The following is a 62,508-nucleotide window of genomic DNA, read 5'->3' on the forward strand; positions in this document are numbered from 1 at the left end:
CCGTTTGTCAAACAAAACGCCCTCGGCCTCGGTAGGCTGCTTTGGATAACAACGGCACTAAGTGAAAGTACTCGTACCGTTTGCTTATTTGCAGGATGGAGCTGACAAGATATTGAGCTTTTTTTTTCAATAAAGAGTTGCAGAAAGGCTTCAGTAAGGTGGTAGAGTTGAATTTTATCCCTTTCATCAATGGGAGTCCACCTCTTTCATTTCTTCGAGAGAAATGTCTGCTTTTTGGGATGGAGTTTTTGCTTCCGTTCTGCAGTTTCAAATGTTATTGGCTCTTGTCGCTGTCCTACTGGGCCACATCATGTGCTCCAAGTTAGAGGAGGTTCCTGAGACATTACCAGTGGAAATACAGCGGTTCTGCGAGGTCTTAAGTTAGACTACGTCAGAACAGCATAAAGACCTCTTTCTGTGGACCTGGTGTGCCAGACTGGAGCAGTTCTGTTTTGGAAGGCAACTTTTTTATTAAAAGTGAATTATGAAGAGGTTCCATGCATCAAGCTGCTCGGTTTGTATTTTTCCACCCCGAAAGTCGTAAATTGAATGGCACGAAAAATGGAAATTGTTAGTTTGGGTGGTTGTCGTTGCGGTGAAAAAGTGAAATTTTGCACATTGTGTGAAACCATATTGAAACATTTTGCTCAACACTCAAACTACCGAGTTGAATTAAGTTAAGACCGGTTATGTCTCAATGCAACTTGTCACTCTAGTGGGTCGAAACGACGGCAGATGATTAGGAAGGGCCGCACCGAGCCCAGCTCCAAAGTTTTTTTTTTTCCTTTGTGATTGTGATTAACTCCAGTCCTGGAGGGCCGCAGTCCACTGCGTTTCAGAGGTCTCTGACACGGCAGCGCCTTAAGAGCTTGGAAAGCTGCTCCAATTGGGCCAGTAATTAATTCAATTGAGCTACTATGTGAATTGGAATTGCAATGTCAAGGCGTGCGCTGTGTGGGGTCTCACCTGAGTGTGCAGGCTGGCATGCTTCCCTCCGTGTGCAACAAGCTCCTCTGGTTCAGGTCTGTGGTTTTGAAGCCTGGGGAGTCGCTCACTGGCCCACACGGAGCCACTGAGGTCAAACTCCAGGCTTGTCTTGGCCTGCAGTCAGGCAGCAGTTCTCCGTTTTAAGCCATTCCAGGTGCCAGTCACCAAGTTATATTCAGGAGTTGAACAGTATCAAATTGTTCGATTGGGGCGGGAGGGCTCTTGTGGTAAAGTAAAACCTTAGGTTGCTCGTACTGAGGAATAAATGAGTCCTTGTCCCGCCTGTCTCAACCGCATTGTGCAGCCTGTGTTAAAGTTTTTTGGCTCGGCCCCAGAGCTCAGAAACGTCCTTTTTGAGGTCTGATCTGAGCAATTTTCACAATTTTCTTCCTTGGCTCTGTATTCCGCTTGCACAAGCGATGGCTGGTTCCCAGCCTTCCGTGTGCTCACGGAGGGAGAAGGAAGATTCTGGAATTTGAGCTCTGTTGCTGAGGAAACAAGGGAATAAGCATTAGCCTTCAGCCAGAGTGTGGATGTTGAAGTTTTAGTAAAACTTTTTTCCTTTTGTATATAACTGGTTTTTGATCTCTTTTCTGTATGAGCAAAAAGATCAGAGTTGTAATGTATGTGTGTGTGTGCATATAGGACGAGGTTGGTTTTGTAAGCATTGTAAGTGCTCGATTTTCATTGATGTTTGGGTAGGAGTCATTTTTTGTGACATTGTACAGATTGTATTTATAAAAAAAATTGATTATTTTTGTGCAGTTTCCTGCATCATTGCGACTGCCATATTCTAGTATTCTTACTGTAATACTAGTAAGTTTTTTTTTTTAGTTGACTCAATGTGTGGCACTTAACTTTTGCATTTGTTTTTTGGTCTTTAATTTTCCAATAAAGCGTTGAAGCCATGATGAAACACGTGGAGTCTTTTCCTGCACTGGAACTTAGTGGGCTGCCTTTCTGTGTCACTAATTTTATCGTCTTAATCATTATCTCATTATTGCACTGCGTCCTCCTTCACAGAACCAAGATGTCTACTGAGGAGCTTTTCCACTTGAATTACTTAATGATAATAATTGCTTACACTTATATAGCGCTTTTCTGGACAATCCACTCAAAGCACTTTACAGGGAATGGGGACTCCCCTCCACCACCACTAATGTGCAGCTCTACCTGGATGATGCGACAGCAGCCATAGTGCGCCAGAACGCTCACCACACACCAGCTCTCAGTGGGGAGGAGAGCAGAGTAATGAAGCCAATTCATACATGGGGATTATTAGGAGGCCATGATTGGTAAGGGCCAATGGGATATTTGGCCAGGACACCGGGGTTACACCCCTACTCTTTTCGAGAGACACCCTGGGATTTTTAATGACCACAGAGAGGTCAGGACCTCAGTTTTACGTCTCATCCGAAGGACAGTGCCTGTTTACAGTATGGTGTTCCTGTCACTATACTGGGGCATTAGGACCCACACAGACTGCAGGGTGAGTGCCCCCTGCTGGCCCCACTAACGCCTCTTCCAGCAGCAACCTTAGTTTTTCCCCAGGAGGTCTCCCATCCAGGTACTGACCAGGTCCATACCTGCTGAGCTTCAGTTTGTTGCCAGTTGTGAGTTGTAGGGTGATCTGACTGCTGGCTGAGTGACAGCAGCAGTGTGGAGTAGTTGCCAGGGTTTACGCTCTGAATAGGCAGGTTAGAGGTTTAAAACCCCAGGTGCTGTTGCGTTTTGTTCAAATAATAGACTTTGCAGTATAGTTCTATAAACATGTACACACCCCGGATCTAAACGTGTTCTGCTACAGAAACTGTTCTGGCGGCAGAGACGATAGCGGAAGCCTACTTTTTCTTTCACGGCTTTTCGAAGCCCTGACAGCAGTCGGAACACGAGAAGATGGGTCTGGTGGTAAGAATGAAGATGTGGTTGTGAAGGCTTTGAGTGCGCTGGGCTGGCTTTCTGAGCTGGTTACTGACCCTCTGGATGAGACGTCAACAGGAGATCCCCATGCTGGTGATTCCCTGGAGCAGCCGTTTGTCAAACAAAACGCCCTCGGCCTCGGTAGGCTGCTTTGGATAACAACGGCACTAAGTGAAAGTACTCGTACAGTTTGCTTATTTGCAGGATGGAGCTGACAAGATATTGAGCTTTTTTTTTCAATAAAGAGTTGCAGAAAGGCTTCAGTAGGGTGGTAGAGTTGAATTTTATCCCTTTCATCAATGGGAGTCCACCTCTTTCATTTCTTCGAGAGAAATGTCTGCTTTTTGGGATGGAGTTTTTGCTTCCGTTCTGCAGTTTCAAATGTTATTGGCTCTTGTCGCTGTCCTACTGGGCCACATCATGTGCTCCAAGTTAGAGGAGGTTCCTGAGACATTACCAGTGGAAATACAGCGGTTCTGCGAGGTCTTAAATTCGACTAAGTCAGAACAGCATAAAGATCTCTTTCTGTGGACCTGGTGTGCCAGACTGGAGCAGTTCTGTTTTGGAAGGCAACTTATTGTAGGATATTGAGCTTTTTTTCCATAAAAGAAGAAAACCATCTTAACATTCCCCATATTGCTAGCTGTCAGATACACCTGTTTTGTTATGCCCTGGATATTGTCGGTTTAGTTCTGGATTTTCAGGTGCTTTGTGGAACTGGGACTCTGTAAAGCACCTTACGACCAAAGTGTCGTATAGGGTAATCGGGTAACCTGCTTGTCCAGTTCTTTATTTTTCCACCATTTGACACGGCTAGAACTGCTTTCAGATCTCTTCAAGAAAGGCCCCCTAAAGGGATTTAGAATATGTACCTGAACAGGCAGCTCTTTCTGGAAAGTTCTTTCTTTCGGTGATTGGCAGTGTTAAAGCCAAAAGGTTTGTCAGTTGTCCTGCAAAAGGAGCATGACGGTTATGCGTGTGCTCTCACGTCCCTTACGAGACCTGGCCAACAGTCTGATGTGCTGACTATCGCCCTCGACAGACTGACAGGTAATTCTGCCTGGGGCGACAGCCCTGGTAACTTAAGTGGCAACTAATTCACGCAGGAAAAGTGTGAATCTACAGAAGTGAGTCATCTTCAGCTGTTTTCTTGGAAACCTGTTGGACAAAAGCTTTTCCCTGGAAACTGATGTCACACTGTGTGGAATCCTGATAGTTCAAATCCATAGAAAACAGTCCCTCCTGTCTTGACTGGGAAGCAGTCTTAGTCCCACCTGTTGATGACCGTGTCCAGTATTGAATGTGTTTTATTACCAGAACTTGGAAGTTTTCTTTGCCAAATCTAGACTGTTGGAAATTCAAACCCTCAGCAAGTGGTCTTCATTACTACTGCCATAGTAATACAAAGGGGCTTTGTTGCTTAGGCTTTATCAATTGTGTGCCAAAGATTCTAAGCTTTGTTCAAAGTTGCTAAAGTTGTGTTTCTGTGTGCACTTATTTTTTTTTTATTTGGTTGCTGGTGGGAAGCAACACAGGAATGTACTGCTTATTAAAATTCCTCCCCCCACGAACACACAGCTGTTTGTGCACAAAAGAGGAAGAACACTCTTAATGCAGACCCTAAGTGGGGAAAAGAGGCTTCTTTAAATTGACGCCTAAAACTGGGACCAGCTGTCGAGCCGTTGCTTCTTGGATACAGTTTAGGTGCGCCCGGAGAGGTTGCAAACCAGTTTTAAAGCAGCGAACACTAGCTGATGGAATCAGGAGGACGAAAGTGTCCGTAACCACTGGAGCCTGGAGTTCGTCTGCAGCTAGGGCACAATCGTCCGCACACTGGTTTTCATCTTCATCCCCCATAGGTGTTTTTTTTTTTGGGGAAAAAAGTCCCACACTCAAAACATTTGCAGCCTGTATTTTAATCTCCTGTCCTTGATATTTTCCCGTCTTTGGGGATTCAATCGTCATCGAAGCGCAAGAGTCGCGCAGCCAGGCTCGAAGACGAGCCGAGGCATGTCAGACACTTCTGGAAAGACAGGCGCAACGAAAGAGAGAAAAGAGTCCTGACTGGCACCAGGAACAGGAATATCTGCAGCGAACATACGGTCTTCCCGCCGTTTGTTTTTAGCGGGGAAGGAAGGAGTCTGTGAGTTCGCACCCAGGGTGTGGAGCACAATTATGTTTAATAAGTAGCTTTGCCAAATAAAAAAAAACTCCGAACTGTCTCATTTGGCAGCACCACCCAAACTCTGTGAGCGTTTCTGCTGTAGAATATGTACATGTCCTTGGCACAGGAATCAAACACGCAAAGACAAACATTTTCCTTTGGTGAGGAGCCCGCATTTAAGAATTGTGAATGTGGAAATAGTGCGTTCGTATCGCAGGAATGTGAATTCGGCAGTACCCCACAGGTTTGTGGGAGAAGGCAACAGATGTTTTAATTTCTTTTGCAGCAAACGTTATCTCGACAGCTCTCCAAAGGAGCAACCTATAACACAACTGTTTTTTTTAATGCTTATGACCAAGAACTGTAACACCTCAGAGTAAAACAAATTTATTTGTTTGATCAAATCGGCAGGAAGTGATTTTTTTGCAAGCCTATTTTGTCCTTGGGAGTCTAAGCAGTTATGACGTTTTTTTTTATTTCTTTAATCCCCTGAAAGTAGAAACACTCTTCACAATGCGGGCTGTGTACACAAACAGGGTGCCAGTCTGGTGTCCTGGCGCAATACCATAGCAGGAGCAACTACAAGTGAATTGTTTGTCCAAAATCATTCAGGATTTTTTTTCCTTTGTTCAGTGACGTCAAAAAGACTGCCTGTATACACAGACGTCGCAATGAGTCACCTATTTTGTGTTTCGCCAGATCAGAGCCTGATGACAGCTGGTGTTTACTGAAATATTGATCAGAGTTAATAAATTGTTCTGGGGTACAGAGATTTTTAACTGCTTTGTCCAATACAGGGTCGCAGGGCCTATCCCAGCAAGCAACGCTCTCCAGGCGACAATCAATCCTTCCACTGAATGCAATTGTAGGAGTGAAACAGAAGCTTCTCTTCCAGTGTTTGATCAGCTGGAAAGTTATAACGTGATACAACTGAGTATCTGGTTTTTACAAAAGACCAGCATGTGAATGGACCGGGGGTCTTCTCTTTTAGCTGCTTCTTCTGTTATCTTCTAACTTAGGAGGGTCCTGGACAGCTTATGCATTTTCATTCCTTAACTGTCCGTTTCTAATAGTAACATGGACATGTTTAACAGACTTTGCAAGTTTTTTATGGTACTGATTATTTGGGGATTCTTTTGACACGTTTGTCCAGGGCTGAACCACTCTGATGGAGAAGAGAGAGGACATCTCTGATTGTGGAGAGTTACCTTTTATCATTGATTTTTCAGGGCTTGCAAGACATTGCTGTGTAACAAGAGCTGACACAGCCCTCCAGGATACATGTATCTGTTAGCCACTCTGCAAACAATAAAATGGGGGAGAAAGATGTCGAACTTAACACATTGCTCCTTTTCACATAAAACACAAGTCATTCACAGCCATCCTTTCTTATTAACAAGAAAACTCATTAGCAGTTCGCTTGAAGGCTTCAGGCTGGGAGACCCTGCATTTATTTAAAATGACTTGCAAATATTTTAAGGCATTACCTAATCAATTAAGTGGTTAAAATGAACGTGTTACTGGCCTTTAAAACCTGGTTGTGCTTTTAGACACAGTAGGACAGAATGTTTAATTGATGGTAAATCTATCAGTAGGATGCCATCATTCTTGTGTTCTAGAAACATCGGGTACATTTGATGTCTTTCCTAGTGGTTGAAGCCACAGAAATGACTGCTGGATGAAATGAAATGCCCAACTGGACTGCCAATCATAAACAGGTAACATGTTACCAGATCTCATCTTTCTGTTGGTGAGAGGCTATATCTTCTTCCCAATACAGGAATCCCCAGTCCAAGTCCTGCTCACCTCATCGTCTATTGGTTTTCATACAAGCTGAGCAATTTACTCGGTTTATACAGATAAATCTGAAACAATGCAGACAATTGTGGAAATGTCCACATTTCAAAAAATGAAATTGGTGGACCGGGCTGTCTTAACTGATGTGGGAACTGTGTTTAGGACAGGCGAGAAAATCCCATCTTGCTTGTTTTGATTGCTTGTCGCTTGTTGATCTGGAGATCTTGTCTGTTTTCAAGATGAATCCCGGGGAATCTGTTGGAACAGCATGGCTGGGCAGCTTGTTAAAGGCACCCACCACCCTTTCTGTAAAGGCCTACCTTCTGATTACAGTCCCAAATGCCCGTCCACTTAACTTCTGCTTGTCTGATTCACAAATGACTATGCAGCAGTCCTCTTGCTTGACTTTTAGGATTTTTAGTACCTGAATCAATTCCACTGTGTTTCCTGTTGTCCTAAACAGTTCTTTTCAATGATCTGTCTGGTATGCTCTGTAGGCCATGAATTAACCCTACAAGGGCATACAGTCTGGATTTTCTTCTGTTTTCCTAGTGGAAGTTTGGGACTTTAAGATGTATTACATTTTGGAAATAAAAAAGTACAGGTTGCACAGAGGAGTGGAAAACTTGAGCAGCCCTTCTGTCACGTTAGAGGAATCTTATTTATTACTGTTCCACAAGACACTGTCCTGTGCTTAAAACTCAGTATTAGACAAAGCACCCATGTTAACTGTGTGGAGAGAGAATTTAAACTAAAAAAACACACAGAAGAATCTCGGAATGTAGCACACAGATTTGTAAAGTCCGTCCCTTCTGTGCAACTCCCCTGCAATAATTAACTGACAGTGAATTCTTGCACCAGTATACCACGGAAATCATTCTGTGAGTTATGGGATGACTTTATTAAACAGGCGGTTGGAAAAGAATGCAGGCTCTTGGCTGATTTCCAGAGTGAATGAAAAAAATATGGATAGTGTCAAACATTCCCTGGATCTTACTAAGAGAACACGTGATGCAATCTCCCATCCTCATGCATGGTAATTCAGTGGAATAGTTAGAAAACCAGAGAAGAAAGGGACTGCAAAATGAAGAGTTCAAAATATCGTTCTACATACAAATATATTCACGTGAAATAATTCTCATTCCTTTTGTTAGTGCACAATTATTGTAAGATTGCAGAACCTTAATGGCAATTGTCAGCTGTTGATCCTTGGCTTTAATAAGTAGTTATATACATACTCCAAACAAAAAAAAAAAGCAAAGAAGCACCTGGTCACTGCTATACCAGTAGTAATGTTGACTAACATCCACATTTCGTCTCACTACAAGCTCGCTGGGGGGTGTAGTTCTCTCTGAGGCCGTGTCAACAGCTTGAATGAATCCAGGACAGTTCTGCCGGGAAAATTCTCTGCCCCACTAACCTTTACTGGAAAGCCTCAGAGTGGCCCTGTTCTGACTAACCGCTGCAACCTGAAACCCAGGCTCTTGTCCCTGCTGATTGGTGGCTGGGAGAAAGTCTCTCAGGTGGGAGGAAGGGAGGAAAGCGAATGAGTCATGTGAGTTGTGTATACACAACAGGACAAAGAACGACTGTAAATGTTGCCTAAATGGTCTCTTTTCTCTCCTCTGCCTCTTTTTTTTAGGCCAGCATGTTGGCCTGAATGCAGGCCGGCATACAACAGAGCTGAAGCGCAACACAAAGGAGCAGAACCGGGGGGGGCTGCTCTTCGATAATAAAAGGCATTGTGAGCAAGCTGGCTTGGCGACTGCCGTGATAAATGGTGATAGCAAGAAGAACTATGGAAAGAAACATTCTCAGAAAAGTAAAGAAGAGAATGCAATTGTGGTGAAAAGATGGAAGGAGGCTCTTTGGCCCATCATGCATTCAGGATTATTAGTAACCTGATCCATGATTGCTCAGCAAGGCCTTGTCTGTTCACCCCAGTGAGTCAGCATTCAGAACATGACGCCGCAGTGTGCTCTGCAACCCTTCTGTAAAAAGAAGAGTCTTCTCTGCCCTCTCTCTCTCTCTAAACATTTGTCTTGGTCTTGTAGACTGTTCTCCACCCGCAAACCACAGCAATCACTCTTCTAGCAACTGCAGTATTTTTGTTATTTTTTTTCATGATTTTGTTACCAATTCATCCCTCATTCCAGAGGAAATGTGCCATTTTCCTGTATGTGCCTTTACAGGTGTTTGGAAAATACTTACAAACCCTTTTTACAGAGTTTAGCATTATTATCATAACCACCAGTGACAATCAAACAGGCTTCTCGTCTCAGTTCTGAATTTACAACTTTAGCATCACTTGTAAATGTGATAGACATATGGAGGAGTATATTGATGACATTGGCTTAGAGTATTAATTAGAATATTAACAGAGTACTAATTAGAGCGTATTACAGTAGTTCTACTAATACGCTGAGTATCAAAAGAAACTGCAACAAATTCATAAAGTTATAATAAAGAAAATGTGTACCTGGTGCACTGACATATTATCGGACTGACATGATATAATAATAATTCATTACAGTTATTTAGCGCTTTTCTGGACACTTCACTCAAAATGCTTTACAGGTAATGGGGACTACCCTCCACCACCACCAATGTGCAGCCCCATCTGTGATGTGATGGCAGCCATAGTGCGCCAGAATGCTCACTACACACCAGCTCTCAGTGGGGAGGAGAACAGAGTGATGAAGCTGATTCATAGATGGGAATTATTAGGAGGCCATGATTGGTAAGGGCCAATGGCAAGTTTTTAATGACCACAGAGAGTTAGGACCTCAGCTTTATGTCTCATCCAAAAGACAGCGCCTTTTTACAGTATAGTGTCCCTGTCACTATACTGGGGCATTAGGACCCACACAGAGTGCAGGGTGAGCACCACCTGTTGGCCCCACTAACACCTCTTCCAGCAGCCACCTTAGTTTTTCCCAGGAGGTCTCCCATCCAGGTACTGACCAGGCTCACACCTGCTGAGCTTCAGTTTGTTGCCAGTTGTGAGTTGCGAGGTGTCATCAATGCAAATTATGATGCTTAACATTTGTCATCAAAATGGAGTCTACATGAAAAAGGTACAGGAGAACAGTAGTGTGTGGCCACTGCTGGAGGCAGTACATGCAATATATATGCACCAGCCTGTCGATGTAGTCTTACATCTCTACTCTCGAAAAGTGTAGAAAAGCATGTGAGTTCACAAAATGTCATTCGTCTTCTCATTGTTTCATCCACTTCAGGGTGGCAGGAGAGCCAGAACCAGTCCCAGCAAGCCCAGGGCTCCAGTGCTGCAAGGCAGCGATGTGAACTCAAGGAAGCCACTGCTAGACTTGCGACTCTGTCCTGCTGGCAGGTTGTCGCAACAGGATGAGCCCCCAAAGATGACAGCAAGTGAATTGATCAATGTAGCGCCATTCAGCCACACACCTGCTGGTTCCTGTTTCACTTGAGCGCTCGAATAAATATCTGAACCCTTAACGGACCTGATAACAGCTTCCATTCGATCTGTAATTGTTTTCATTTCCCAATCATGTAGGAAAGCGGCCTGTTAATTATTGTGTAATGTCTCGAGTAGAAAAAAAACTTTGTAAGAGTTCTAACCAAACAACCTGCTGGTTCCATTAAGTAAAGGAGCTACAGTGAGGACCAGTGGTTGTGTCGCACCCTAGGACCAGGACTTGGAACCTCTGCTTGCAAGCATTAAGCCCTGAGGAGCTGGGAGATGTTAGTAAATTGTTCCAATGAAGTAAACTATAAGCTGGTTGAGATGGTAAGAGACACGCCGGTCCTCCAGGTCCAGAATTAAGGACTTGTGGCACAGATGATTTCCTGCTGTTTGGTGGTTTGAACAGCAATAGCCTGTCTCTTCCTTTGTCCCTTTGGGAGGGGAGGTATAAAGTTTTCATGATCACGATCACTCTGTTAATTGATTGTGCTGCAGCGTTTGAGGCTGGCCATTCTAAAGAGGAGAATAAAAGAGTCTCAGCTGTGCTCTGCAGAGTCGGTCACCCAAAGTCCATGCGGTTTTTATCAAGAGTATTGCTTACACAGGTGAAAGCCCGGATGGCTCAGGAGATCTGTTTATTTCCCAGAGAGGCCATGATGAGTCACAGGGGGATCTGTTTATTCCCAGAGAGGCCAGAGTGAGTCACAGGGGAGCAGTTGGAGGTTGCTCACACCGTGCAGTGATGCAAACACTGTCCCGGGAAAAAACAGGTTTTCAATATGATGCCCTAAGTGCAGGATGAAGAGAATTATAATAGTTATAGAAACTCCTGGTGTTGAGAAATGCCTTGCATTTGAGAATTAATAGATTTTGATATTATATTGTCATTTTAAACTAATATATTTAACAAAGTTAAAATATGTAAAATTATACATACATGTAAATGAAAATAGACACCAAAATATTATTTAATTAGTATTCATTTTAACCGTGAATACATAGTAGGAGGATTCACAATAACGGAATAATATAAAAAATACTCATATTCGTCCACTTCCCTTTTTCTAGGGTTTTTTATTTTTTTCTGGCTATTTCGTTTGAATAGTATTTTAAATTCTGCAGCCTACACTTTCTTATCACTCCTTAGGATTTTTTAAAAAATAAAATAAAAGTAGCACGTTACTACACCGTTGTTACCTAGGGATTCACTAAACTGTCCGGAGTTGCAACTCGTGACCCGAACCACTGGGATTGAGGTTGTAAATCGCGCGGAGACACGGTGATACCCGCACCACGACAGTTTCTCCTTTACAGAGAAAACGAGCTGTACTGAAACGTAATTCCCCAAGACCGGTGTGAAAACATTCCCACGTGATTGAAAAGTAACTCCCTCCCAGATCTGGGCTGCTCTGAGAGGGGAGGCACGCTGCCCCGCACACGGTACAGCTCGAATCCGAGCTCCGCTCCTACACGGCAGCTGTTGTGGATCATGACAGACCGAGCGCTGGACGTGAAATCCGGGGGGTGTCGGAGTTAGGCTGATCCCGCAGGAGTACATTTATTTATTTTTAATTTATATTTTTACGACATACCTACTTTTCGGATCAGCAAAAAAAAAATAACTGAAAAGGAAAATGCCGGAGCTTATTAGCGTTGCAGAGTTTGTTAACTTAACGAATGAGGATATCGCCTCTCCGTCTCTCTCCACCTTCCCTTACAAAGTGAGCGACTGCAGGACCACCGTGGCCGCCCTGGAAGAGGTAAGGGGCTCAATTAGGATTTGTTTACCTGTGAGAGCTTAAACAAACAGGATAGCGCCGCTGGACCTGGAGAGAACAGTGCAAGGATTGATCCTGACTGGTACAGGAGAACTGGTTTTGCAACTTTCCTTTTAGGTCAGTTGCAGTCACTTCTCTATTTTCTTATTTTTGCTGAGACGGAGAATAAAAGGCTGTGCATCCAGCATATAAAAAATAAGTCATATTTCCACTTAAGTCTGACACACGCTCACGATATGCTTTGTAGCAATAAACGTGGTTTTTGCTTTTGTGCTTTGTGTGTTGGATGGGTGTTCCTCGTACTTCTTAGGTGGCACCAAGTTTCTGATCTGCCAGTAAGCTGATATGTGAAGTGGGGAGGCTGTGAGCGACTCGTACTCGGGTTTCTGAGAGCTTTGAAGTTTGTAAGACCAGGCGAAACAGCGTGACAGCGTTGAGCCTTGGCGGCGGGTGAACGAGAGAGATTTACTGCACCCCAAAACACTCTCTCTCTCTCTCAACATTTGTCTTGGTCTTGTAGACTGTTCTCTACCCGCAAACCACAGCAATCACTCTCCGAGCAACTGTTATATTTTTATTTTTTTTACTTTGTTACCAAATCACTCCTCATTCCAGAGGTAATGTGCAATTTTTCTGTATGTGCCTTTGCAGGTGTTTGGCAAAACCGTTTTACAGAGTTTAGCATTGTTGTCATAACCACCAATAACAATCAAACAGCCTCCCACTGTTCCAGAGTGCAAAACGCCTCAAGCTTTGAGCCCAAAACTGGACGTATGTGCTTAGATAAATTGAAGACACCGAGCAGAGAGACCCCTGTCATTCAGAGCGACTGTTTACATGACCGACTTACTCCGGTTTCTGGTCTTGTGTTTCTATTTGGGAAGATGGGTGCTGGTGTAGGTTCTGAGGGTGTCACAGGTGGAGAGACCGTTGCACGTCATGGCGATTCTTTCGACTGCTATTATAACGGAAGGAACTGCTGTCACGGGCACACCTCTGAACGGGCCCAAACAGATCTAGCGGCTGTCGTTTTCACTGTCATTCCTTATGCTTAGCTGGGTTACAGTTCTGTTGTCCTACATCTAAACAAACTGAGGAAGCTTCGTTTCTTCCTTAGCTTCTGAAAAAGTCCTCCTATTGCGGTTACAAACAAGAGGAGGTCATCAAGCCCGTCTTGCCCACTTGTTATCTGATTCACACGAAGATTTCTTCTAGTCATTTCTTAAAAGAAGCCTGGGTGCCAGGGTATCGGCTTCAGGGACGTTGCTGGTATCTTGTGTCCTGTTTTCAATTTTACATGCCCTTCCCTCTAGTTTCCACTTGTGATCTCTGGTTTGTATTTTGTTGTTCATTGGAAAGAAGCCTGCTTGGATGAGGTTGTCGAGGGTTTGGAATACTTGTATCGAATTCCAAATTCCTCGTAGTCTTCTGTGTTCGAGGCTAGAAAGGTTCAAGCAAGTGACGGGTGCCTGAGTCAAGAGCATCGTCCTTCTGGTTTTATGTCAAACTGGGCAATCTTGACTGATTGTTTTATTCTATCAGCTTTTTATGGTGCTGCCTTTGTTTGGTTTGCCTCTTCAATTACCAGGTCTGCTTTAGCCTGACAGATGAACCTACAGGAAATAGAAGGGGTGTAAAAAACCTTGTTGCACTTTGTTTAACTGCATGTTTTTTTAGAAGAGGCAGAAAGAGGCACGGCAGGAGGCATCAAGAATCAATTTTCTCAGTGGTGCACAAATACGGTCCATGATGCTCTTTTAGTATCTCAGTGGAGGAACCCCCGAAGGCAGCTTTCTTGTAGAAACTCCAGTTGTTCTTGAATGTCTCTGCCAGTGGAGTCAAATGCATGCTGAGCTCTATGATTCAAGCATCATGGGTTTGAACATGGGTCATATCTTCATCTGAGACTGGGATTTCCGAAGCGCTAGGCTTGGGATTACTCGGCAGGCTCCTGGGAATAAAGTAGCCACCTGCAGCTTTCTGAGATGTTACCTGGGTGATGTTGGTGAAGGATGCTGGGGCTGAGCCTCCAGTGCAGGGCTGTGGTGCCTGAGACCTGTTGAAAGAAATATGGGCAGTGGGAGGTGGGTGGGTCAGAAGGTCTCCTGTGTGCGCTTGCAGGCTTTGCATCCCATGAGCCAAGTCCTGAAAGCACACAACTTGTGTTTCCTGATTAGATGTGTACCAATAAATGATAGGAGGAAAAAAGTTAAAGTAAGATCCCCACATTGTGCAATGAACTGCAAAAATGAGAGAAATGTGATGTGGTGGAGTTGCTTCCATTGCGATCCACACTGTGAAAAATATATATGGTGTTCCATTTGTCCTCCTTTACTACTCTTTAGAGTAACACATCATTGAGAAATGAAAATCAAGGAGGCACAACATCCCAGAGAAGAACCCAGCCTTAGACGGATACGTCTTTCCATCATGGCTGGTGTAAAGATACAGATCTGTTGTTTGTAGGGGTCTCCAGTCCTGGTTCCTAGTGCTTCAGTGTGTCTGCAGGCTTTCTAGGTCTTTGTAAGGTGCCAGCACCTGATTCTAGTAGAGTAGTAGTAGTGAAGGCGTTTTTTGCCATATGTACCTGTACATTGAAATTCTTATTTGCGCCACTCTTTCAAGACAATCGCAGTACAGCCGACAGCACAGAACAACAGATAGTAGCATCGAACATAGGCAGTACATTAGAAACATACTGTAATAAATAATAACCAGAGGTCGTCACGAGGAGTTGATGAATTGGTCATTAAATGAACAAGGAGCTGAATTAGGCCATCAAGAACGTTATCATATACTGTTCCAATATTCCAGATTGGAAGTGAATGCAGATTTTCCAGTTTTGTTCCATTCAGTGACTGCAGGTCTATGTGCCAGCTCTTCATTATTTCATTGAGTGGTTTTCAGCAAACAGCAGCAAGTAATTAAAATAAAAGCTGAGTCAAAGTCCTGCAATGGTACTGCCTAAAAAAGCACTTACAGTAAGTGCAATCTGAGAAGTTTACCGAAGGTTCTTTGAAGTCAGCCCAGGGTGCTCATTCTTTCTCTGATTTTGAAGAGATTGGGGTTTCAGAGGCAGCAAGGAGCCAGCACTTCTACAGTATTTCCAGGAAATTTGTATCCTCTCGGACAAGGAAATGAGAGTCTGGAGACTTTCATTCTGTGACTCTGCCAGCATGCTGGCCATTGTCAAGTGGACGTCTCAGCCACTGGATCTGTTCATTTAGATTACGTTATTTATCAAGGGCTTTGCATCTGTGCAATTTTAGTGACTGGAAACTTTAAGAGCGTCTCCGGATTTTGGAATGTTACAGCAATGCCAGGTTCACAGAGAGCTGAAACTAAAACTTTTGGTATTTTCCAGGACTAGAAGGGATTATTTCTGCTTTGGTAATTTGTCTTTTACTTGTGTCATTCCTTGACAAAAAGGACCAGGAATGGTGTTTGCTTGTAATGAACAAAATAATGACAAATACTGGTCAGACATTTCATGTTTTAAAATAGAACTGCAAGTTCTTTTTGGTGGTAAATATGCACATAATGTGGTACTCCCATTTCTTTTAAAAAGTTGGCTCACGGCTTCGACTCCAGTGCTCTGCAGGACAGAACGAGGACCTCCAGACAAACTCCTCTGACACAGTCAGCAGTTAGAGCCGCCCCTTTTGTTCCTCCACAGCGCCTCCCGGGAGAGCTGATGCTGATTGGAGGAGCAGCGCACTCTCAATGACATCATTGCCAGCCTGAATCTCAGAAGTTGGCGTTTTGCTGGAAACTGAAAAGCTCCAGGACCCACTAATAACCACTTTGCTGTGTTGTCAGCTCTTACACCTCTTTGGCACTGCTTGGTGACTTTTGTTTGCGGTTGCCTAGGGTCATGACCCAGGCCTGACCCCATGAAGAAAAGTGCCAGAGTGCTCATCCTGCACTCTTAACTGAGTGTCTGTATGGGCCGATCCCCCAAATTATATTTTCTTTCACTTGCGCGACTTTCTTTCAGTGGCGCATTGGTTAGCATTGCAGCTTTGCAGCGCTGGTGCCTGGGATTAATTTCTGGACCTGGGGTGCTTGGAAGGTTAGTTGGTTTCTGGGAAAATTTGCCTAATGCTCTTGTGTGCGTGCGTGCGTGCGTGCGTGCGTGCGTGCGTGCGTGCGTGCGTGTGTGTTTGTGTATGTGTGTGCGCAATGAGGGACTGGTGTCCCATCCAGGGTGTATCCTGCTTTATGCCTGTTGCTTGCTCAGCAAGGTCATGGTGGAGATGGAGCCTCTGAATTGGTTGAAATGGTTACCAAATGGATGAATTAAGTACTCATAAAAAAAATTCCTTATAAAAATCCACTTCTTCTGTCTGGGCAAGCATTCCAAATTTCTCAGATCTTGGCACACTGTCACCTTGTGCTTACATTCTTCAGTCTGGAGATCAGACTGGGTGCTGGAAGTATTTGTATTATTCAGTCATGTGGTTACTGCATTGCATACTGATAAATACTGCTGTTAACGCATTTGTCATCATAAGTAAAGATGCATCATTACATTTTCAACTGTTCTTTCTGCACCATCCTGTGACAAAGTCCCAGTGTCTGAAACTCTGTGTTTGCTGGCTTTGATGGTCTTGTTTTGCCTTGTTAATAGCCATTGCAAGTGATAAAAACATGCTAAAAATGAGTAGGAAGTAAGATTTTAAGAGCCGTCTTGAAATTCGAGGTTAAAGTTTTTGGGAGGATTATCAGCATTTTAATTAGTATAAACCTTGCAGGAATCTGCTTAAATGGCAGATTTATGCGACGGGCACCACGCACAGCGCATGGAAAGCTTTCTTTTATGTTGGGGAAACGTGAATGTTGGCCCTCTCTCTGCAGAAAGGCAGAGATTGGTTTCTATTTAGGTTTTGAGGTTCCCTCGTCTTGTTGGATTTGTCCATTTGAATCCTCCTAGATTTTAGGCAGCAGCAGAACAGCTGCAGGGCTGTTTTCAGAGTTCATTTCTGTGTGTGCCACTTGGCATAGGACCTCTTGCCTCCTTAGAAGCATGTCTGTGCCCTGGTAGGCTGTGATTTTGGAGTGGCTTTAAAGCCCCTATGTCCTGAACTCAGGCAGTAGGAGCATAGTGCCCGGCCACCCACTGTGGAGGAGTTTGTCTCCAGAGCCTTAGTCACGGAGTAAGACGAGGCTCCAAGATCTTTGATTTAAACCAGGGGGTGGATGGATAGTGAGGCCATTTCAAGTGATTTAACTTCGTTGTCACCACACTCGGATTTTTTTGAGATGACCAAAACCTGCTCTTAGAGACCTAACAGATTTTGACAAGGCAGTTTTGTCTTGAGTTCATTCATCTTATTGCTGCCCTTCCCACTCACTGTTACATGTAGAGGCTCTGCCAGCATGTTTTTGTGCATTCCTGCCCCGGCTCCAGTGCTGCTTGTGTAAAACCATCCCTAGTATGTAGATACGCTTGAAGGAATTTGAGCCTGATGGCAGAAAGAACTTTGACTCGCTTGGTGAACATGAAGGAGTGTGGCAACACAGCTATTCTAAAAAACATGCTCTTACTCAGAGGCACAGTTTAAAACATTTGCTCTTGATGTCTACCTGAAGTGTCTCTGCATTCCTCAATACAGCTGTGTTGTGAAACTTTCTAGTGTAAGATTTTTTTTTTAAAGTTATCTGTAATCTGTAATCAGTTCTTAATTATTTTATCACCTTTCTTTGGGTGTGGAGCCTGGGGGTACAGGATCAGGTGTTTGAGGTCAAGATACCACAGCCCTGAGGGAGTTGTGTGTGGCATTGGTGCAGTTCTGAGCCAGTTCTAAAAAAGTATTCATTGCACATTAGTTTAGTTTTGTTATAGAAAGCAAATCTATAACATATAACAAATCTATAAGATCTCATTCTTTTCTTTGTGAATGTGATGAAAATCCACACTGCCATTCTGGATTTCCTGCAGGGTAACTGAACTGGGTGTTTAATTACTATCCCATGTCAGGAAAATTTGTTAAGTTAAAAAAAAATGCCTAAACTGTCAGATTTAAGCAAGTGCCTCCTGCTGGTCACTGGATTATTAATTGGTTTGGAGGTTAGCGCTGTGGTCTCAAAGCTCCAGGATCCCGGGTTCGATTATTTGTAGATCGATTATTTGTAGATGCTTGTCTGTATGGAGTTAGCTTGGGTTTCTGTTAGGTGATCTAGTTTCCTGCTGTCTCCCAAGACTAGCTAGATTTTCTTGGTTGTGCAAGAGAGGGGTTTATTCCTGCTATGACCAGCAAGAGTAAGGCAAAATGACACTGATGGGCTGATTGGCTGCTTGAACAATATGTCCTTTAGTCACACTGTTGTTCTGCCCCGAAGTGGATCAAACTGCTGTGCAGTGGGTGTCTTATTTCATAACAGGAATATAAACAGAGTATAAAAAAATTAAACAAAACATATCACAGGGATACCGTATTTCTGTAGTGTTGAAATGGCGGTCTCTTTGGGCCGCTTGAGATAAATACAGCCCCTTGTTCTTAAGTGCCGATGATTTCATGAACTCGCAGAGTGGTGCTGGAAGAGACTGCTGGACCTCTGACCGTCCGCTGCCCTTTTTCTCCTGTCGTCGACTTGCGGCTGTGCTCTGGGATGTGTGTGCCTGGACGCCAGGGCTTCAGGGAAAGCAAGCGCAGACATCCCAGCTCACTGGAAAAGCTGGAGCAACGCATTAAGCTAGTCTGTCATTCAGAGGGTGAACAACCTACAAGTCACTTCACTCCTCTTGTCAGCTGCTGCTGCTCTGCCTCTTAAACAGTTGGTTTTAAGGGGCGCTGAAGTTTACAAGCCACATTTTTTCCTTCAGTTCCTTCTAAATCTCATTGAATTATTAAGTGTAAAATTCTTTGATTTGCTGTGCATCAGCAAACGATCAGTCAACCCTTTAAATGTATGAAACCTTAACACTTTTACGATACGGGGCACAGATAGTAGTAGCTTTAATAGTATAGTTGATATATTACGTAGTACAAGAATATTGGCAAAATGTAAGAGTGCATATCATGAGAGTCATTCCTCAGTTTTCATGGATTTTTAGGGTTTTTAAGAAGGTGAAAAAGTACTAACAATTTGGTTAAAGTATAAAAAGAACACACCAGAGTCCAAGATGTCCAGTCATGTGAGTAAAGTAAAGTTTATATGAAGTGGAAGAGCAAGGACATCTGAGTGGTGTAGAGTAATTTCTAATTTATTGCTGCGTATCGAGGTTTATTAGTACAGCGATGTGAGGATGCATATACCAGGTCTCTTAATATGTGACACGAGACGTCTACTGTAGCATTGTTCCCCATGACATTCCAGAGCATCCAGACTCCATGTTATGCAGGGCCAGTCTTTTTTAGCATAGAGGGTTTGACACTTGTCTGTGCTTTGTTGGTTGGGTGCTTAGTTGTGCCTGACATGACAGCTCGGGACTAGGTTCTAACTTGATATGCTAGGCACATAGTAATACATTTATGAGATAGAGAGACATCTAGCATTAGACGTCAGTTCCCTATTACACATGTATGAGAATGAGGAAGGAAAAGACTGCAGCACTTGTCTAATATCTCTTTTGGAATCTGTCTGTGTTGAGGTGTGGACCTGCCAAGGGTACACCATGGGTTCTGTGTATTTTGAGGGTGTGGGTTGTCTGTAGGAATGTTGTAAATAGTAAATTGATGCAGAGTGTGGGAGTGATGGTGTTTTTTTTGTGTTTTTGTGTTTCAGTCACTGGAAATGGATCAGAGTACCCTTCAGAAGATGAAGAAAATGGTCAAGGCCATTCATTCAACCGGACTTTGTAAGTCACTACCTTTTCAACACTGTTGAATTTGTGGTAATTTAACACATAAAATCAGTCTTCAGCTGTTAGTACGGTTCTTGATACAGGTGGTATGGTCATTTAAGGAAGTGAAGAAATTAAATGATTACCTTACTGACCAGCCACTAGGGAATCACTTGCATTTCTCTCATGCTGATTGGTGTGGCCTGCACTGGCCACCTTCAAATCTCATGAGACCCCACCCAAATTTTTCTTCACAGCTTGGCTCACTGCAGTCGAGCCTTCCATCTTTTGACAAGCTTCAGGGTCTGTGTTTGCTACGATCTTTCGTAGGACTTCACCACAGACCAGCAGGAATTTAAGGAAGCTGTAGAAGTCCCTAGTTTTGCCTAGAGCAGTGAGAGGCCTGGTCTGCTATGCCCGAGCTCACAGCTTCATGTCCTTAGACTTGAGCCTGCACTGGAGGCAAGAGCCCCTTACTGACTGAGCCGCTCCGTGCTGTGGCTTGTGCTCTGTACTGAGTGTGCGTCTCTTTAAGGCATGTTCGTTTGGTCTGGGACTGAGAGACTGCACCGGGAGGAACATCCAATGCACATAAAAGCACACGCACAAGTCTTTGTAGTTACAAGACACCAGCAATAAAAAGATCCCGTCAATACGCAGTCAGTCTGCATTGGCACTTTTACTGGTATTTTCTAAAAATTTGTTATGGCTTTGTGGCAAACGCACTTGCCGACGTAACTGCGTTTCAGTGCACATAAACCAATGTTTATACTTTTCATTGAAACAGAATAATCAATTATTAGTGTGTAATGTACCCAGACAGCTCATTCAGCAGCCTGATATTTCTTACATAATAAGAGATAATTACTGTTTATTTAAGGCTTGTTTGTGCTTGGTCTGAGCTGACTGAAGGCTAAGGGTTCTGTTTGTGTGCCTGTTCCAGGTCAGGTTTACTCAGGTGCACCTCCTAAAATAACAGTTGCTGCACAAGTTAAAGGTCATTCTCCAGCAAAGACAGGCCACCCACTACCCCCCCCCCCCCCCGCCCTTAGAGCTGAAGTATGACTGGGCATTTAATGCCAACAAACTGGCTTGTGGGAAGTACGCTGGTGTGAAGAAAAGAGTGTGGTTCAGTGGAGAGCTTCTCTTTATCTGGTGTTCTGGTGTTCACTTGGTGAAAATACCAGCACCTTAGGTCTTAGTCCTCATGAGGACTACATAACAAATTGCATGAAGACTCCACTCAGGCTAGAGGCTAAACGGAGTGATTTTATGGCTTGGAAAGATCCCAGACATCTATGCTTCGATATTGTGGTGTGGTAATCTGTTACACTCATCGAAAAATGTTTACTAGTTAAAAAGTGTTTAAAAAAATCTTTTTATTTTACAAATGGCTTCTTCAAGCTTGGTGTTTCTCATTCATAATTTGTTTTTGCTACGTGTATACATATGCTGCACTTCTCCACACGAAATGGAATCTGCCAGATGTTTGCCTGGTAAATGGTCTTGTACTGTTAGTGGTGACACTCGTATCTCCAAAGCAAATGAAACGAGGACACAAATGGGAAATTAAGAAGATGTGCGTAAAGGAGAGAAAATATAGGGCACTGCTTTGCACAAAGAGTCTTCATTGGCTGTAATAATCAGCTCAGCCATATTATTAAAGCAATTTCTGTATATCATTTAGGAAATGTCTCATTGAATCACAAACAATCTAATAATTAAGTGATGCGGGTGGATCATGTTATTTCATCTTGTTTCTTTTGTTCTTATGTTTTGAAGGTTGTGTTATCCCTGTATTTTCTCAGGAGGTAAAAATCACCATTTGGAATTACATTTGATCTCTCTGATATTGGTCAGTTCTATGAAGTAGAATTAAAAATCCGGTTTGATGCAGTAAACTGTATTGTTTTTGTTCCTCAGAGCATTGATTACAGGCTGTTATTCCAAGTGTGTGGTTTTTAAAGTTAGATTCCCAGAGTTTCAGTTGTAACTAGTGAGCCAGGTTGTGCAAGATTTTGCTGATTTCCAAAATGCGTTACTTTTAAAAGGGGAAAGATATGAAAAAATAGCCAAACTCACTTATGAGAGCAGTAAAAAAAGTAACTCTGGTCGCATGTGACTTTTCAGGTCTTGGCAAGACTGTTTCCGTAAGTCTTTTTAAAAAAGAGTTGGTAGATCAGAAAATGTGCTGATGTTGGTACTTCAGTGTGTAAAATTACCTTTTTGAAAGGGGTTTCCTGTTCATGACAGGTTTACTTACATTTTTATAAACAGGGCTGTATAAAGCAAGATTATCTTGGTGAATGATGCAAAACAGAAAATCTTGAACCCTTTCCTTGCCTTTTCCTGCTCCCAGCAGCATGTACCAGGGATGGTGTCAAGAATTGACGACGTTGGGTTTGATTTTTCAAAGCTCGGCAGTTAAAATTTAGAGGCTAACATTTGAACTCATTACAGTGAGGGGGGATATTGGAATGTCACAGTCATTGTAACCGTGATACAATAGGTTTCACTGAATCAATTTAATTACTTAAAAGCCCGTATCAGCCTGTTTGAATCACAGATTAGACATGAAGTGATTAAATTATGAATTTATAAAAAAATGCAGTTCTGCATCTACTTTGAGTGCTTTTTCTCAATTGCAAAACTCGTGCAAACATGGGGGAGCCAACCTTTTTTGTAGGGCTGCCTTCATGGGTACCCCAATGAGTTTGTTTTAGTAATCCAGGTTTGGCAGCTTGTAAACGTCACATAGGCATAATTAACCCTCGAGGTTTCTGTTCAAATGGAAGAGGACGTCCTCCTCCAGCTTCCTCTTCTTCAACGCAGTCGTATGTCTGAGTGCAGGCTGCTCCGGTGAGCTCAGTCCTTTGCCCCCCTCATGAACACGCACACTGGAGGGAGAGCTCTGTCCCATGGTGGGCCTCTTCCCTGCTCTCCGCTCTTCTCTCACTTCAGCTCTTGCTGATCTCTTGCAATCCTCCTCTTCCTCCTCCTCTCCTCACTCTCCCACCTCCCGCAATCCTCCTCTTCCTCCTCCTCTCCTCACTCTCCTGTCTCCCACAATCCTCCTTTTTCTCCTCCTCTTCACTCTCCCGTTTCCCGCAACTCTCCTCTTCCTCCTCTCGTCACTCTCCTGCCTCCCACAATCCTCCTCCTCCTCCTCTCCTCACTCTCCCGTTTCTGCAACCTTCCTCTTCCTCCTCCTCTCCTCACTCTCCCACCTCCCGCAATCCTCCTCTTCCTCCTCCTCTCCTCACTCTCCTGTCTCCCACAATCCTCCTTTTTCTCCTCCTCTTCACTCTCCCGTTTCCCGCAACTCTCCTCTTCCTCCTCTCGTCACTCTCCTGCCTCCCACAATCCTCCTCCTCCTCCTCCTCTCCTCACCCGTTTCTGCAACCCTCCTCTTCCTCCTCCTCTCCTCACTCTCCTGCCTCCCACAATCCTCCTCTTCCTCCTCCTCCTCCTCCTCTCCTCACTCTCCTGTTTCTGCAACCCTCCTCTTCCTCCTCCTCTCCTCATTCTCCCATCTTCCACAATCCTCCTCTTCCTCCTCCTCCTGCCTTCCACAATCCTCCTCTTCCTCACTCTCCCGTTTCTGCAACCCTCCTCTTCCTCCTCCTCTCCTCACTCTCCAGTATCCTATAATCCTGCTCTTCCTCCTCTAGTCACTCTCCCATCTTGCTTTCTCTTGATTTGTATTTCTGCCTTTCACAAGCAGTTCTCAGGCTCTGCTTGTCCATGGGATCTTGTGTTTTGGACGGTAAACTGAATTTTCCTTTAAAGATGTTTCTTTTTCCCCAAACTGCCTCTTAAATTGATGGTATCAAAGAGTGGCTTTGTTGTCGTTTCTTACCACAGTGACTAGGTTGGTTACCTTTATGGCCTGGGATGGGGTGAGGGGGGGCAGTGACCATTATTCCAGTGAAGCATAGAAACATTTTGTTGTGTCTTTGTGCTTTCCAGTCTTTATGAGTTATGCTGGTAGTCTTGGTTCCGGCCATTGTGTGGTCTGGAATCAGGCCTGTGAGAAAGAGGCTAAAGACAAACAGATGAAGGGATTATTGCCTCAGAAAGAAAAGGATGATGCATGGAATACTTAAACAATCAGCTTTTTTAGTTTCTGATTTTTCTCTGCAGTTTTTGCTGACTTCATTCATCTGTGGAAGTGTTCAGTTTGAGCAGTCATGTTTTGATTACAAATATTCCCTTAAAAGCCTACAGTCCATATTTATTCAGCAACATGGTACATCATTGGAAGAAGGTAGATAGGCTTCTAAGGCTCCTTAAGGATGAATTGTTTTCAATGCTTATTAAAAACGTGAATGTTCCAGTTTTCTCACTAGCCAGAGATGCGTCTCAAGTTGAAAACGGAAAACAGTGACTTTCCTCTGGGGCCAGGGGTCTTTGCAACCTCACACCTTGTAATGCAGTGTTCTGTTTTTTCCGTGACTTCAACCAATTTCAGGTACGGCCAGGATGTGGATCCACATCACAAACCTCAGCCTGTGACTTGTTCTCCGATTCAGAGAATGAATGCTCAGGTGCTCCTCTGCTCTTCTGTTCCCCTGACAGCTCACGTGGAGAGCAAGGAGCAGTACATTGAGGTGCTGGAGAACTTGGGCAATAACCACCTGTCCCAGGACAACAACGAAGTGTCCACCGGCTTCCTCAACCTGGCTGTGTTCACCCGGGAGGTCACGGCACTGCTCAAGAATCTGGTAAGAGGAGTCATGCCCGTCAGGCTGGTAGCCTAGGCTCTCATTCGTGTCTTACTGTCCACACCAGCTTTGCAAAAGATGCTATTCATTCAATATTTATCAGCTGTTCACTGAGTTTGAACAGACGGTGTTTTTACTATGACACACTAAACGTTTATAAGGATAGATTTCAGTACTGCACAGGCCATGCAAGTGTTCCATTATCCTGATCCTCTTTTCCTTGGCTGAGTTTATTAGGATTCTCTGAATGCTGATTGGAGGCCTGGCATTTATTAATGGAAGCCATTTAGGAAGTGTTGGATCTCCGATGGCAGTGTCAGAAGATTTTCCGCTTCTTACCCTTTTGAAGTCCGATAAACCCAATTTGATTTTCAGAAACGCGACGAGGAAGTGCTTTCCACACCAGCGTTGCTTTGTGCTGGATTTACTCCTTTAAGCTCTCCGAGTTGCTGTGGGGAAATAAAGGGGCTGCTGGCGGATTTGCAGAAAGCTGGAAAAAAAGATCCTGTACGCGCTGCCAGATTATGCATTTAGGAAGGGCCGTGCAAAAGTCACAAATTCTAGACGAGAGGGGAAATGAGCAAAGAGAAATGCATGTGCAGCTTTGCATCATCCTTCAGTCAGTTGTCGGACTTCAGGGGAAAACCAAAGATAATCAAAAATTAAACACAAAAGGAAGTAAACTTTTGGGAGCCTGGTATTAGTCATTCTGTACATTGTTAATTAAAACACAATGGGTATCATTGTGCAACCTGTCTTAGAGCTCCAACATTATTTTAGCCTTACAAGCTCCACACGGTTCTAAATGATCACTGTTGTGGGTTTGCTTTTTCACGAATGAAAAGCTGACATTCTTCTCCAGCTGTGAGCAGGGCTGGCTTGTCTCTCCTGAGGGCCAGCAGACCCACACTCTCCACTCCGAGGGGAGAGGGGCAGGGCAGCATCTGCTTGTGAGGCCTCCAGACCACAGCCTTCTGTAAAAAAAAAAACTCCTACTGCTCATCTCCATAGCAGCACTAATCTATCCCAGACCTCCATGGGTAATGAAAGCTGCCCCCCCCCCCAGCCCACCCTTTGCATATTAACTCTTTACTGGCCTTTTCTACTGCCCTGTGACCCAGAGATTTCTGGGGTTCATGAGGGACAACACAGGGGATTTGCAGGATACCTGACATCACCTCACACTAACAGGCCTATCAACACTTAGGCCTCTTGTTCAATCATCCGTTTAGTTTTTGCAAATCCGAAATGCCTTCAATGCAGCTTTTTCAGTCCCTTGCCTATATGCCGAGGTCCTGAGTGTGGAGAGATTTGTGAAAGAGCAGGGAGTTGAGATACCTGTCCTGTTGTTAAGAGCTAAAGTACGTTCGCAGCTCTTTGACATTCATCTTTAAGAAGAACACCAGCGACTGCAATCCACTTTTGAAGCGAAAGATTTCATTCCGGTCTCTTTGACTTCCCTTAAAGTGTCAGCTTTCAATTGATTAGCTATGTATTTTCTATATAAAATGGTTTGAATCTTAAAACCAAAGCTTCCCTGTGCATAACCCTAATAGTGAAGCAGCATGTTTAGAGACTTATGATGCTCCGTTTTACCTTCATTTTCCGAGTATTTTTCATTTGCAGGTTACAACATGTAATCATTGTGGAACATATTTCACAGATGAAAAAGATTATTGGACATTCTTAAGAAGAAAAAAGTGTATGAATGTTTTCAATAAGATATTTAAAGAGAACTAATTATCTATAGTATTCTGAGGGAAAATATAAATACAAGACAAACTTCAAAATAGAGCAACTCTGACTGTAACTTTTTTTAGTGTAAGTTTTCATAAGTTTTATTTTACCTTAAGTCCTGTTAGAAAGACATCTGTCTTACAGATACATACAGCTCCAGCAGTACTGAGCAATTGTACAGGAAGTACAGTAGGATTGTAATTGAAATGAAGATCAAGTTTAACGTTTAATATAATTAAAATGAAACTAACCTCATTGTAGTAGAATCCCTCGTGGATGGTCCCTGCTTAAAAATAAATCTAAAGGTAAGGGTTCCTCTTTGGAAAGCTAAAGGAATTCTTGGTGTAAAAACTGGTGTAATTTCAGAACAGTTTACTTTGGTCCAATGTGTATCTTGCTTTTCTGCAGTCTCAGCTTATTTTGCAATAACATCTGGGGCCCACCTTAGTCCCTGCACAGAGCTAGTATACAGTACATGCAGACAAAACGTTGAACTGATTTGATGAATTGAGCTTATAATATATGCGTGTGTTCTTAACAAGAGGCAGATGTTTGCCAAGTTGTATGTTTGCTTAATAGACCCTTTGTCATAAAGATAAATGAAATTTGGAATTGAAATGTAGTTTTGCAACAGATTTTGAAATGCACTTGGGTTTGAAAAGGATGACTTGTCTATAGCATGCACTGTATTTTGTTATTTCAGAGATATCTCTGGAGAGGTTTCTAGAACTGTTATAACTGAGCCTCTCAACCGGGAGATTGCCTGAAACAAAAGGAAACCTTCTAGCCCCCAGTAACATACAGTAGAAAGACAATCTCTTCCATGAATGGATCTGTGTGAGGGCACTTGTAGTGGGTTTGTTAGCCTGCTGTTTGGTTTTGAGTTTTATTTTCATACAGTATTGTAAAAAAAGTAAAGTCAAAATTGTAGCCAGATTGACATACTGTGCCAGAGCTCCTAGTTTATGTAGTACTAAGTGGACTTAGTGTAACTCTTACATTACTACATTATTTATATATTTAGCTGGCACATTACATTACTTACAGTTACTATTACTACAGTGGCAGCAATTAGAATATTTTGCTAACTGGGTCATGAGAAATGGAATTAGTTTTCATTTGTGATTTGCAGAGAAAATTCAGGGTGGGTTTCAGTGAGTCAAAGCCCTCTTTATTTTTGTTGTTGTGTCTCCTGTTAAAACGCACTTCGGCTGAACAGTGTTCTCTTCTCCTCCAGATTCAGAATCTGAGCAACATCGTCTCCTTCCCTCTAGAGAACATCCTGAAGGGAGAGCTGAGAGACGCCAGACAGGTGAGTCTCAGCTGGCAGTAGGATTCTGGGTGGTTTTCCTTCTGTTTGCTAAACACGGCCAAACTGGTTTATTTTAATTCCTTTTTAATGTCATAATTAGGAACAGTACTAATTGTACTGTTCATCAGACAAAATTACTGCAATAGGTAACACAGTTTCCTTAAATGACTAGTTATGTGAAATTTTGGGAACTCCCATTAAGTGTCACTGGGCATGTTTCCCTGTACTCTCTTATGAACTGGATATGAGCTTTTAATCTAACAGGAATGGATAGTACAGTAGGCCTACCACAGTTGTGTGGAGTCAGCATCCCCTTAAACAGGTGCATTGTTCTCAAGAAATAGTGTCTGTGGCATGAATGTTCACCCACTCCGTGATGGTCTGGCTGCATGATTCAAGTGCTGGTGTTTGTAGAGTTTTGCCGCAGGTGTACTCTCTTCATATTCAGGCTGCCCAGGCTGCTATGGCTTTATTGTACTACTGAACTTCTAAAGCAAGTTGAGAGAGAGAGAGATCACTTTATTAACCCTATACAATTTTTTGCATTAGGAGTTTGTCTTTTCGCATACCCCAGTTGAATGGGTCATGGTGTGATACAATGTAATTAATTGATGAACATGTCTTTTTTGTTGGAAATGTGCACTCTTTCACGGGGACTTTCTTTTCATTTTTTATAGGAGTGTTATAATCTTACCAAGTGACACAGGATTAACAAATAGCGAAGTTTGCTTTTAAAGGGGCGTGTTAGTTAACTGATTTAACAATCAACTTCCAAAACTAGATCCATGTTAGTCCAGACCTGGACGGAGGCCACAGCCTTCCAACAGGTGTAATGTATGTATGCGTACACACCTGGACAAGTATACTGAAATATGTATAGTGTATTATATAGTATAACCGGATGCTCAAATGGGCATATAGGTTTGGACATTGTTTCTAAGGTGAGAAGGTCTCTTTTGTGCATCACTCTTCATATTTGAGCTACAGCCAAAGAACCAGTGACTTCACTGGCTAGGCTATTCTGCCTGGAGTTGAACCTGCTCCACAGTCACTTGCCTTAGTTGCATCCAAGAATCAATGAGTTTAGACTGAATTCATAACCCCAGAGCTCTTGCCAGAGAAGAGCCCCAGCCTGGTTATGTGCTGAGCTAAAACGGTCTCTTATTTCCAGGAACTGAAGAAACAGATGGAGAAGAGCTGGAAAGACTATGACCTGAAAGTGTGAGTACTCTTGGGCTTGCTTTCCCAGTGAGGCTCTTGCAGGGTTTCCTTGATCAGCTACCTACAAGTTGAATTTGGCCTTGGGATGGAATTAGATAACCCCAGCTTTGGATGCACAAGATGTAATGTTAGGAAAGTTTTGAGAAAGCACCACCTGAAAGACATAACGTTGTAGGAACTCAATTGTCGTATACATATTAGTAACAAAAATTACTTGAAGCAGAAAATGAAGGGTAACGGAAAGGAGAGCTATCTCAGACTGGAGGGAGATCCTCATGGGGTGCTTCATGGGTCAGTTTTAGGACTGCTGCTCTTCTGGTAGAGTGAGAAGATTTTTGAATCATAAAAGGAATTAGCCAAGTTCGTTACTGGACAGGCTAGCGAGGATAAGTGCAAGGTACTACACGCAGGAAGGACATGTGAATTTCAGCTATTGAATGGGTGGCAGTGAACTGGGATAAGCAATGCAGGAAAGAGCTAGGACTGCTTTTCTGTTAGGGGCATATTTGTAAATTTGCTTTGACTCTTAGAAAGTCAAATGGGATTTGAAATGATATCAACTTTGTACAAGTTTCTAGTTTCAGAACCGCCCTCATTCAGGTGTGTTGCCTGAAATGGAACCATTTGGGCTCTGCAGAAGGAGATTAAATGCCCGTTGTGGCCATATCAGATATGCATATGCAGAGCCATTCCCACCTGTGTCTTTTCATTATAAATTGAATATCTATTAGGCTGTTTAATTAGTGTTCAGTTCAGAAATAAGTTCAAATTGAGGAGAGTCTGCTTAACGTTCTGTATGCTGAAGTTGTGGGAAATTGTACCATTGATGTAAAAAAAATAAGCTCAAGACATTTCTATTAGTATTAGTGAATGGAGGATTAGAGATTTAGATCTCAGCTAAAGTGCAAACCAGCAGGGAACCACTTCTCTAGAAATCCGCAAACTGGTGCGTAAGAAAACTATTTTGGTTACTGATGTTGATGTATCTTTATTTTATGTACGTGCAGCTATGGGACAGGTTAAGAAATGTCCCATTGTCTGACCATTGTCAGTAAGGTTTAGAGTCAGTTGCAAAAATGCAGGCCATTTTTAGACTAGTGCTTAGCCAAGCTTAAAGCAAACATTCTCTGAGTTAGGCTGGAACTGAGTAGTTGAATTCAGATGGCTTTTTGAATTCAAATTTGTCTTTTTCAGTAAGAGACACCCTGATACCCATCATTATTTTAAGACTGTCATGTCACAGGTCACTGTCATTGACCTGTGTCTGCAATGCTCAATGCTCACGTGCAAACACGTTTTGGTTTTTTAAATGTAAAACACAACTCGGACTTTCCACCTTTGTTTTTCTTAAATTGCAGGCCATATAGAGGCAAAACCCCAGATTCTGCTTTTGTTTTGTTGTTTTAACATGTGGCTTGTGAGGTACAGATTAACGTCAGCACATCAGCAGTTTCCCTGCAGACCGGAGGTGAATCTGAGTGCAGCTTGCTTTCTTTGTCCCTGCGGGCTTTGAAAGCTGCTTGAGCTTTCCGTCTCTCCCCGCAGTGCGAAGCTGGAGAAGGAGAGGAGAGAGAAAGCCAAGCAGCTGGGCGTTATAAAGACTGAGGTGTCTCCGGCCGAGATTGCTGAGGACATGGAGAAGGAGAGGCGTGTGTTTCAGCTGCAGATGTGTGAGGTGATGAGGGGGACATGTCTGGGCCACCCTTAAAGAACCAAACTGAAAACCAAACCCCTGAAAGTGGGCCATCGTTGTGCCTTTTCCCCCCCTTTTGCACAGCTTATTGTTTTAACGTCTACAGGACTTAGCGTGATTGATTCCCTTGTGGTGGAGGTCCTTCTGCGGTTAGTGGGCCTAGTCAGGAAACTATATGAAACCTGTGGAATGTCCAACCACTGCCAGTCTTGAGTTTTTGACCTGGTGATTATTTTAGAAATCTGCTCTGCTTTGCATTTAAAACAAGCACGGGTCTCCAGTTTTAAAGCAAAGGCATTAGTGAGTTGTGCACAATGTAAATGAGTGCACGAGGTGCTTCTGAAGCTAGTTGGCCCCCTTATTAGTCTACAGACTTGGTGCTGCTAATGGAACCTGGAGAAAAGCATTTTCCATAGCGTGTAAAGGGCAGTGACGTCCTAGAAGCACTTGGGTATAGACCACTCTGAAACTTGCCAGGGATTCCACATCTGATTTGTATGTCTCACTGATATGTATTTTTCCTCCCTGTCTTCCAGTATCTCCTGAAGACACAGGAGCTGAAGGTCAGGCAGGGTCCTGATCTGCTCCAGAGTCTCATCAAATACTTCCAGGCGCAGCTGAAGTGAGTGTCAGTGCTGAGGGTAATCCTCCCCCCCCCCATTGTCATTTCGGTGTCCTCTGCCTCAGGGAAGATTCCGATTCTCCCTCATCCCAGCCCCTCTGACAAGGATGCCAAGACAGAGGCCGTCTTGTGACTGGGCTATACTATTTCTTGTGGGCTCAGATTCCTCAAACCAAGCAAAACCAAAAACATGGTGGCCAGCATATTTTCTAAAAAGAATAAGGTGGCGGTCAGTGAGTGAGCTGCAAAAATTTAAGAGGTAAACGCATCTGTAAATATAAAAATATGTATATCTAACACACATAAAATGCAAAAAGAAATCTATATTCATTTAAAATATTTTTTTTATTTATATGAATATTAAAGTATATGAGTATAAATGAACATGATTTCTGGCTGGTTTTTGTAGTTTCTTCACTAATTATAATAAACCCCATCGTCAGACTGGACCCATTTGTCAGCTCCTCTGGCTTTGCTGACTGCATATTCTAGCAGTGGCAGTTCCAGTAAGTGAACTGATTGGAGAGGCAGGGCAAACAAATGACATATATACAGTATGTCTGTCAGTTTTCTGTGAAATTGCAATGGCATTACCCTCACAGATGCAACTAAAAAAAAAACAGCTCAGGATTAAACAGTTTGACTTGTTCCAGAAACCCGTGGTGGATGCCTGTGTGCTAATATTGTTGTATCTCTGTTTGTTTCGGGTTATTACAGCAAAAGCAGTTAGTGGCTCAGTGCAGTATTCTGTGTTCAGTTTTTTCCAGGATGGCCTGAAAGCTGCTGAGCACCTCAATCCTTTCGTAGAGAAGCTGGCGGCCTCTGTTCACACGGTAAGGCAATTTGTACGTTTCCCAGCACGCACCTCTGTCCCATGCTGTGTTTCTCTTAGGCCTCATTAAGAAACTTTTTGTTGGGGTCACCAGAAATCTCACTTTCTCTTCTCACTTTATTAAACCATTTATTGCAGCCTTAATATATCCAACTCCTGCCATACTCAGATGCAGACAATATAAAATGGGAGCAGGGAGGCAGTTCTCCTAGTAAAATGCAGAACCAGACATTTTGTACATTCCACAGTATGTCAGCAGCCAGTGAGTCCTTGAATTGTGCCCTTGTACACTCCCAAATTTAAATTGCAGTCTGAAGCAATTCAGCCTTTTGTTTTGTATGCTCAGGAATACACACAGAAACGCCGGGAGGTGCCAGTTTTTTTCCCAACTTGAGCTGGCATCATCAGACACACTCTATTAATGTATCAGAAAGTTTAGTCTTCACTCTGTGCCTGAGACCTAAATCTCAAGGCCTGACGAATCACTGCAGATTGTAATATAGGAACAAGCAAAGGTTAATTCCCTGCCGAGAAGCAGAAAGATGCAGTGTTTTGGCTGTTAAGCTAAAGAGGCTCGACCACAGAAATGTGCTTTTTTCTTTTCAAGTTTCCAATGTGGAATCAACTTTTACTTGTTCCTCTGCATCAGTGTGATGCAACTCCGCACTCGAACTTTGCTTATCAGTTTTATTTCACTGAAAGCACAAAGAGACTACAAATGTCTGGTGTTACATAAGCCCAGTCTAATTTAATTTGTGGTGCCTAACCTGTGTTTGTTTAAACTTTTTAATCTCTGTCTCTGTTTCTGTCTGTTGTTTGTGGCTGTAATATTGGCTCTGCAGGCAAGGGCAGACAAGTGATTGTGTTATTAATAAGGCAGTACCATTAAAAAGTGGAGTCAGACTGGCATCGTCTGCTAATATTGCTGTGTCGAGGACATGATACTACTTGTTCAGACTTGTCATCATCAGGATCGTTGACACTTTAATGTTTGTTTCAAAAGAAGAAACAAGAAGACTCCTCAAAATCCATTGTGTTTGGCGGGGTGGGAGGTGGTTCAAGTTGCCAAACTGGACTCCACAGTGGGGAAAGCTCTCAGGAACCTAAATATCTCAATTCCACTTACTCTCAGTACATGTATCCTTGGTGATTTATCAAAGGTTAAAGTAGCAATTCAATATAAAAATACTTTTTTGACACTCTGTATTATTGCTAAAAAGATAATATTGCGAAAATGGGTGGACAGTACAGGACCGTCATACAAAGAATGGATTAAAGAGGCTGTATCACAAGTTAAATTTGAAAAAGATTTCATATAATTTACAGGGGAAACTTAATGAGTGTAGGAATGTTTGGGGCCCATTAGAGACCTACCAAATGTTTTTTAAAAAAGTTTTCTTTAAATTTCTTTAGAAACACCTACCCACTTCTCAAATTTGAAAATGTTTCAGTTTATAGCTTAGACTAGGGGAAACCAAACTTCTAAGCTGATCTGACCTACATTAGAGTGGACTAGAGCTTGTAATCTGTAGGAGAGCAAAGACCTCACACTACAGCTCTGAACCTCATTATTCTTAGCATGACAAGTTGAAAGGAATTATAGTGCCTAAACTGCAAAGCAAACAGCATTTTTTGGTGAACCAATACATTTGTTTTCCTTTTTCTCTTTGCATTCATCCATTTTTGTATTTGCATTTTTTAACATTTCGACTTGGATGTTGGTCTCATCGTATCTGAATGTCTCATCTTGAAGTGCTAGAAAACCAGAAGCCGGTGTTTACTGGGAACCTCAGTGAGGCTCCATACCGAAGTCATGATTCTGGGAGACAGAGGTCTGTAGATACATTCCTTGTGGTGAAGAGAGCACTTTTCAGAGGGTGTCTTCTGAATGTTTGGGCTCACTTCTGGCCTTGTTGGCTTGTCAGCATGTACTGATAGGTCTTGTTGACCACAGACGGCTCTGAACAAACTAGTAGATTAGAGAGCACCTACTCGTCTGCAGACAGGATTCCTACAGTGGGGAGAGGTTTGCAATAACTTTGCAGGGAAGAATGTGGAAATCGGGGACATGATGATTTGGGGCATGGGTAGAATGTATGTACAGCTGCCAAGATGTGTTCCTCCTTTGGAAAGTTGAGATAACTGTGCTGTTGGGAAAGCTCTTTAAAAAGTGTATTAACTGGGAATTTGTTTTCGATGCACCTTGATGGATCATGTTTGTGAAATGTGTGGTTCACTGGGTTTGGAATGAGTGACACCTATCTGATGGCTTTAAGATGATGACAATTAGCTATTAAGATTCTTGAAATCTGTCTGCATAGTTATTAAATGAAAGGAATGAGGAACACTTAACAGACAGGTTTTGTGACTGTTTTGAGCATAACACGAACCATGGTAATGTCTGGATTTATAAAGGAAGACATAATACAGTACTTTTTTTTTTCAATTTATCTTCGCTGTGTGAAAGAATTTAGTGCATTAATAGGGGTTTGAATTTTTTCGTGTGACGACATTAGAAATGATCCTTTCTAGATTATCATACAGTAAAACAAGGGTTTCTTGCATGCGAGGAATGCATGACCAAAAAGTATGTGTTTACTGTGGTATGCCTTGCAGTGGAGGGCAGGGCAGCATGGTGAAATTGTTTCTGATCGGCGAGACATGGTAAATCTTAATTTACATTATGCAAAGTCACGGCAACGTAAAGAAATTCTTTAACTTGCAAGTCCCTTTGGAGACAGTTGCCTTGGAGTTATGAGAATGATGTCAGGCCACTGTAACCGTAGAAGCCTGACAATAGTTATGTGACGGACTGCACATGTGCTCTGGTTCCCCCTTACAGTCGAAAGACATGCTGGTAGGCAGGTTCATTGGTTTCTGTAAATCTGGCCCTGGTGTGAGTGTGTGCGTGTTTGTGTTAGTGTCTCTGCGCGTCTGACCTGTGATGGACTGGCATCCTGTCCAGGCTGTACCCCACTTTGTGCCTTTTGCTTGCTTAGAAAATGAATGGATAGAAGTTTGAATTGAAATCTTTTATTGTCACAAATGCCAAGTCACCCCTGATGTGCACAGTTGATGCCCTCTGGCTGTCTTGTCTTGTGCTGTTCTCTTGTTTTCTTGTTCTCTTGTTACCTTTATAAACTTTATAAACCCCAGATCATGTGATCCAATTCCATCAATCACAACCTGACAGCAGTACCATAATGTGTTAAGTATTAAGTGACTCATACACATGAGGTGTTGACTGCTGCTCAAATAAAGGACTGGAACACATGAGAGACAAAATAATTGTAAAATAGACAAAACAGTCTAACAATTCAGTAAAGACAGCTAAATGCACAAACATGTTCAGTAACGTCATAAATGAGAAAAGATAGAAAGTAAAAATGCAAGGAATATAATATCCTGCTCCATTTTTATATATGATAGGTAATAAAGATAAAAGGAAAGATATTACAGTTTTGAATGAAAATTATTCTAAGGAAAAACTCAAGATGGTGCCTCATTGAAATTTGTTTCTGAATGTATTTCAGTGTAGCCTTTATGGTTGTGTTATTACAGATTACCTGTGTACATCCCTGTACATCCCTGTACCTATGCCTACTGAATTTTATAGCTCTGTGCTTTTGTACCTTTCCCCATCTATGTGTTGCATTCTGGGTGCAGATTGCTCTGTGCTTTCTGCTGTGTGGTATGCTCTTGTTGGGGTCTCTGTTGTATGGTTCTATACATTGTGAGATGTGCTCTGTGGTATGGGTAGACATTGTGCTACTGTATATGTTCTATACATTCAAGATTCAAGATTCATCACATTGTGATACATACTCTGTATGTTGTACTGTGGGTATACATTATACTATATGTTCTATACATTGTATGATGTGCTCTGTGCTGTGCATTCTATACATTGTCTTTTATGTTCTGTATGTTGTGCTATATGTTTTATACATTGTGTTGTGGGTCCTATACATTATTCAATAATAGTTCAGGTGGGTAGCTGCGTCAGCATGCGTAGGCTGCAAAAGGAACAAGTAATAGGTTTATTCCATGCTGAAAAAAAGAAGAAAGAGAACACAACGTTTCGGCCGTGGAGCCTTCTTCAGGTGTTCTTCAGCCTTCACACCTGAAGAAGGCTCCACGGCCGAAACGTTGTGTTCTCTTTCTTCTTTTTTTCAGCATGGAATAAACCTATTAATTATTCAATAATGTTCTATACATGTGCAGTAGGCGCTATACATTGTTCTATAGTTGTGCCGTGGGTCCTATACATTGTGCGATGTGCTCTGTGCTGTAGGTTCTATACATTGTGCTATATGTTCTATTCGTTGTGTCGTGGGTCCTATACATTGTTCTGCACGTTCCATACATTGTGCTGTGGGTCCTATACATTGTGCGATGTGCTCTGCAGCTGCGGCAGGCGCAGGACGAGGAGATGAAGCAGCTGGCCCAGGTTCGGGACTCTCTGAGGGGCTTCCTGCAGGTGGAGGGCAAGGAGGTGAGTCCAGTGGCTGATCCCCCAGGACTTTACAGATTCCCACAGCTCTCTTCTTGCCAGTGTTAACACTGTTGTACAGTATAAATGATCAGCAATCCCTACATTTCCAGCTCCTAAATGGATACTACACTATTTGTAATAAAGCGATCAAGTCTGCACACCAAAAGAAAACATTTTAGTTTGCAAGAGAAAAGCCCTTTTCTGTTTTTTTTTAACTCTTGCAGCTCCTTGCAAAATTGAACTCTTCAACCAGCATTTTGATGCCACTACGTTACCTTTTTCAGAAACATGTCAAACAAGACCTACCTTGCAGGGAATAAGTCTTCACTCTCTGCTGCCGGAACAGCCTGAAATGTATTGGACCTATGGCCCAGGTCACTCAGCACTATTACTCTTGCCCAAGTATGGCTGAGCAGAATCGTATATTGGGGAAAAAAAAGCAGAGCCTGTGGGGAATTTTTCTCTTTTTCTGCTTAATTTTAATAGTTTCTCTTCTTTATCAGGACCACTTGAACAGGAAGAACTCTGGGAATGGCTACAGCATTCATCAGCCTCAGGGGAACAAGCAGTATGGCACAGAGAAATCCGGATTCCTGCTCAAGAAGAGCGATGGGTGAGGGGTCTTTCAGACTTGATTTATTTCCCCCCTTCACCGTGAGTGAAGGGAATACATTGGCTCTGGGGTGGTTAAGCCTTTACAGGACAGAATCGCTGTAAAGCTGTGTCTGATTAAAGAAACTGGAAAATGAGCAAGCCCCTGATCACAGGGGCAGGGCTGCTTCGTTAGTTTCTACAAGATGATCAGAGGCTGTGGTAAAAGTCTTGTTTGAAAGCAGTAGCAAGCTTTTCAAATGCAGCTGCAGATCACTTTGTTGTTTTTTTTTGGGGTGGGAGGGTGGATTTTTTTCAAGTCTGTTTTGAATTAAACATATAGAGGAAGTACTGGTTAAACAAATTCTTTTGCCGTTGTTTTAAGTGACTTTAAGTGCTGAGATCAACGGTTCGTGAGGCCTAAACCTTTGGGTCCCTTGTCTGTTTACGTACATTATTTAATGTAGACTGGTGGTGTCAAAGATTAAAGACATCAAAACACTTATCCATCCATTCATTTTCCAACTGCTTTATCTAGTGCAGGGCCACGGGGGAGCTGGAACCTATACCAGCAAGTAATGGGTCCATCTCAGGGCACAGACAGCCACGCACTCACATCAGGACCAGTATTCCCTGTAGCCAGTTAAACTCCCAGCATGTCTTTGTAGTGTGGGAGGAAATCAGAACACCCAGTGGAGGCCCAGGGAGAACATCCAAACTCCACACGGACAGCCCCCCCCCAGTCTGGAACTGAATCCAGGGCCCCAGCACTGTGAGGCAGCAATGCAGACCACTGCACTGTGATGCCGCCTAGAAACACTTCTTATAAAAATCCATTTCTGGGTTCTTTTCTCATGCCCTGCAGGATCAGGAAGGTGTGGCAGAAGAGGAAATGTGGAATCAAATATGGATGCCTGACAATATCCCACAGCACGGTATGGCAGGCTCCTGCTCCTGAGCCTCTCCTTCTGCTAATGATCTGTTTACACTTCCAGTGGTCTCCCTGCACTCAGGGAGCCTTGGCAGGTGCCTAATGCGTTTTCCAAAGAACTGCAACAGATGTGCGCCAAGGAAAAAGCTTGTAATGTTTCAGACTGTTATACAGCAATTTAAGCTGTGTTTTGGGTAATTATGCTGTGTACTGCCCAGCATGTGTGCCAATAACTGTGTTTTTACCATTAATGTCTAAATGTTACCCACATTACCCACGCACTTTACATGTTTGGAACCTGGGCACATGTTGCAAAGTTGGCGCTGCCGGAGCGTCCGTCTGGCCGCCTTCCTGTGTCGCTCATGAACGGCGCTCTTGGGTTTGTCGCGTTTGGCCGATTTGTCTCTTGTCGTCCCGCAGATCAATAGGCCCCCCGCCAAGCTGAACCTTCTGACCTGCCAGGTCAGGCCCAACCCCGAGGAGAGAAGGACCTTCGACCTTGTGACGCGTAAGTCCCAGCAGGGCTTGTGGAACTCCTCAGCAGCTGCTCAAACGAGACAGAACGGGTAGCAGCTGGACACCTTGTTTTGAGCCTCTCGAGCAGACAAGTTTTACGCGAGGCAAAAAGGAGTGTTCGAATATTTGCTTGTGCAGAGAGCAAAGGCTAACTAGTGTACTAATATGTCTTGAGTTTTAGAAATCATCACATTGACATAAAAACTACTGCCATTTATCATCAACACTGTTTGCAGTGGTTATAGGTCCCTCAAACAAGAAACTACCTCTCGGACAATGTTTTTGCCACTTTTTACAGCAGTGAGTCCGGTGTAGGTTAACACCATCAAATCTGAGCAGTGCAGCCAGCAGTTGGATTCTGTGTGCTTGTGTTAATGATTCATCTTAAGGAATTACTCTGCTTGGGTTATGTACATTATAAGGGCAGTTTTCAAGGTTGCACTTTCAAGTGCCAGACTGTTCTTGTTATGTGAGATTAAAGACAGGGGCTGAATTGAGAAAGCAAAAGAAAACGTTCATTTTTTTTCCTTTGAATTCAGCAGCTTTGGCAAGCACGTCTTTAAAAAAGCAAGGTGTAAGAGGTTTGTTTGCCCAGTATTGTTTGTATCTGTTTGTTAATTATATTGTGTGCCAAGCAATGTGTATGTCAGGAATGGCAGTCTCTCCTGCTAGCCGGTGTTTAATCCTTTATATAGGTCAGGTTTTGATTTGAAGCACATGTGCTCAGATTTTTGGATAAACAGATTAACGGCACTACCGGTTGCTCATTTTTCAGCGTGGAAGGCCATAGAAATCCTGCAAGTCATCAGATTGTGAAGCACCTGTCTTACATTAAGGATAATCCCAAGGAGCCACACCGGAATAAGTCCTTGCAGCACTGGCTCCTGCTGAGTTTACGGATATAACACTGCTATTCCATGGCCAGACACTGCACTGGGTACTCCAGTGGTTTTGGACTGTGCTGTAATTCCTAAAGCAGGTTCATTAAAACAACAGCAGTTACAGCTTTGAATTTCCTTCTAAAGGCTTTAGTGAACTTGATTTATTTAATCTCTGTAACCAATTCCTCCCATCCGCCACCCTCACGTTTCTAATTCTTCAGAAATAAAGAACAATTAGGGGCTGGAAGAAAATGGCAGCAAGTTAGTTCTTGTGCAAGGCGTTTTGGTTTCTTTTTGCAGGTTTGATTTCTGCACGCAAGGCTTTGTTAGAAAACCTGGCCTGCAGCAGTAATTTGCCAACTAATTCCCATCTCCTTCTCTCTTTCTGAATTTCAGATAATAGGACTTACCACTTCCAGGCAGAAGATGAACAAGAGTGTATGATGTAAGTAAACCAGATGTATTAGAAAGCACTTTCAATATGCAGTAGTGTGTAACACTATTGTTATAGTCTCCTTTCTCCTGCAGTTTTCAAATTCAGTTGAGACCTGGTACAGAGCAGGACCTTAGATTTGGCTGGAGACAGTAGATGTTTCACTTGGGAGCAACCCTTTGTAGACTGCCCATCCTTTCGGCTTCCCACATGCCAGGGTGTTTTGCCAGACGCCTCCTCTTCCTCCAGACTACAGGCAGTGAGGAGCAGAGAGCCCCTTCACTCGAGCCCCAGGCTCCTGCTGAGGCGGAGCCGGAGGAGGCCAAGCGGAGTTCAGGCGTTTCTTGGGACACCAGGGGAGTTCATTTCTCAATGCGAAGCAGATGGGGCCTCTGTCTCCAGCTGCTCCTCCAGTTCCCACTACTCCTGAGCTCAAACATTTGAGGTTTTGCAGGACACTAAAGAAACACCCAGTGTTTGGTCTGTCTCTTTTCTGCTTTGTACACATGCATCATTTTTTTTTTTGTCGTTGTCCACACCTCTTAGGCTGACCCTTTGTGTCAGGCTCTGCCAAACAAATTGCTTGGGAGGACAATAACCTTGGGGGAAAAAGAAAGCTAAACTAAATTATACTGATGTCATGAAGAAAAAACTGTATTGAAAAAAGAGATCATATGCAAGGTTAATGGAATTGCAGTTCTGTTTATTTAAAAGTACCATAAATCCTGTTTTCTAGCTACAGGGAATGTGCCACTCCTTTCTTTTTGAAAAGAGAGAGGGTGGGAAGCAGAGAGGAAAGTCAGAACGCTTTGAAAAAGGTCACAGGAATTCCCAAAAATGACAAGGAAGTGAGCTGGTTAAATTTATTGCCTTCCTGGTAGATTTGACAGTTTCATGGATCTTTATTATGAGTAATCCCTAACAAAAACAGTATGGGTCAAAACCAAGTAAGGTTTTTCTGAGTTCCTAGTCGGATGGGACTGCGGTATTAGTATCGCTTCACCTCAGAGCGCGAGACGCTCAGGGAGGGGAGACGGAAGTGAGCATTCACGAGGTGGCTGTGTGCGTCTTACCGCAGATGGGTGTCGGTGCTGCAGAACAGCAAGGAAGAGGCCCTCAACGCTGCGTTCAGGGGAGACCAGAGCCAGTTCAAGGACAGCAGCCTGCAGGAGCTGGCGCGGGCCGTCATCACCGAGGTGCGCCACATGCCGGGCAACGAGGTGTGCTGCGACTGTGGAGCGCCAGGTACATGCACTTCAAAGCCCCACCAGTAGGTGGTGCTGTCGCGTCTCGGATGGGGTTTGGACTTGACCACTGTTGCTATGAGCACCAATTGAAGTGCCAGGAAGTTGTTTAAATCACTGTAGTTCAGTGACCCGACCCTCATCAGAGCTGACTGCAACATCGAATTTTTTTAAGTACTGTTTTATTTAGTGTTGCACTAGATTTTTCACTATTTTTGTGGGTGAGTGTTGCTCTCCATTCTCTGTTTTTGTTTGTAATCAACACTTGGGTGTTCATTGCTAGCAAGTCATGCAAATTCGTAGTATCTGTAGCAGTAGGTTAAGGAGGTGGTTAAGGGCTCTCTGCGCTTGTATTACGGACGTCATGGGATCCAGTCTCCAGATGGGAACACGACTGTGTAAGATAATTTGCTCAGCTTGCTTCTGTAGAATACCTGGCTGTATAAATGGGTACACCTGTAAAAGATTGGATAAAGACATTGGCCAAATGATTTAGAATCAAAAAGTAATCATCTAGGGTTTTTTTTTTTAAATTAGGATGAGATGTTGAATGGTGTACATCTGATTTTTTTCACATCAAAACTGTAGGTACTTAAATTACAGTTACAGGACATATGCGGCAAATATCAAGTATCACAACCTTGCAAATGCTAAACCGATATTTGCATGTGAGCAGCTGTGTAAGACCATTTCTGACTTGCAGTGGAATTGGTCCATAATCATCATCGGTTATGATGGTCACAGGTGACCACGCCCAGTGTTAGGAGCTGCTAGTTGAAAGGAAAATGGTCCTATTGGGACTTGACAGACCGATGGTGATCATGACAGCCTTTACTTCACTAGAGCAGTAGCTTGAAGCCACAGGCCCTTGTGGTCTCAGTCAGGTGACCTCATATTACTTATGACCTCATTCCGATTTTCTTAGCACACTGTCCAGTTGTTGATTGGAAGGCAGGCAGTGAGGGAATCACAGGTGCTCCCAGCCCAGGCTGACAGGGCCTTAAGGAGACCTGTTATTGCTATGAAGTCATTGGAGGAGTGGTTCTGTTCCGTATGGCTGTTAACAGGTCACATGGCTTTTATCTGCTCCTCAGATGTTTTTACTTTGGATCCACCTGAGTGAATATCGCTACAGATCTGCATGTGAATTTTGACAGCCTAATAGTGCTGGAAGAGTCTTCAGCTCCTTCTTTTGACTTGTGTGTAAGCAGCGAGCCAAGAAAAAATGGAGTCCTCTTTGTTGTAAACTCACTGACTGGCCCCGACTCCTTGTTCTGCAGATCCCACATGGTTATCCACCAATCTCGGGATCCTAACCTGCATCGAGTGCTCTGGAATTCACCGGGAGCTGGGAGTGCACTACTCCAGGATCCAGTCCCTCACTCTGGACATGCTCAGCACCTCTGAGCTGCTGGTAGGTCAGCTGCCCCCTTGGCACCTGTCCCAAGGTGGATTGTGGTGTATTCTGTTCAAAGGCCAAGTGTTGCACATTTACCATGAGGCTCTGTTTTGCAGCTCGCTGTGAGCATCGGAAACACAAGGTTTAATGATATCATGGAGGCAGGATTACCCAGCGATTCTGTGAAACCTCTTCCTAACAGTGACATGTAAGTGTATTGCTGCTGGAGATTAAAATGAGTGTTGCTCATGCATGAACAGTTTACCATTGCAGATGGGAGGTTTATCCAGATGATTAAACAATGGTTGTTCTGTAATACGATTCTAATTGTTTAATTGATTTCTTAGCAAAAGAAATTTCCTGGGCTGCAGTTCATTTTTTAACAGCAGTATCTTATCTGTTACAGGAATGCCAGAAAGGAGTATATCGTAGCTAAGTATGCAGAAAGGCGGTATGTTCAGAGAAGCGGTGATGAGGACTCCTACCGGCTGTACGATGCCATAAAAAGCAGAGACATCACCACGCTGCTCCAGATATATGCAGAAGGAGAAGACCTGACCAAACCAGTGGCCATCCCAGAGGGACAGGTCAGTGAAGTATTTGAGTAGGAATGTCTTTGTGTTTCGGATGGGATCTAGAACTTCAGAGGCTCAGGCAATAAACGCCTTTGCTTGAATGGAAATTGGGCATTATTGTCTAAAGATCACTGGTTCTTTTGTGGTTTGGGCTACGTTGTTGTAATTGGGATTCCTCAAAGGGATGAGCCACAACTGGCCCAAAACTTTTGGGGTTTGGGGGTTCAATGTCGGGTGGGTTACCTTAAGCCTGCCACTGGGTAGCATGCCGTACAACTGTGAGATGTCAATGTGATTGTCTTTGAGAGCTGCAGCAAATCTCCAGCGATTCTGCACTCTGCTGTTGGTACTGTGGGCTTACAGTGAGAAAAAAAAAACGGTAACCTGGCAGTGCATGTTTCTGGACAAGCCTCTGATGTTTTGTGTACTGATGTAAGCGTTTTAAAGGTGCACTTAATGAATAAATAATTAATGATGGGGGGCTCTTAAATAGATTGCAGTCAAACCCAGGACCCACAACTGTGAGTCAGCAGTGCTAATGGTAATTCCAATATACTATTCACTTGGTTTAAGCTCTAAAGCTATCTTCTAAAAAACAACTGCAATCGGCCCTTGTCAGCTACAGATTTGGTCATCATGGAATTTGACTATGCAGAGTTTCCTGTATGACCATGAGCGTAAGCTTTTGAGAACTCTTAGTTTTAAGTGTAGAAACTGAGTGGGAGCAATTGTTAATTTAAGTCCATAGAGCTTGGCTACAATCCCATGTTTTACAGCCAACGTGTTGCACGTGTTGTACGTGCTCAGCAATTCCTTCATTTTTATCCTGTTTTACTGCTTTTATGGTATTTAAAATCATGGCCCAAAAACATATAAAGAAGTGATGAAAATATTGCCGTAAGGTTTCAATATGTGACATCTTTAGAGAATAAAATAACAGCTTTACATAAACTTGGCCACGGTAAATCTTTTGCTTTTTTGAGGATGTTAATGTTTTAAAATCAAGGATTGGGTTTCAAGGTAAGTCTAAACATTTAATTGTACAATAATCAATTTATTTTTATAGGTAGGCTTTAGTGGCAGTACATTCACTAGACTGTTCTAGTTTCTCTTAAATCCTCTCATGGTAGACATCACAGCCTCTGGCTGTCAGTTTTCGCAAACGCAGGTCTCTCATCTGACTGGAACACCGGTGTCCATGACCCTTTCGTTCAGCGCCGTTAGAAACCGGCCAGCAGTCTAGCCTGGGAGCGCTCCAGGGCTGCGCAGATGTGCGGCTTGACTGCTCAGGACTTTAATTGCAGGGGTCCGTCTCACTCTACAACAGTCAAACAAACAGAGCACATCCGTTAAAGACCCCCCGCTGGCTTGCACATGTGTTTACTGCCATCTGGACAAGCAGCCGCTAAAGAACACGGACCTCTCAAGCTTATAGAAACACCAAACTTCATCTTTGGCCAAACAGCTGTTGAAACTCTGAACTGCAGCCTCTGCCTCACTGATGGCCTTATGCCTGATCTACAAGCAGTAGGCTTGTGTTTCGAACATAATGATTCCTAAGAGCCAGAAACCACGTAAAGCTGCCTTTAAACTACCAATATCTGGAGAGCTGGAAACAAGATGAGACTGGTTTAATTAACAATCTTGTGTGTTTAAGACCTTGGGTTGAATGAAAGCCAGAAGATGCTGTACTCCTTGAAGACTCTACTCTGTGCAGTAAACTGTGTAACCATGAAGGTTTACCTAGCCAAATGCTCTTACTTCAGCTTCTTTGCAGGGTGTTTGTTGAAATAACTGTAGCTGTTAGACCAAATGGAACAATTTGACAGTCCAAATTAAAAGTAGAATTGCCATTTGTTTTTCTTTTTTTATTCCCTTATTTGAAACCAGCTAATTTAAATGGTCTTGATTTGCCACTGTAACTGTAGCAACTAAGAACGAGGACTATACCAATTGTGTGAGCTCCATAGTGCCCAGCAGGAAAGTTGCATTGCTCACCGATGGCTCTGTGAGCTCACAGGTGTCCTAAAAGGGGAGGAGACCCCAACCAACTGAACTCCTGCAGCACTTGCACAGTTGTGCAAAGCTTCATGTTCATTGTCAATAAGAGACATCAAGGCTTGTAATTGGTTCCAGCCTGCCTTCTGAATCAGTGCCTTGTCTGCTTTAACACCTGGGCGGTCCGATGTGCCAGGAAATCATGACTTTGCAGGAAAACAGAAGCCAGGGAATCTCTCTTGCTTGTGCATGGTACGATTAGCTATACGCCTGGAAAACTGTCCAAAGATGTCTCGTCTTGGAAACCAGACATTGCTAAACCACTCTGTCTCCCAGGCCACAGTCTCAAACAGTGTCACCACATCAGTTGGGCCACAGTTCTAACCTGGTATTCACTTCTGTCTCTGAAGCTCTGAGGCTCTCAGGGCTCAAAGCTGACCACACTACCAGTCTTTTAGTCCCTGCCAGAGGACCACACCCAGAGTGTGGTTAAAAGACCACAGTGTCTTTCAGTCTCTCTGACTGAAGTCGGGCAGTTTCGATCTCAGCACATCTGCTTTTGCAGTCTCTCAGGTGTTAAGAGTGCAGGGTAATAATCTCTTTGGGTACAGGAAGACTCCTTTGTCTGCTAGTTTTGGTTCTAACTAAGCTGAACATTCAGTTCCCTAGTCTTAAGTGACCTCTTAATTTATATAGTCAGGTTCTTTAAAAAAAATAGTTGTAAGGTAGAAACAATTACAAGGATCTGGTTAAGAATGTGTTTCCTTCGATTCAGGACTCGATGGAGGGAAGATCTAAGCAACAGGACGGCTCCCAGGTGAAGATGTGGCTTTGCAGAGTGCTTGTGTACAGTGAATTTAATTGGCTTTTCTCTTCTGCTCTTGCAGGATCTTGGCGAGACAGCCCTTCACCTGGCAGTGAGGGTGGCTGAGAAGAGCTCTCTGGCTCTGGTGGACTTTCTCGCACAGAACAGGTCAGCAGCTCTGTGAAATCCCATCACCCCTCTCCTCACCACCAGGTGATGTTTCCAGCTGACCCGAATAATTTCGGGCACCTGGATCCATTTCTGCATTCACCAACCCACTTTTTTTCCCCTCCCTAAACGACTGCAGAATATGGCAGGAAAAATACAGAATTAATAAGTAAATTATGCGGATGTAGAGGCCTGCCACTGTAGCTCTCTCTTACAGCCAGCTAAATAACTGAATTATGTTATTTGGGATGAACTATATCCGAAAAATTTGATGGCAGAACTGTTATTTGTGAAGGCCTTAAATCTCCACCAGTGCCGTTAACTTAATGATCAATGTCTTAATTGTAAACGTGATTTGTAAAGTCAATCAAGTAAATCAGTCCTATTCTTGTTTCTAATTGTTTACATTATATTCCTTTTAGAGTTGTGTTGATAAAAACAATTTGTCAAACATTGTGTCTAGCAAATTTAAATTGTTTTTGCTAAAAATGTCAAATTAGTCTGTTATAGAATCTTTTATCTCAACCGAAAGGCTCAGAAGTAGCAGTGTGATCAACGTCTTGAGTCCATGGCCAGCCAGCAAGTACCTCTTAGAGCTGTAATTAATTCCTCTTGGATTGTCTGAATGATTAGTAGGTGGCTAGGTCTGTGCATCCTGATTGGCTGGATCTCCAGTTATTGCCTGTCAGCTTGGATCACCCTCCTGTCAGTGCAGTGGCAACTGGAGTGTCCACTGCAGGGACATGAACTCACAGGTTGCATTGGTTTGTGTGTTAGGGAAAACACTCAGTGCTGGAATATCATACAGTAAGTGAAAGTACAGTACTGATTATGGCCATGCAGTGTGTCAACACTTCCTGTTTTACCTTTCTGCCCAGTGGATGCCTGGAGAAAAAGATCTCAGAAGGCAACACTGCACTGCACTACAGCTGCCTGTATAACAAGACTGAGTGCCTCAAACTGCTGCTGAAAGGAAAGGCAACATTAAGCACCGGTAAGAAGATACTACATTCTCCATTAGAATTTCCTACAGCTGCACAAAATCACAAAATCAAATTCATGCTTAAAGAATACAATGCTACCTTACAGTGAAGATGGAAATCATTCATTCTAGTGCAGACAAAGTTAATCTACTCTCAGTGGTTTTCCTGTAAAAATGGAGGATGGCTTCTTGAGACACAGCCAGCTTGACTTAGATTGAGCTAGAGATTGTTTTAAATTCTGTAAAGTCTGGTAAGTGTTACTGGATTATCTTAAAGATTAGGTTAAATTTGGCATGGTGGTTAGCACTGCTGCCTCACAGTTCTTGAGTCCTGGGTTTGATTACAGACTGGGGCACCTTCTGTGGGGGAGTCTGCATGTTCTCCCCCATATCCATGTAGGGTATCTCCAGGTGCTCCAGTTTCCTCCTGGTAATCAACGACAATAGGTTAGATGACGTCCCTGGATTGTGCTTATGTGGGTGGGTTTGTGTGTGCGTCCTGTGATGTACGTGCATCTTGTCCACGGTGTGGTCCCGGCTTTTCCTGTGTTTCTGAGATAGGGCTGGGGTTACTGCGACAGCTGGCAAGAATAAGTGGCTTTCTGTTGAAGGACAGGTGCGGTTGAAGTTCAAAGTCTGAGCTCATCCCTGTAATGCAAATCAGAGTACAAGACTTACTCTAGATAACCCACCCTAATTCTGCTTCCTTCTTAAATTACAGTATTTAAATTAAACTCAAACAGCCTTTTCTCCCTAAATATACCCTTTAAATTACTTGCAATATTCCCCCTCCCCCCACACTAGCTGTGGTTTAAAAGCGTGGCTGTGTATCACAGTTCTGTTTCTTGTTTTTCAGTCACTCTAGCTTTCAAAACATTTTTTTTCATATTCTTACCAGATGTGCATGTGACTGGAAATAGACCAGCTGACAGTACTCATCTGGTCTGAGCATTCCTGTCCATAGCATAACAAAATAAGAACAGATACCATAGGCTGTCATTGCTTGTTGTGAGGTCTCATTACAAAGCCTGCCTCATAATCTGCCTTCCCCTGTTCGACGTCATAGTTAATGACAGGAAATGGACGCCTGTTTTTTGTTGACTTGGCTCAAGCACTCCCAGAGATTAATTTTGACTGCGTACCAAGATTACCAAGGGATTGAGCATACACAAGGCTAAATAACCATTCTCTTGTCTTGAACTTTGTAGTCAATTCAACTGTCTATTAATTCAGATTCAGTTAATATATCAAATTAACGATGATTTAATGACTTATCAGTGAATAATAAGCAGCTGAAAAGGGATCAGAGCTGGTTGGTACCTGCCAACAAGTGAATGTTACAGAAGTTATGTTTCAGAAATGGATGAACTAAATACGTTCGGAAAACTGGCACTACAGAGAATAAACCCCACAAACTCCAGTATGTGCAATTAATTTGACGCCAGAGGCAACACAGCAGAGGATCCCGTGTTGTTGAAGAAGGGATTAAAAGGAAGGCAAAGTGTAATAGTAAAGGCTCAAAAGCAAAACCAATCTGATCATCATCATGAAGCTTCTAAAACTAACATAAAAGGTTGTGTTGCCACGTATTCATGGATATTCTATTTTACTAGACTTTGAAGACTTTAAATAGCTTTAAAGCTACTTAGCAGGAGAGAAGTGCAAAACAACACTTCTTCCTTAACACATTCTTAGGGTTAGTGAATATCAGAAAATAGTTTATTTTTTTGTGTGTTAAGGCAAGAGGTGGCAGCATAGAAATGCTTGGTTAATATGAGTTTGTTACAAGCCCTGCCAGTTATTTTGAAAAGTTGGGGTCTATGGGTAACTTCACATTTTTTCTCTTCTCACTTCTGTAGTTAACAGCGCCGGGGAGACAGCATTGGACATAGCAAAGAGACTTCACCACACACAGTGCGTGGAATTGGTAAGAAGCACAAGTGAATTGTCCCTCTCAGTGGACACAGCTTGTCCACTGAGAGGGACATAACTACTGCACACCACAATATATTCCAACATTCTTTATAAAACACAATACGTAGTAGAATGAGCGCAGTTTTTCCTTTTTATATTTAACATTTGCTATTAATCCACCACTGGACCTCCAATTTGCAAGCCATTTCTTTGGTAAAGAAAACAATTCTGTGCTAAAAAAGGAAGACTGACTGTATCTTGCAAAGAATTAGAAACTGTGACATCGACACAGTAGTGGAAGAAATGATGTCGAAAATCAGGGTAGTGTGGGTGGCGTGAAACTTGGTGATCGCCCTGTCTTACCAGGGACAGGAAGAGTGAATTATCTGTTGCACACTGTAATACTGTATCAGTCTAACAAGGGCTTATTATTGATTAATTAGCACTTTGGATTAGTTTAGATTAAGGGGCAAGTTTACAATAATGTTGCTATCTCGGAACATCCTTACGTAAAGTGAACCCTATGCCAGCATGTGGGAAACTGAGACAAATTGTGAATGGTGCCTGTAGAAAATCAGAACCTAGATGTCCATAAGAGTTCAAAGATCTGCTCTTTAAGGATTCTGGTCATGAAGAGGATTGATAAAAAGCAGAATTAAACAGAGATCCTTTACACCAGTCTCCTGATATTTTTTACTATATACCCACCCAATGTGGACTTGCCAGTTGTTTTAAGAAAGAGGCTCAAAACAGTCTCTTCTGGCCATAGGGCTCAATTCATGATCCAAACCCTCTAGGCCATGTAATTAAAGGGATCTTACTTGGGCAAAAAAGTGATTGTGCAAAAGAGAGTTACACTGTATCCCTTATCCAAGAGTTTGGTTCATCAAATGCCCCATTTGATCATGTAATCCATGGTGTGTATTAATTCCAGACACATTTGCTCTTTGTACCTTACCATCATCTGTAATCCCCTTTACAGAGTGGTAAATGAGAAGGATATTTTTTGCTCAAACTTTCTCATGTGTTATAGAGGCCTACCGGGTAATTTCTTTCATAATGACGCCTGACTGTCAGAGGTCAGGAGGCCAGTAAGCTCTTGAAGGGTTTACTGCCATCATGACGTTGCTTCTGCCCTCTGTAGCTGGAGCTGGCCCTGGCGGGGAAATTCAACTCCCAGATCCACGTGGAGTACATCTGGGAAACGCAGCAGGAGTACATGTACGACAGTGAGGATGAGCTGGATGAGAGGGTAAGACACAGCTCCTGTAATACATGGCCAGCAGGCGATTGCACCCCAAGGTGACCCCAAAACTAAGTGGGCTCTTTACAAACTACAACGCTAAACCACACTTTCTCTACTCTGGGTTTCTCTTGGACTATGTCTTGTTTTTTGTTTTAATCTCAGTGGTCTCTTAAGCGGCCCCCGTCTAGCTCTGTTGGTAAGAGCATGAGACTCATAATCTCAGGGTAGTGGGTCCGTGTCCCATGTCCCAGCCTGACAACCCTGTCCCGTAAAAAACTAATGTTATGGAAACAGCAACAGGATGTTGCTGCCTCTACATGCTGGAAGGCATAATGGGTTAACATCCATGGAACCACGACCCTCACAAGGAAAAGCAGAGTGAAAATGGATGGATGGTATTGTGGCTTGTTTCTTGCTTACTATGGTGAGGAGTCCCCAAATATTGTCCCTGAAATGCTTGTTGTTTCCCTTTCCGATATATAGTACCTGTCTAAACAGCTCTTTGTAAGTTGTTGACAATGTCCAGACAGGTGAGAATTTTTTTGTGTCAAAAACTCCTGTAATATATACCTATAACACCCCTGACTCAAATATGAGCACGGGACAGGGTGGCATCAGGGTTAATCCTGACTGGGCAGGGGACAGCAGACAAGAGCCCATTTCCGTCTTCAGTAGGCCCACACAGGAACTGAGCCCCGGACACTGGGACTGTGAATCAACCAGCCGTTGTTCCCAAACATGACTAATCCTGCAAGACTTCGGTTCTTCACACCACAGCAATCCATATGAACTAGGCTCTTCTGAAACAAAGCAGTTGGTTGAGTGCTAATTCCTCACCTCAAATGACCTTCTTGAAAGCTGCAGTTTGCTTATGAATGCATTTTGAAATATAGTTCAATTAAAGGTTGAATAAAAAAGGCAGAAAAACAGGACTTGGTTTGCACGGACTTTGCTGTTATTATGTTTACTCAGTATGTAAATTCAAATTCTTGTGTTTCTATTAGCCTTCTGGTGGAAGTACATATGCCTCCTCTCATCTGCACCAAATGTACAGTTGTGCCATCTTACCAAGCTTATTTATAGAGTAGAGACAGTTTTTTTTATTTGTTTTTTAATAAAAAGCTGTTTTATTTTTTTACATTACCTAAATACTCTTGAGTCTCCCAGCACAGGGGTGAGCAAACAGATACAGTAACGTTTTTTTTAACTGGGGTCCTTCTTAGCGACTCCGCCCTTTTACTCTGTGCTTGTGCTGCCAGGTCAGCCCGTTACAGAGGTCTCTGCGCTCCACCCTACCTTCTGGGCCACCTCCGACCCGCTGGAGCTATACCAACACCAGCATCTCCAATAAGACCTATGAGAACATTGACTTCCTGTGTCGAAGCCCAGCCTCCAACAGCTCCTCCTCTGAGCCCCCACCACTGCCTGCCAAAAGCATCCAGAGAGGTAAGGGTTGCACTGTGCCACAGTCTTGGGGCACAGTCTCAGAGCACACGGACTGGAGCTGTGCTACACTGCACCACAGTCTCAGAGCACACGGACTGGAGCTGCGCTACACTGCACCACAGTCTCAGAGCACACGGACTGGAGCTGCGCTACACTGAGCCACAGTCTCGCATCACACGGACTGGAGCTGCGCTACACTGCGCCACAGTCTCGCATCACACGGACTGGAGCTGCGCTACACTGCGCCACAGTCTCGCATCACATGGACTGGAGCTGCGCTACACTGTGCCACAGTCTCCCATCACACGGACTGGAGCTGCGCTACACTGCGCCACAGTCTCGCATCACACGGACTGGAGCTGCGCTACACTGCGCCACAGTCTCAGAGCACACGGACTGGAGCTGCGCTACACTGCGCCACAGTCTCGCATCACACAGACTGGAGCTGCGCTACACTGTGCCACAGTCTCACATCACACGGACTGGAGCTGTGCTACACTGCGCCACAGTCTCGCATCACACTGACTGGAGCTGCGCTACACTGCACCACAGTCTCAGAGCACACGGACTGGAGCTGCGCTACACTACGCCACAGTCTCACATCACACGAACTGGAGCTGCGCTACACTGTGCCACAGTCTCGCATCACACGGACTGGAGCTGCACTACACTGCACCACAGTCTCAGAGCAGACGGACTGGAGCTGTGCTACACTGCGCCACAGTCTCACATCACACGGACTGGAGCTGTGCTACACTGCGCCACAGTCTCCCATCACACTGACTGGAGCTGCGCTACACTGCACCACAGTCTCCCATCACACGGACTGGAGCTGTGCTACACTGCGCCACAGTCTCAGAGCACACAGACTGGAGCTGTGCTACACCGCACCACAGTCTCGGGGCACACAGACACGAACTGGAGCTGTTTCCTTGCCCCCCTCCTCCCCAGGACGCTCAGACCCCCAGATCTCCATCTCCGCCCGGGAGGGCAACCCGCCAGTGCGCCGCTCCTCGAACCCCCTCTCGCAGCGCCACAGCCCCCCAGCGCAGGACGGCCAGGCGCCCCGGACGCAAGCCGCCCCCAGGTCCCCCCGCGACGGCGTGCTGCGCAGCCAGAGGCAGACGGTTTTCTGGGAGAACCAGCCCCAGCACGACGGCCGCAAGACAGCCGGAGACCCGGGCTCCAGCCCCACTGGCTCAGAAAACCGGCTGTCTGTCATCTCCCCAGCGACGCCTTGTGGGCCATTCAGGTGGAGCACGGCGCTCGCTACATTTCTCGCCCTCGGTCTCACTGTCCTCCTCTGACGACCTCCTCCCTCCACGTTGACTTTCTGTCTTGCTCTCACTGTTTCTGTCCATTAAAGGGGAACTGCAAAGCAATTTTTATATTTCGGGGTTAGAAAGAAGCGGCGTTGAGGAGTGCATTTCAAACCGCAGTGAAAGCAAAATGTACACACTAACTTGTAAAACCTCCAGTTAACACCACAAAATAGACGAAATTTTCTAGGTATGCGCCACGCTATGTTCTGCGATTCAGAAATGGGCAACGACACTTTCGGTGTCGTGTTGTGGCCCTACGACGTTTGTAAGCAAGCAGGCTTTTGAGTTCATCTCTTAATCCAATACAAATATTGCTTTCGATTTTGAGACAGTCTTGCCGGCAAATACTACTTGGCTTTAGATCACGTTAGAATATTTCAGTATTTCAATATTGCAGTGACATGTCTGCTGCACGACCTGTATTTGTTCGTACATCGCATTACATTAGTCATTACGGAGACTAGTAAACAGGAATCACCGTGCCTTGTCTAATCCCAATTTGTGGAAACTCGATGACTAACAGTACTTTCAGGATTTTGTGAATTTATTTTGTTACTGCGATTTAATAAGCGGTCTGAGAAATTGGGACTGCAGTTCCCCTTGAATACATATTATTTGCGCTGCTGCCACAGCTTGTGATTCCCTTCTCCACAGCGCCATCTACTGGACAGCTGTGAGTACTAGCTCTGTGGTTTCAAGTTTAATTTTAATGCGGGGGTTGGCTGGTTGTCCTGCTTGTGTATACAGAGCTTTAGAGCTGTGTGTGAAAACTGTGGCCAAAGCTGCTGACTCCAGGTTTTATATTACTAATACCTTTTTATTGAGTTTACCTGTCTTTTTTCTTTAATTGCACTCTTGCATCAGAAGTGTATTACGCTGTTCAAGGCCACCCCCCACCCCCGCGGGCTGTCTGTGACTGAGCTCCTGGGGCTGGAGTTTAAAGCTAAACGCCGGCGCCGTTTCTGTGCTTCCAGCTCGGAGAAGACCACGTCGTACCGGCGGACGAGCAGCGGGGGGCAGGGGAAGTGTGCAGTCACCTCGCCGAGCTGCGCGGAAAGCCAGGAGGAGCTGTACAGCGGCCTGATGGCAAACCCGCCCACTTCGCCACCCATCCCTGTTCCCGTGCCACGCCCAAGGAGGAACGCCATGGTTAGCGTTCCTTTCTCATTGGGGTTTGAGCTCGGGAAACGATTAGGGGAGTGGGAGTGGCCTGAGCTTCTGTGCAGCTCTGCGCCTGTGGGCTCTTCATTTTCTATCTACTGTATCTCCTTTCTTTAGACTCGCCAGCTTTGGAGTCGTAGAATAATCTCGTATTGCCTCCTCTGTTAGGAAAACTGTGGAACTCATGTTTCAGAAGATGTACCCATCTTCTTTCTAGATAGACGGCCCCTAACATAGACAATTGTGTATTGCAGGGGAGGCCAACTCTGACCCCTGAGAGCCTCAGTAAAAGAGGGCCTGATAAGGTCACCCGTTGTAAAGGGCATTACCTGTTTGGAACTACTTGGAATGTCTTGGTTCAGTTAAGTCGGGAATGGTCTTGTGCGTTCCTCAAGAGAGAGAGACAAGAAGCTGGTGTTTTAGTTTCGGGTGATCTTGTAACTGCTCAAATCACCTGACTTGTTAAGTGGTGGAAAGAAAGTGTTTAGAAATGGCTGACGCAAGGGTAAAACAAAAAAACCTGCTGGCCCGTGGCTCAATCCACTAGTTTTCCCTTGCAGAGTCAGCGGTGTTTGAAGAGAGGCAGGTGGTAACTGCACTTCACTGGCTTTATTACGCTTGCCTGTTGGACGGGTGTGCTAGTCACAGAGATGAAGCTTGGGGGAGAGGACAAGCAGAGGAGTAACAGCTACAGAGCAGGTGGAGGGAAAGAAGTCCCATTTTATAGAGGGCAGGGGGAGGGGAAGTAAGCTTGTAAAAGGGGGCAAGAGGTCAAAGTTCAGAGGGTGCTTGGACAGACTGCTACCAGGGAGGGGTGCTACAGAATAGTGACTGGAGAACTGATCCACTGAGAAGGGGGTGGGGGGGTGGGTGTGGTGTGGCAACCTCAGGAAACCCTGACTACAAGCTTTGCTAGGGGAGTCATTTGTACAGCAATCTCTGGCCTACAGGGCTCCATTCTGAACTGTGGACCTCAACAACAGGAGCCTGTGTTTTTGTCACACCCTGTGAACACAGAAAGTGTGAAAACTGTCAACTGCATGGGACTGATTTGATGAAAGCCTTAAATCAGGTGTACTCTACTTGTGACCCCTCATCTCTCCGGTCAATTTTGCAGCAGCTAGCTTCTTAATGTGGTGTTCATTTGTTGGATCAATGCAGCAATAAAGGAGCAGGGAGAGGACTGAAGGGACTGCAGATTGAGTAGTTCTGGATTATATGACCCAGTGTAAGGGAAAAGGAGACAGCTTCAGTTTGTCACGGTCCTTTATTAATTATTATTCTGCAGTTGCAGTTTCTTCTATCCATGGATCCTCGTGTTCTGCTTGCAGGTGAAGCCGAGGCAGAAGAGGGTCCAAGCCCTGGTGGACTGCAAACCGGTCAGCACAGAACAGCTGGCGTTTTGCAAGGACGAGGTGATCGTGGTGACGGGAGTGGAGGACGCACACTGGTGGGTACGTGATTCCCGAAGCCCTCCCCAGCTGGCAGCAGCTTTGAAGTCTTGTCCTTGAAGCGTGGTGGGGCTCCCTCCAGAGGCCTGTACCAGGAGAGGGAGAGGACTCTCTGTGACCCAGGCCCCGGGGTTAGACGAAGATGATAAAGTCTGTTGCGCAGGTCATCCCTTTTGGGCCTTTTCGGTAATGGACTTGTAGAGAAAACTTTGTTTGGTCAAAGCCACCGCCAAAAATAAGGATGATAGAGAATGTGAAAAGATTATGGACGTCGTCTTGACTGAACGAATGCGCCATTCATAAGAATTTTCCAGTGTGCATTAACACGTTAAAAAGGCAGTAGTAAATATGGGTGGGGTAGATTTTGGAAAAGGCCAGAGCAGATGTTTGAACTGTGATGTTTAAACTCTTTGTCGTTTGCTGATTTTCTGTATGTTGGCAGGTGGGTCACATCGTTGGAGACACGTCGAGGACAGGAACATTCCCAGTGAATTACGTACACATGTTGCCAGATTAGCACCTCCAAGCTCTTCACACCAGAGGGCACCGACAACCACAGACCACAGTCAGGTGGGGGAACAGGAAATGGGACACCAGCTTTTCGACTGCACCAGTAGTCTGGTCAGCATGGATGAATGTATAAGACCAGAAAAGGAAAGAAAACTGTATTTTTAGATTGTGAACAAGAGTGGACAACCAACGGTTTGGTTGTTGATCTCCGTTAGTATGCAGATGTTTTTTGTACATTTTTTATAAGCTTCAGAAAGTCCATATCGGGTCCTCCTGGCCTCTTGCTCTGCAGTAGCCTTTGTGTGACGCAAGTTGTGAACTATGAGATCTGATCTCTCATCCCAGCCTTCCTCTCTGGCAAGAGGATGTGTGCTGATGGGAACACTAGATCTTTGCTTCCCAAAAAAACTCCAACCTGACCTGTGTCTGCACATCTTCCTACTTCAGTTTGGCCTGCCTGCTTGGAAGTGAGAAAACATCGCTGCTCATCAGCACCCTTGCTTCTCCTAGACAAATACGACAGTCTTTGCCTGGATGGACCAAAGAAAGTCTCTGCAGTCTCCGTCCCACTTGTTGGGAGGTGTATGTGTTCAGTTGACGAGACAAACGTGAATAAGACCCTGAAGAACAGTACAAAATGGAAATGTGGGCAAATCTCCTGCTCACATGGGAGGAAGAGTCATGTTCGGATTTTCTCACTCATCGTACGTCCTCTTCAAAACTGCACAAAAAAGTCTTAAAAACAACTTGAAGATCTCCGTTTACAACTGGTGCAGTGGAGAAATCTCAAGTGCTGTGGCCCATACCAGTTGACTGGGTGGTATTCATCAGTGACCTCGAGGAATACATAGGCTACTCTGTACTAACCAAGTACAGATGTGTCTGTGATATTTGCGAAAGCACACAGTGCTTATTTTACTGTAGATATTTGGCATAGGAGAAGCAAGCAATCTTCCTTAATGTCTTTGACCTTAGTGACTGCATACTTTGGTATGATTGCTCAGCAAAAACGAAAAAGGACAGAAACGGCTGTCTGCTTTAGAGCTGCAGTTGTAGCTTATTTCGGACTGAACGTCCACTGCTCTGTGTGCCACACTGTGGCAGCTTGCTCATGGGGCTTGTCAAGATGCTCAGCCTCAGTTTAAGATCCCTCCTGACTGAAATCCAGTTTGACTTGCAAGTTAATGGGACTGCACAGCTGTAAAAGTGCTCCTCCAATTCAAAATATAAAGTGTATTTCTGGAAAGTGCCTCCTGGGGGTTTGCTGGAAGACCTGGAAATCATTTCTTCAGCTATGTGTGGAATCCTCATCCTTAAGCAGTGGACTGTCTGGCTTTCCTTAACACAACCGCTCTGACAAAAGCTTCAGGATCTGTGGGCTGGGCTGTTAGTGCTGCTTTTATTATTTAATGCTGAAAGATCATATTTATAGTCATTATCCATTTCCGTCGGTCATGTTTAAAGGGATGAGTTCAGAGGGAGTGCCCTTGAGGGGGAATCAGCACCATGGGCATAAAAACTTGTTCTGGAAGTGTTCCAAAACCAGATTCCCACCACCTCTACATTCTCATAGTTTTGTACTGGTAAAGATACAGTGTCTAATATCACAGTGGGTTTCTACATGTGCAGTAAACAGTGCATAATGTAATTGGGCATTGTCTCTTTATACTACACAATAGTCTTAATATGTTTGTTTTTACTTCCTTGGTAAGTTTTTTAAGTCCTCATTCAGAAGGTTCTCATTCTAAGCTATAAAAAGCTGTTGAATAGCTGTAAAACTCCATAGCTTCCTTTCTCCCTGTATGTGGGGGAAATAGGACACATTGTCTTAGGATCTTGGAGTTGGAAGGAGTAGAAACCATACCCAGAGGAGGAGTGAGGAACCAGCACTGCCTGCCCTGCTCAATGAGGATGGTTTTCTGACTTGAGACTTGGGATCAGGGACGTGAGTGTATTGTATGGTTGTATTGTATGGAAAATCTGGCTCCAACATAAAAGCATAGTGTTGATCTCAAGCTGCTGAATGTTTTAATTTTGTCAGATCATTTCATTAGACTTGGTCTCTGAGCCAGCCTTTTAACTAGAGATAGGAAATCCGCTTTAGTGGAATTACTTTCTTCATGGGAAGTTATTTCTTAAAATCCTTCCGAATTTTCCAAAAGCCCATGCTCAAGACTGTGCTAATAGCCTAGCACATTTCAAGGTGCTACCTGTATGTGAAAGACCGCCTTTGTCCTTATTTTGCTGGTGCACTTCATTGAATGAATTTTGTGAAAGTGTGTATCTTTTTTATTAAAAAATGCTTCATCCACTTGATGAGTGAATTGGTCCTTCAATAAGCTGTGTGCTAGACTAATTTCCGGTAACCCTTTCCAGTAAACCTGGTCCCAGTGATAATGACATAATGAGCAGTCTGTAAAAAGCAACATTTGCGAGCACTACTCAACAAGAAGTCTTTCATTGTTTCAATGAAACACTGACCTGACAGCTGTTTATGTTCAGCACAATTGTTGAGTTAACACATATCATCCTATATCATCATTTTCTATGGTGAAAAAAATAAATAAGCAATAAAAATGTACTTAGTTATTCTACGTAGAATGTGGGGTATTTAACGTCATTTTTTTCAGTATTTTTTAATTACGTGATGAGTTGATAAAGCCCCTCAGCAAACTGTTGCACTGTTGGATTCTGGGAGTAACACTATGCCTTTGCTGAGTACAACATTCAAGTGTCCTGCTATCAATAACACTTGTGCCCCAAAGTTCTTAAAATGCATGGGTTTGCAGCAAGACGTGCCTTGTGTTTCACCTATTGAGAACTAAAAATGCTGTCAAAATGCCTCTTCTGCATTTTTTCTGCACTAAACAGTTTCCTCGGATTTCAGCTTATGCTGCTGGAATGGGCTGAAGTCCCATGATTCAATGGTTTTTCATTGGTTCTCTCAGCTGTATGTCCTCCATCTGTCAGCATCTTTATCTTAAAGTGACCAGCTCTTCCTGCGGACATTTAGAATGAGTAAATAACCAGAACTGCCTGATTTTCCAAATCCTAAGCACATAGCCTCCTTTCTTCCTGACAGCTGTCTGCAGTGAAGTGTGTGTTTATATAGAGAATCCGTATTCCCAGATGTATCTATGATCTAAATATCTGCCTATTGGTGCAGCACATACGAATCTGAAGGATGTGCTGGTATTTGGCCCAGGATTACTTTTGGAGCAAGGGTTTTGAGGCCTGCATAAAGCCTGTGTTTAACTTATGGCATGTGGTCCTGCAGTTTAGTTAAGTTTAAGTTCACCATAAAGCACAATGCTGGTTTAGAATATTCTATTTTAAACAATCCATACAGTGTCATAGCACTAGCTTTGCAAACCAACAGAGATTATTTTTATGCTGTATGTACTTTTACAGACCTCATATTAGGGTGTACAGTACCTCATTGACTAGGATTAGGAGTGATGTGTATTGAATTTTGTCTGATGGATCCCAGAGCAAAAGTGGGCACGATATAATTTGATTCATTGGACTAGTGTACAGCAAAGTCTCCACATTCATGAGGATTCAGTCATAGCCAAATTCACATATAACATATTAGTCCACTCCATACCTCTGCATAAGTTATTACAATAGTATGTAAGACATAAGTAAACTTCCCTTATATGATAATTAAAGTACTAATGCAATGACATCCAGTTAATTTAAATTACATTGATCAAGTAAAAGAAACAACAGTGATGACAAACAGTAATCAGCTAAAATAAATTCCACCTCTGTATCCTGCCTGCACTTTCTCCACGATCAGCACACCCCACTGTAATCAAACTCAGTGAGCCTGTGGAATTGTCTCCAGCCTGTCATTCCCCACACTGCTGACACAGAACCTGGAGCGTTCGTTACAATGTAAAAGGGCCATGCTGGGTAGTTGGGCAGGGTGCGGGGAGAGGCTCACTAGCTAGGCTCATCTTGCAATCTCGTGCTGCTGATTTGAAAGCTGCAGTTAACAGCTTTCAGCTCAGTTTCAACCTGCTCTGCTCTTCTTCCATACAAAATCCCATCTGCCAGAAAAAAACAGAGAATCGGCAAATGTTACATTTGCAGATGTCTAGACTCTACTGTATATTCCTCTCTTTGTCTCGGGTTTTGCACGTTTTCAATAGGCTTGTTTTCTGTGGTTCTGAGGAGGAGTGAGGTTTGTCAAAGTGCTCCCTGGTTTCAATATAAAGACCCCTACAGTCTGTAACAGACCACACATGTGCTCCCTAATATACAGTAGGTCAGAATCAGAAAGAAACAATAAGGCCTTAAAGCCTTAATTGTTTAGCTTTGTTTAATGGATTTTTTTCTCTCTTTCATGCTGGCTCCATTTTCTTAACATTACAATTTCAGTTGTATTATCGGTGCATGCATTTGTTTGGGTTTCTAATGACTGTTGGCAGGTTGGTTTTTTGGAGAATTAAACTATTTTCCTAAGGTCTTCTTCTTCTTTATCTTCTCTGCAACAGTAACTCAGTTCATTTTCTCCTTTTACGTGGTGGACTTTGCAGTTAAATTCAAGCTTTATTGTCCCATGGGGAAAATGTATTTATGTTTTAAGAGATTACAGAGCAGATGAAAGATTTATTGAGTTTGGGAGACACAGAGCTGTGAGGGCGAGGATCATGCAAACACTTGTAACTAAATATTAATTGCAGACACTCAACTGTGCTGCACCAAACCACATCCAAGTGATATCTTTAGGATATAGCAGATGCTTTTTATCAAGAGACAGACTCTTTACAAGAATATCATTTGCAGGGTTAAACACCGCAATGGTCATGCCATTGCAACAGTAGTGTACAACAGTAGTGTTCACAGAGGGGACTTGAAACCACGATCTCCAACGTATGAGTCCAGAGTGCTAACTTCTACTCTACATTAAGCACCCAAGGTAAGAGACAGCAGTTCATTGGCAGAACCGGAACTTGAACAGGAAGTCTCCTGGTAATAAGCCTTTTACCATATTCTGACCTGTGTCTAGAGGTCAATAAGGCCTCTATTGTTTGTTTATAGGTTTACATGCAATGTATTAATTGATTCAATAAGTAATTAGTGAAGGGCTGAGAGCCACATTATCATATGGGGTTGATTAACATCACTTTGGTATATAAAGGGTGTGCTGCATGGTGGTACAGTGCTCAAAATTGCTGGAGTGCTGGCAGGTTAATTGGCTTCTGGGAAAAATTGACCCTGGTATGCATGTGTCCCCTGTGATGTCCAGGGTGTACCCTGCCTTGTACCTGTTGCTTTCAGGGGTAGGCTCCCCCTCACCCCTCTACAGGGTAAAACCAATAGACAATGGATGGATGGTACAGTATGTGGTGGGACTTGGTGATGGGTTGTTTTAGGGTAGGTCTTTGTGTAGTGGGATCATGGGATGCTGCTGAATAAAGTCTCCTTGCACAGTATTTTGATGTCCATCGTGGCAGGTACCCCCACTGTCATAGATACCCTCCATAGCACTGTGATGGACAACCTCCACTGTGCTCCTCTGTGATGCACTCTGCAACTCGCAGTGTAAGAGCTGGGAGGACAGGAATGATCATGGAAAAAAGGGAAGAATGCAGTTTCTGTGAAATTAACTGTAAAGCTACAACATCCGCACAATCATTACTCACCATGGCCTTATTTATTATTCATGGGAGAAAAACATCAAAAGGAAAGTTTAAAAATGAACGAGGCTGGTTTCCCCAAATAGACAACATGAATATTTCAGATATGACGTATTTTCTACCAGTATAAGTCAGAAAGCCTTTCTATTTCCATTCCTCATCCCTGTGACTCCCACTGGTATGGGACTCAATAATTTATGAAAAGCCCAGAGATAAAAAGAGAAAAACCCTTCCGTGGCAACTGTGTATCTATTCTGCCATGTAGTGACTCTCCTGGGAGAAATGACCCTGTGGAATACTGAGCCTCCACTCTGTTCACACTACAGAAGATGAGAGTGTGAAATGGCATGATGCAATACCTGTGCGCTTCTTTCGTAGAAATCTACAGAGTTTTACTGTGTTTGTAATGCAGTCCTTTGATTTAAGTCATTGAGGGGTGGAAGGAACACTGTCAATTAACCAAAAGTAAGAAGGAAAGAAATTTTAAAATGTCACTTAAAGTCCTATTGATAAACCTACCGTAATATTGCCACACAGCTGCAACCTGTTTCTGACTGGTTGTGCATGTAGGTCAGAAGTTGGTTGCCCTTGAGTATTTTGAGCAGCTCTCTCTTGGGCAAGTACTGTATATTGCAGCCTTCAGTAATTTCATTTCAAATCTGAGTCAGATGAAAAGTTGTAAGAAAAACTGTTCCACTTGGTAAACTCTCTTAATATTGTCATTTAAGGTATAACTACATGTATAATTGCAGTCAACATTTCATGGTTCACTAT

At 43.6% G+C, this 62,508-nt stretch overlaps 1 protein-coding gene across 2 annotated transcripts; it reads left to right on the plus strand.

Annotated features, from left to right (window-relative positions):
- The first annotated feature begins 11,706 nt into the window (after nucleotides 1–11,706).
- asap3 (ArfGAP with SH3 domain, ankyrin repeat and PH domain 3) lies at nucleotides 11,707–58,397 on the plus strand. 2 transcript variants are annotated; one of them, XM_088932721.1, is made up of 26 exons: nucleotides 11,707–12,073; nucleotides 19,820–19,892; nucleotides 24,456–24,601; nucleotides 27,576–27,650; nucleotides 28,822–28,871; nucleotides 30,417–30,546; nucleotides 31,101–31,186; nucleotides 31,944–32,019; nucleotides 36,427–36,513; nucleotides 37,017–37,126; nucleotides 37,970–38,039; nucleotides 38,456–38,543; nucleotides 39,829–39,877; nucleotides 40,944–41,110; nucleotides 42,390–42,523; nucleotides 42,625–42,716; nucleotides 42,915–43,095; nucleotides 45,969–46,054; nucleotides 46,933–47,048; nucleotides 48,896–48,963; nucleotides 50,095–50,202; nucleotides 51,456–51,642; nucleotides 52,594–52,894; nucleotides 53,939–54,113; nucleotides 55,457–55,579; nucleotides 56,019–58,397. In XM_088932721.1, the coding sequence occupies exons 1-26, from the start codon at nucleotides 11,948–11,950 to the stop codon at nucleotides 56,091–56,093; spliced, it is 2,979 nt and encodes a 992-aa protein (XP_088788847.1). In that variant the 5' UTR covers nucleotides 11,707–11,947; the 3' UTR covers nucleotides 56,094–58,397. The 2 variants fall into 2 exon arrangements, with proteins under 2 accessions (XP_088788847.1, XP_088788848.1); XM_088932722.1 differs by lacking the exon at nucleotides 11,707–12,073 and adding an exon at nucleotides 12,107–12,208.
- Nucleotides 58,398–62,508: the final 4,111 nt, after the last annotated feature.

Source organism: Atractosteus spatula, chromosome 14 (assembly GCF_055471065.1).
Source record: "Atractosteus spatula isolate fAtrSpa1 chromosome 14, fAtrSpa1.hap1, whole genome shotgun sequence".
NCBI classification, from domain to species: Eukaryota; Metazoa; Chordata; class Actinopteri; order Semionotiformes; family Lepisosteidae; genus Atractosteus; species Atractosteus spatula.

What these genes read in the sequence shown, in the direction of transcription:
- asap3 (XM_088932721.1), top strand. Translation starts at nt 11,948, where the DNA reads ATGCCGGAGCTTATTAGCGTTGCAGAGTTTGTTAACTTAACGAATGAG. An exon ending in AAAGACTATGACCTGAAAGT is followed by an intron (nt 28,872 to 30,416) that starts GTGAGTACTCTT and finishes CTCTCCCCGCAG; the next exon opens with TGCGAAGCTGGAGAAGGAGA. An exon ending in GCCCAAGGAGGAACGCCATG is followed by an intron (nt 54,114 to 55,456) that starts GTTAGCGTTCCT and finishes TTCTGCTTGCAG; the next exon opens with GTGAAGCCGAGGCAGAAGAG.